Source organism: Calypte anna, chromosome 3, assembly GCF_003957555.1.
Source record: "Calypte anna isolate BGI_N300 chromosome 3, bCalAnn1_v1.p, whole genome shotgun sequence".
NCBI classification, from domain to species: domain Eukaryota; kingdom Metazoa; phylum Chordata; class Aves; order Apodiformes; family Trochilidae; genus Calypte; species Calypte anna.
The window spans coordinates 80,897,561-80,961,759 of NC_044246.1; the positions used below are offsets into that span (position 1 = coordinate 80,897,561).

General features: G+C 39.8%; 2 protein-coding genes across 4 annotated transcripts; both read left to right on the top strand.

Annotated features, from left to right (window-relative positions):
* Nucleotides 1-460: 460 nt before the first annotated feature.
* On the top strand, nucleotides 461-3,543 carry RIPPLY2 (ripply transcriptional repressor 2). Its single transcript, XM_030447563.1, has 5 exons — nucleotides 461-467; nucleotides 627-938; nucleotides 1,078-1,421; nucleotides 1,579-1,643; nucleotides 3,378-3,543. The coding sequence occupies exons 1-5, from the start codon at nucleotides 461-463 to the stop codon at nucleotides 3,541-3,543; spliced, it is 894 nt and encodes a 297-aa protein (XP_030303423.1).
* Nucleotides 3,544-4,936: 1,393 nt separating this feature from the next.
* On the top strand, nucleotides 4,937-44,346 carry LOC103529871 (cytochrome b5 reductase 4). 3 transcript variants are annotated; one of them, XM_030447268.1, is made up of 16 exons: nucleotides 4,937-5,065; nucleotides 6,306-6,459; nucleotides 9,775-9,875; nucleotides 11,857-11,941; nucleotides 14,984-15,022; nucleotides 20,785-20,839; nucleotides 22,373-22,430; nucleotides 22,526-22,619; nucleotides 23,180-23,212; nucleotides 25,329-25,451; nucleotides 34,148-34,288; nucleotides 35,071-35,223; nucleotides 36,338-36,488; nucleotides 41,337-41,423; nucleotides 42,807-42,971; nucleotides 43,761-44,346. In XM_030447268.1, the coding sequence occupies exons 1-16, from the start codon at nucleotides 4,991-4,993 to the stop codon at nucleotides 43,813-43,815; spliced, it is 1,569 nt and encodes a 522-aa protein (XP_030303128.1). In that variant the 5' UTR covers nucleotides 4,937-4,990; the 3' UTR covers nucleotides 43,816-44,346. The 3 variants fall into 3 exon arrangements, with proteins under 3 accessions (XP_030303128.1, XP_030303130.1, XP_030303129.1); XM_030447270.1 differs by lacking the exon at nucleotides 25,329-25,451 and having other exon boundaries at nucleotides 4,979-5,065; XM_030447269.1 differs by lacking the exon at nucleotides 14,984-15,022 and having other exon boundaries at nucleotides 4,979-5,065.
* Nucleotides 44,347-64,199: the final 19,853 nt, after the last annotated feature.

Below are 64,199 nucleotides of genomic sequence, written 5' to 3' on the forward strand. Positions count from 1 at the left end.
TAGGGTACAGTGCCTCAGTTTTGATGGTGCCTCAGTAACATCAGTCTTAAACGGGGCAATAAATTACCGGAGTTTGAAGCCCTCCTTCAGAATCTGGGTAGCTCCATCCCACTAAACCATGCTAGCTTCCCCAGTGCTGACTGTTTACTAGCTCTTATATCAGTGATTGCAAACTCGGAAACAAAAACAAACACACAAAAATAAAACGGAAATAAATATTAACATCCTTGGTGCCGAGGAACATGGAAATGGTACAAATCTGGCATAAAACCTTGCTCATGTTGTAACAACATATGAAGCTGGCAGCTTAATAAAGAATCGGGATCTCATGAAAAAGATTTAAAGGCGTCATGTTTCATTGGTAAAAATGTCCTATTAAAACAAACGAACAAACAAAAAGCCAACAAACCCCCCTACTATTCTAACTAAGAAAGCAATGGTATCTTAGAAGGAACGTGTCATGGAGCGTTAGGGGGGTGACGTATTACGAAATTATGAAACAAGGACCCTTCGAAGAAGGGTAATTTTCTCCAGCATTCCAGGGTGACATCCCTTGGTCTGTGCCTGCGCATCCTGCGCGGTCGCCGTCTTCCGACTCTTCCTTCCCCACCACGCCTCCCCCTCAGCCCCCCGGCAGCTCCGGTCCCGCCTGTTCGGAGGTAAAGGAGCGGCGGGCGCTACGGTCACGGTCCGCACTCCCGCAGCATTCCCTCCCCGCACGCCTTGCCTTGCCTTGCCGCTGGAGGGGGATAAACAAACACGTTTGGAACAACAGAAGGCCGTGCTCAGCCGCCTGACCCCACCGCCGGGCCGGGAGAGCGGCTCGGGCACGTCCCCGGTGCTGCCTCACTCCGCCGCCCACCTCCCCGTTCCCACAGGGGCTTCCCCCCCCCTCTCTTTCCTCCCCCGCCCCCGGCAGCAGCCATGTGTCTGCTCAAGTGCGATTAACACCGACTTGCTAATTCCTCCTCCCCCCCCTACCCCAGGGCCATTTGGGGCATGCACGCGTCCGCGCCCCGTGTTTACACAGCGGCGCCTTAGCGCGGAGCCTTTTTGTTGATGGCGCTGGCAAATAAGCCGGGGGAGGTGGGCTCCGCGGCGCCCAGCACTCGCCGCCGGCTATAAAAACCTCCGGGCCCGGGACGGGCAAGGCTAGGCGAGCGGCCAGGGACCGGCAGAGGATGGAGAGCGCCGGGATGGGGTGCGGTTGCGCCCACCGGCCCTCAGCGGCCCTGAGCCCGCAGGGGTACTTGCCCTTCTCCTCCTCTTCCTCTTCTTCCTCGTCCTCCCCCCGGTGTGGGGCGAGGCCCGGCCTGGCTCCCACCGTTCTGCCATTGCCCCGAAGGCCCTCGCCCTTCTGGAGGCCCTGGGTGCCCGCGCCTGATGAAGCGGACGGGCGGAGCGGCACCGGTCCCGCCGCGGTGAGTGGAGCGAAGCGGGGCGGCAGAGCGGCACGGCCGCAGCAGCGCCTCGGGAGTCGCGATGGGGCGGGGGATGCTCGGGGTGGATCTCCCCTCCAAGCCTCCCCGAGGGTTGGGTGCTGTGCCAGTGGGCTGACCTCTGCTCTCTCCTCTCCAGCCTCACAGCCCCCGTGGGCTAGCAGAAGCCTCCCGAAAGCTGGCGCAGTACACGCATCCCGTCAGGTAAGTGGCTGCCCCGGGCCACCGCCGGTCCCCGTGGAAGTGCTCCGGGAACCCGGTCCCTCGCTTCCGGGGACGGGAGAGAAGCCTTTGCTCGGCGGGGTGGTGCTAGGCTGTCCAGACATTGGGTCCCCCACCCCTTTTGATCCCACTCGTATCTTTATGTAGATGCTGGAGTGCCTTCGGCGCGACCTAGAGTGCGCCTGAACTGACAGGTCCTAGGGCAAACGATTGCCAAGGCTTGTGGGTTCATCAGATCTTTAGGATGAGATGCTGACAAGCTTTTGTGGGGTGGAACTCAAGTTATGTAGGGCTTCTTTTTATAGTGGCAGGGTTGGCTGAAACACCTCGCTACTCATTGCTGTGCCTAAGATTAAAAAAGGGAAACGGGACTGTGTTCCAGTGTTCTCATGGTGCAAGGGAAGCAAGTACAGGCATGGGAGAAAGTGGCAGGAGGAGAGGGTAATGGACTGACTAAGGCAGCACTGCTGAGACAAATACTCGTGTTGCTTACTGCTTTAAGGATAAAGGTAGTGATAGTATCTGTACTGTCAGTTCTGAAAGGGAACTAAAATAACTATAGTTGAATCTGCACTAAGGACTTGGATTCAGAAACACTAGTAGGCTTAGCAAGGTTCTTAAGGTGGCTGCACTGGTAGTTACTCCAGAGAAGATGGAAATTTCTTCTGAATCTAGGCTCAGATCTTAAAAATACTGATGCACAGACTATCTAAGCAATTGCACAGTGTGACTTTGTCGTGGCTGTTTCCGTGCTTAGGTACGAATGAATGCTTCAGGGATTTCAGGGAACACTGGGAATGGAGGCATGTTGGAAAGCAAATGCCAGTTGCTTTGTGCTGCAACGTTCTGTTAAACGGTAGCCTAGAAAGCACTTGTGTAATTGCTAGAAAGCCATCTAGCTCTGTTTCTTAATGCATTCCTATAAACAGTCTGTAATCAGCATTTAATTACGTGGGAATCTGCTTGTCTCTTAGGCCTTGGGATGTCTATTGTCTGTTTCTCTCAGCTTCTTCCAAACTGTAAGCAAAAGAGGATGGTAGTTGAAAAGAACAGGAACTGTAGGGTATCTCATACTTACATAGCTGTTAGCCCTTACTCTACACCATGATATTCTCAGTGGTTTTTTATTTCTTGATACAACACAGACTATAAAATTTACACCCATGGGGCATCATCTGTAATGAATCTGTAGTGTGATTCCTCTGGAAAAGGCAGGAGTTTCGGGTGAAGTATCAAGGTCTGATCCCTTTAGGCCTTTCACTTTGAGATTTGTCTCACTGTAAACAATGACCTGGGTAGGAGACCTTCATTAACAAAACTACCAATCCAAAAATATCTGTGATCCTGTTCCACACCCTTTATATTCCCTAGGAATAGTTCCAGTGAGGGTAGTACTACTTGGATCAGATCCCCAGGTCATACTGTCAATCAAATATTGTAGTCTTAAGTTTCAGATGGAGTGGATCTTGGGCTTTAGAGTAGTTTTGCTGCAAAACAGGCACTTTTAAGTCCATCTTTCTCTCACCAGATGAAAATACAGAATCCAGAGAACATTTTTTTCTATCTAAACGTAGAAAGAAGTTTAGGAACAGAGCACATAGGTAAAAAACTTTGTAGGATGCTTTGTCTTAATAGCATTTCACTGTTGTTTCTTCTGTCAGCTTTCCAGTAGAACATGCAGTAACAATAAGCAAACATACTGTATACTTGTTTCAGATTATTTTGGCCCAAATCAAGGTGCTATGATTATCTATATCAGGAAGCCGAAGCACTTCTGAAAAACTTTCCAGTTCAAGCTACAATTTCATTTTATGAAGACTCAGACAGCGAAGATGATGAAGATGAACTGGAACAAGATTCAAGAGCAGAATCAGATTGCTGATTGCAGGAGAGGCCAATATGACTTCTGAGACTTATGTTAACTTATTATAAAAATGTATTATAGTATTTTTTAAAATAATTTATTTGTATGTAAGTTATTCTTAATAAAACAATTTTTTTGTAATTTTATCTCAGCCTTTTCCTTTGTTCTATTCATGTCCTGGGAGAGTATTGTATAGTTTTGTTGTTTGTTTTTTTTTATTATTCTGAGGTCCTGTATTTTGTAGATCACAATTTGGACATCAATTTTAGGAGCAGAGAATGGATGCCTTTCTTTTAAGAGCTCTATGGGTCTAAGTTACATGACTTCAAAGTCAGAGGACACCAGGAGAGCTTTTTCACTGTGATTTAACAGGCTCCATGTGGAAGCATATCAGTGAATCATACTGGAATAAGTATTCTAATATTGAGCCTATTGTTACAATGGAGTTTCAAACGTGGAAAAGAGAAGCAGTATAGCTGTTTTCCAGATGGAGAGGAAGGTCCAAATCCTATTCAGATTACAGTGGTTCAGTTTTAGTTTTAACTATTAAGGCAAGGATTTGCTATCTCATGTACATTACCTGTATTGACATCAATGCAATATGAGACTTGTTTGAAAAGTGTACAACACCAAGAACTGAGAAAAAGACCAGAGTTTGGTTTTGAGAACTGAAGTCGAGTACATCATTCCCCAGACCAAAGCCCTTGAAGGGACAAATAAATCCAAGGCTTCAGTCGCAGGTTCCGGTACCTCTGTCAGGTACAGCGTGTAGGAACCTGGATCTGCCCTTGCCTGAGCGCTCCCGTGTATGTGTGTGTGTTACAGAATCACTGGATATGTGAGTGTGTGTGTGTTTTCCAGAATCACAGGGTGTGTGTGTGTGTGTGTGTGTGTGTGTGTGTGTGTGTGTTACAGAATCACAGGATGTGTTGCTGCTGGCTCAGCGCGCCAGGGGCACCCCCGGATCTCTCCCCCTGATCCATCTGCTCGCCGGCAGGGAGGCACCGACCCTCGCACACAGCTCTTCTCGCCACTTCGCCCTCACAGCCGGGGCCGCACCGACACCGACACAGCCCCTTACAGCAACCCGCGGCCTTCAGCACCGAACCTACCGCTGGGAGCCCCGGCCGTGCAACCACCTTCTCTGCAAAGGGGACGCAACCCCCGGGGTGAGTGAGGAAGGCGAAGGCGGCACACGGCGCTCGGCACCCACTCGCGCTGCCCTGGGCTGTGTGTGTGTGGAGCCGCCTCCGCCAGCCCCGCGATCCCGCGGTGCCAGCAGGGATATCTGCTCCCAGGCGCTTTTCCCAGACCACCCCACCCCAACAAAGCCAACGCCGCCGCTCCGGTACCGGTAGGCCTGAACCCCGCCCGTGTCCGGGCCCCGCCCGCCTCCGCGCTTGCGCCCTGTGCCGGAGCTCTCCGCCCGGCCGGCGGGGCGCAGGCCGGGTCCCGGGCCGGCAGGATGCTGAACGTGCCGCCGCAGGCCTTCCCCGGGCCCAGCTCCCAGCAGCGGGCGGCGGCGGGCGGGCGCGGAAAGGTAGGGACGGCTCGGTGGCTGCTGCGGGCCTAGGGTTGGGTCGCAGCCGGAGTTGGGGCCTCCCGAGTCCGGCGGGGCTGCCGGGGATCCTCGGCTAGGGGGGTGGAGGCCGCGGGTGCGGGCCGAGGTCCCGGCCCGACAGGGTCAGCGCTTTCCCCTCTTCGTTTCTGCCGGCTGCGCGGCCCGGCCCGTGTCCGCGGAGCTGCTGCGGTGTGCCGGTCGGCTCCCGGCTGCGGCTGGGGTAGCGCTGCCTCCGGCCGCTTCCCTACAGAGGTCTCCTCGTCCGGCCGCCGGCCCCCGGAACGCGGTTGCTGTGGCCGGGCCTCTGGGCGAGGAGGGGCTGGCTCCACTTCGTTTGGATGAAAAATCGTTCATATTTTAATGTTTTGAAAACCGGGTGATTACGCTTCCTGCGCTGCCTTCTCAGGCCTTCTCCCTTCACAGGGATTTCTCCTGTGCGAAGAAAGGGGCTTTAAATTACTGTGCTCAGTTTAAGTTTCACCTGTTGGGACTACTCTCTGGAGTAGTTTCGAGGGGTTTTGGGGTCTGCAGAGCTCACTTGGAAAGCAAATTCGTAGTTAGAGTAGCATGAAGTGATGTTGGTCCATGTGCTCTTTAGATTTCTTGATTCTGGTTTTGTAAGAGCACAATTACTTTTGCCTAGTTCCCTGCTAGATTTTGGATCAAAGGGGTTCTTAGCCTGTGGTGCTGCTGAAAAGGAAGGTGTTAGATACCCTAAAGATTTTGCTCTGACTTTCAGGTGGTCAATGGGTAATACATCCCTGATAAGCTCTGTCTTTAGCCTCAGCTTTCTCTGGATCAGATTTCCAGTTGTTCTAGAGCTTGGAGTAAGTCTTCATTGCTGTCCTACCTGGCTGTGATTTTCAGATCTCTTTCTTGCTTAAATTTCCAGGACATAATGTAAATGATGTGGATAAAAAACTTTCTACTATGACACCAGAACGTGGTGTGTATCTTGGAGTTAACTTGAGTTATTGAGGGAAAAGATCTTGGAGTTAACTTGAATTATGAAGGTAATTATTGAGTTCATGTTCAGTAATTCCCTTGCCTGGGTTACCATGTAGAAAGCTCCTTATGGCCTTTAGTGCTGTGCAGAGCCCCCAAGTGTCAGTGAAGAATATTAATTATTTCTTATTTTGCCCAAATCCTTGAGAGCCCAAGGAAATGTGTTGAATGGTTCTTTTCTCCTCTACAGTTAGTAATGTTTGTTATTTTTCAGGTACCTTTAAAACCAGGAAGGAGTCTTATGGATTGGATCAGACTAACTAAAAGTGGGAAAGACTTGACTGGATTAAAAGGAAGGCTAATGGAAGTGACTGAAGATGAGCTTGCTAAACACAACAAAAAGGAGGACTGCTGGATATGTATAAGAGGTTGGTTGCTGGGATGTTGCTGCTGCATTTTTTTTTACCTAGCTTCTCTCTTCTGTACTTAAAAAGGAAGCAACATAAACCAAACAACAACAAAAGTCAGGCCCCAGAACAAACTGTGTCCCTGTTACATTTAGGCCAGGTGTAATCTCAGAATAATTGGGCACAACTTTGTTCAAGTTAGAGATTTTGTGTCACAAAGGTTTTATTTGCTTCCAAGGCTTTTTAGAGAAGTCTTCAAAGGGTGCGTATTTTGCACCTATTTTATATCTGTATATGAAATTAATATAATAAAAGTTTTTTAGGTGATGCCTCAAATAAACAAGGGGTTAGCAAGAACAGGATGTTGAAAATGCTGATACCTACTTGCACTCCTCATTCTTGGAGAGCTGATTATTCTTATCAGTTGACTGGTTTTAATGATTGCTTCATAGCGTCCTGAAACACATAAATAATAAAAGTGTTACTTAAACCTGTAGGATGATCTTTGGAAAATAAAAGTGCAAGTCCACCTATTACTTCATAAAAGTTAGTAAGGCAAAGGACAGTTGCCACACAGAGCAATTGTAATGTGTATCTAGCATACTAAATATCAGTGGTAACTCAGCCATTTTATTTATGTTCTTTGCTGAAAATTTAGCTCAAAAGCTGAAAGTATTATGTCAGTTAACAATGTGTGAAAAGTAGTATGGAGTAATAGCTGTGGCTAGAAGAGTATTTTCAGTTTTGAAAATTAAATTCCTAGTGCTGTTACAGAAAGAGGTAAACTGTTTGCTCTCAAGTTTAATAATTTAGAGGCTAAAATACATTAATATCACCTTATATTTGGTATGAGATAAGAGCACTTCTGTGAATCTAGATTAAGAAGATCAGAGTAACTAATGTGACATTTCTCTAGAGAGAGTGGTTCACTTAGTGGTAATTTTGATCTGATAAACGATTGTTGCTTGACATAATGTCTCTGAACTGCAGAGAAAGAAAGTTCAGAATTTCTCCATGAGTGTGGCTGTGGTTGTTTTGCCTTTTAAAGGGGATGAGCATGAAAGTAATTGTAAAATGTCATTCAGTACTGGCTTTTGAGCAAAACAGGATTGTTAATGCCCTGCCCTGTGTGCTGCTCTTGCACATGCCAGCAAAACTATAGTGGGAGGAGAGCTAAAGAAAACTTATTTATTGTGGAAATCTGTTGGGTTTTTTCTCTCTCAAAAAGACACATCTACAACAGCAGATGGAACCACTGCTTAAAAATGCTTCTGTTTTGTTTTTTTAATTTCATTTTTAATATTCTATTTCTTAGACTACATCTCTGAGGTTGTTTTTTACAAGAACTCCATCATGCTGCATCTGTATCTGTCTTTAAATTTTTCTGTCTGATGCAAAAATACAACATAACTGAGAATTCTGGTAGATTGTCTGTAGACCTGACATGTTAAGACCATTGTGGAAAACCTAAATGGGGATTCTGCCTTGGTAGTTGTAGTCTGCCTCCATAGAGAGAACAGAAATTGATGAGAGGAGTGTGAAGTAGATGAGGAGATAAATTAGTTCAAAAATCCAGTGTGATCATCATCAAAGAATGCTGTTATATAGGCCACGTATTTCTATAAAAAGTAGGATGTCAGCAGGGTTAAAAAAAGCTGCAAAGGGTATAAAAGTGAGAGTTCTTTTGCTTCTGGAAGTGGGATGGTATATTGGACGTTTGGCTACTATTTGGGAGGTCCTGTTTATTTTCTCACATTTTACCACGTGCAGTAATCAGTGCTGCACACAAGATGGCATAGTTAATGCACTCATCAGAAGATTAGGCCAGTAAAATATGCAAAGGTCTCTAATTTATTGTCTGGGGTGGTTGTTCTTGCCAACCAGGATTGTCCCTGCTCCATGCTGAATGAATGAACTTCAGCTTCTGAAGTGTTAGAAGTTATTTGTTAAAAGTTTCTAATGAAAGCACTAGCACAGTTCCACTTCTGGCAGCATCCTCTTTTGGTAATGTGTATTTTCAAATACTCTGGTAGGTAGGCCTGCAATAGTCCCATTAGCAGCAATATGTCTTTAGTTAAATGTGTTTATGGCTGCATTCTTCAGGCTTTTATTAAACTGGTTGCATAGGAACAATAACTAGAGTTTCTAATTTCAGATTTGTCAGGAGGTGTTGTTTTATCTCCCTAGAAATTGGAAGAATAGTAATCATGTAGAAGCCCTTCTACCAGGATAAATTTAATACCAGAGTTGTAAGCCTTTAATGAGCATTTGCTATGTTTAGGTTTTTTGTATAGCTGAAGCTGAAAAATGGAAGTTTTGTTGCTGATGGTAGCAGTTTTACTTTATGGGAGACATGACATTCTAGTAGGCATTTTATTCCAAAGGTGATGGCTCATAAGGAAACAACTATGATGGTGCTTTAAGAGTCACTTAGTTGGAAAGGAGAGTGAAAATAATTCATTTGTCCAGTTCTGGGCCCCTCAGCTCAGGAAGGATATCGAGGTCCTGGAGCAGGTCCAAAGGAGGGCAACCAGGCTGGTGAAGGGACTCAAGCACAGACCCTATGAGGAGAGGCTGAGGGAGCTGGGGCTGTTCAGCCTGGAGAAGAGGAGGCTCAGAGGAGACCTCATCGCTCTCTACAACTCCCTGAAAGGAGGGTGTAGCCAGGGGGGGGTTGGTCTCTTTTGCCAAACGACTTTCAAGAAGACAAGAGGGCACGGTCTTAAGTTGTGCCAGGGGAAGTTCAGGTTGGGTATTAGAAAGAATTTCTTCACGGAGAGAGTGATCAGACATTGGAATGGGCTGCCCAGGGAAGTAGTGGATTCTCCGTCTCTGGAGATATTTAAAAAGAGACTGGATGTGGCACTCAGTGCCATGGTCTGGTAACTGCAGCGGTAGTGGAGCAAGGGTTGGACTTGATGATCTCTGAGGTCCCTTCCAACCCAGCCAATTCTATGATTCTATGATTTTGTTAACTGGGTCAGTTTTATGCCTCTGTTCAAGCCAGACTCTGGTTCTTTTACTCCCTTGCTAGGATACAGTATGTTCAAGGGTTAATTTTGTTAAAGTCTTAACCTTGCAGGTTTCTTCAGGAACAAATGGTATGGTATTGTAGAACTGGTCTTTCTATGTAGTAAGATATGTCTTGTGCTCTATGCAGTTGTGTAACTTAGATTTCTATTTTTGGAAGGTCACACTGTTTGTTCTAATCATGTCTACTGTTTGCCATTAGACTGTTTAGTATGCAGTAACCTTTTGGCTGGTTTTGGAGATAGGAGTGGTTTTAATGGTTATAGAAATGCTGCTCATGTTTCTTTATTCTTTTTTTTTCTGCAGGATTTGTATATAATGTCACACCATACATGGAATATCATCCTGGTGGTGAGGATGAACTAATGAAAGCAGCAGGAACTGATGGTACAGATCTCTTTGATCAGGTGAGGACAATAGGTAGTGAATGACACTTGGTTACTGAAAAGTATTTTGAAAACAGCATGTTTTCTGATTATAAAATGGTTATTTGAACATTTTCAGGTCTAATAAAAAGCAGGAGGTCAGAATGGCACTTATGGATGCTGAAAGAGGCATGTAGTTGAAAATTTGTACTAAAGACAATAATTGTTACTTTATGTTGTTGGAATGATGCTACAATTTCAAGTTTATGAAACTAATTTTTAGTAGAACTAGCAATAAAGCTCTCAACAACTTGAGGTACCACCTTCTTAATAAGTTATTGCAATAACTAATTGCGTTAGTTGGAGATGAATTTTCTTCTCAGAGCTTTAACTTTTAGAAAAATGCTTGTAATATTCTTTTGTGGCCTCTGCATTATCAGTGAACAAAGTACTGAAAAAAAAAGCTGGGGCCACTATTAACTGATTGTGAATAAATAACAAGATTTGTTCTTTTCCTTGTTTAATGTTTCTGGAAATACTCAAAAAACAAAGGGCTTGCAGAATTGGTGTACTTTCTGTGAGGAATCACTTGCAAATGTGTTGCTATAAAACATAATTCACTGAGCTGGTATTTTTTGGAAACAGACATTCTTTGAGTTTCTCTGGCTTACAAAAATTGTTTAAGAAACTGGGAAAGAGCAGAAAGGAAGTTCTTGTTTCTGAAACGGAACCTGAATCTCTTTGGGGTTTGTACATTAGAATGTTATGCCTTTATTTGCAAAATATGTTTAAAAATTGTTATGTTTTGGCTTTGTTAAGTTTATCTGTGGGTAATCGTTTCACAAATGAAGTACTGCATTCTGGCATAATTCTCTGGTTTCAAGAAATTTGGAGCTTCTTTTCTAAAAAGTGAATCCAGTATTAGGTTGTGTCCTGGAATTCTATAGCTGCCTCACTATCAACTATTGTGTGATGTACTCTGAAATGGGAGACAGGAAATCGGGAATATTTTGGGCATCCTTCAAGATGTTACAAAGTTTAGATAGATAGTTGCTACTTTTTAAAGTTTGCTTTGTCATGGGAGTGGAAAGCAATGCTCAGATCCTTAAAATACGCCATTCACATTTTTGTTTCTGGCTGATCTTTTCCTGGTTTGGAGGCCTTTCTCTTACTGTCCTCTATGGTTTAACATTCTGTGCCTGTCAAATACTGATTTTTTAGAGTTTGGTAGAGTTTCTCAAATTTCTGGAAAAAATGACTCATTCAAAATCCTTCATTTCTGTCTGTTAACTGTAAGGAAACTACAACTTGTGGATGGGATTCTTCATCTTGTCTCCTTAGCTTGTCCAGTTTAAAGGTCTAGTTTTAAAATCTCTGATTAACATTCAAATTTGTCAGATAGCACTTAATTTCCTTTTTCTCTACTTGTGACATTTTTCTGGATGCTCTATCAGAACTGACTTTTCTGCCATCCATTTCCTCTGCAACTTCTCCAGTTCTGGTCTGCAGAGCCACTGCTTTATCTTCACCTTGACTTTATAAAATAGGTAATTTCCAACTACACTGGTGATAGTAAGACAAACAAAGAGAAATACACCAACTTAGGAGGAGTGTTTGTGTTTCTAAACTACTATTCTTTGTTTCCTTCATCACTTTACCCTTCTCTTGTATCTAACCAAGGCTAATTACCACTGGGGTAAAGATAAGGACTTTATGCTATTAATCACTAAGTTTACATTATAAAAATGTTCAAGGTTCTGAATATCTGATACCACAGAGCATAAAACAACTGAATTAAACTATTGTCACTTTTATATGGTACTGTTTTTTCATTTAATTCAGTGCTACCCATAATAGAAGTAAAAATAAGTACTTAATGAATGAGTGACTGTGTTTGAAAAAAAAAAACCTGCTAAATGAATTGCAGTAGCCTTTGTACATAAATGTACTTTCCTATTTTAGTGCACAGAGCAACATAGTAAGAATTGCAAATTTTGTGATAACCAATTTTTTAAATATATAGGTTCATCGTTGGGTCAATTATGAATCAATGCTGAAGGAATGTCTTGTTGGGAGAATGTCTGTCAAGCCTGTTGCTGCTCCAAAAGGTGAGGATTTTAAGAATGAAACAATTTCTATTATGTTTTATTTCAAAGTCGTGTGGAAATTAAGAGAACTCCTGAATCATCATATTTATGAGGAGAGTCTCTGTTCTTGCACAGAAATGAATGCTATTATTTATATTCTGTCTTTTCACATTAGATACCTGAAGATAATATTTCATGTTGAACTTTTAGAGTTAATACACTCCTACATTTCTTTTGGTTTTAGTCACCAGAAAATGGACGTGTGTGCATGTTATGTGCATATGTATATAGAATTTTGGGTTTGTTTTTTTTCCCCCCAAGACCTTTCCTTCCTCTTATCTCAGGGGACAGACTATCATAGGCAGGTCTCATCTTGAAATTATTTTAATAATAATAAGTCATTATTTTCAATCTGGTGATTTCAGCAACAGTCATAGGTCTGGCAAGTTGCAAATGTATTGAGATATTTGAGTCCATTTTATGGGCAGTTATCCTTTATGGAACACTTTAGTGGGTCCTTTAGTTTGCATTTACTTGGAGAAAATTTTTCTGAAACAACAGACTTCTCTGAGCTGAGACAGCAAGAGATACAGTAGAATCATTAAGGTTGGAAAAGACCTTCAAGATCATCAAGCACAGTCCAATGTACTGTAAGGATTTCTTCTTTCTTTTTTGCCCCTAGCAGCTATGGTAGTCCACTTCTGCTGTTCACTTTCTCTACTTTTCTTCATATTAAGACTATTCTATCCATTTTTCTGTAGTAAGATTTGCAGGATAAAAGTATAAAACCTGTTGCCAGTGTCTCTTTCATCTGCTTCAGGCTTTAAAAAAGAAGTAATTTTTAATTAATTAAGAATCAAAATGATCAGACTGAATTTGCTGAAATTCTTCACTGTAAAATTATCAGCTTACTTTGCTTGAAGGTTACGTGTGCTCCTCATCTGACTTAACAAAATCATGATTGACTAACTTCACTGTCAGCCAGCAGTAATTCCAGTTTTGCATTCTTCCAGAAGACCATATTCAGCAGAGTTTCCACTTGAAAATAGAAGAACAAAATACTAAGTTGAGTGGCATGTGTTTGAATATGATTAAATGGGTCCTTAAGCATACAGGAAAGACAGGACTTCAAATTATAGGATACTTTGCTTTCTTTCTGTGGCAGAGGGTGAGTGTTTGGCAGCAGGGCAAGCATAGATACTTGCTGTTTGATACAGTCTCAGTACACTGTGAGTAAGGCAGATGTAGCTTTGTTGGGACATTGCTGGAAAATTTGTTTTGTTTTTTGTGTCTTGTTTTCTGGTGTTTTCTTGGCAGCTGGTACAGTTATTTTCTTATTGAACTATCTAAGGAAGCTTAAGCTTGTCCTTGAATATTCTAGGATGTTTTGGGTTTTTTTAGGGGACTTTTTTGAAGACACTGGTGATAGTTAATATTTTACCAACTTGTCTTTTGGGAATGCTGCTTTATGGTGTGGTAGTTACTAATAGGAAATTGTGATGCGTGTGTTCTGTGGTGTTACAGTGAAGTTGTGCACATGTAGTGTTTGTACTTGCTGAGAAGGCCAGTGCAATAACTATAGGAATACCCAAGCCTGTAAGATATAATTTCAGGATCTCCCTCAACAAACCCATGCAGCATTAAGCTGCTCACCTTCCCTTCAGGTTCTCAGCTGTAAATGTCAGTGTGAATGTTAGTTTCTTGTCTGGTATCTTTTAATACTGTTAATACTGCTTGTAGACACACGTTAGTATATGTCCCTGTGTTTCTTCAGTGATAACATAACTTGGGAGTCTTGGGAGTGGAATGCACGTTGTATTATTGTTAGTTCAGTGAGGTTAGAGTGAGAGCCATGGTGTCATCCAAAGAGGAGAGATAGAGCTGTGACTTGGAAATGCTTCAGACTGCCCTTAAAATTGTAATGCTGTTTTTGGTGTAGTGTGTTAAAATGACAGTAGACTTCTGAACACAAAAATTACCTAAATACCTTAATCACAAAATGAGTTTTTGTGAATGACTTCCTTATCCTGCAGAAAGCTTTAAGTGGTGCAAAGAAGAATATGCAAACAAATGCAGCATCATTTTGGGTGAATGGTGGCATTAATCCTATGGAGTATTTTGTATTTATTTTACAGTAGCACAACATGAATACCTCTGATGAAGGCAATTGTTGGTCAGCTCTGAAGTCATGCTGGAGTACTGTATGCACTTTGTTCCAGGAGCTTTCCCTTCACTTATCTTATTGTGGCATTTTTCCTCTTAACATTGGCTGCAGTGATGCTGGAGCACTGGGGAGGATTCCCAAGAACAGGGGAGAAATTCTCCTTTTCATTGTCAGAAAAGGGAGCAGTAGGAACACATGGGTTTTTCCCACTTCCCTGAGCCTGAGTCCTGTAAAAGAAACTCTCAGTTGGACCTTCATATTGAAACATTCTGAGATGGGCAACAAGGAGAAGGCAGAGTTCTGGGTGCATCCACAGAACTGACACTGTGTAATTCACCTGATTGGTCCTGATTGGTCTTTTAACTTTTTTTTCCTGCTAGTAGTTGTTTGGAGTAGTTGCAGCATACTCTATAGTTAATGAAAAAATAAGTTAATAATTTCTCAAATAATTTGACAGAAGGACCTTATGTGAAGATTATTTTTTCCCTGGCTTTCTACCAAGGACTGGGTTTAGATTTCCAAGGATTGGGTTGGTCAGATTCAGTGGCTGCTCTGTGTTGTTGTGAGGCAAGTGTCATCAGAAGTCTGTCATGTTTAATGAGCTTCTTAATAATTAAGCTGGTAATTGCACAATATAATCTGCATTTGTTTTGAGCTGCCAGAGTTCTAGTGTTTCCTACCATTCAGTGCTGTGCAACTTTTGGCATTTTTTAACACAGTATTTTTCAAGTGCTGCATTTATTTGTGTCTGTTTGATTTAGGAAGCATCCTGGTCAATCTAGTAATGTTTTGGAAGGTTTATTTGGAGATCCTTAATAGGACTTTTTTTTAGTATGATGTGTATGAGTACTGTGCTGTAACTTCTTACTGTCGTGCTCGTTTTTTCTTAATGCTTATAGAGATTTCTACTCTGTCTGAAGAGAAGAAACAGCTTAATGGTAAGTATTCATCTGGAGTGAGGTGGGGAGTGAATCTTAAATTTATTTGAATGTTATCGAAGAAGCAGTGTTTATCCAGACTTCTGCTTATCTCTATATTGGAATTGAATGTTGAGGCTCTAGTGAACTGTGGAATGTTGCAGGAGGCAAAATCCTAATCAGCTACTGTGAATTCAGTGTTTAAAAGTATTTAAAAAATGCAGTATAGTAGTATAGGTAAGCAATTATATAAGATGAACAAGCTTTCTGCTGGAGTTGGGCAGGACAGATCACAGATGACTGTGTGCAGTGAAGTCTGCCAGTACAAAATTGCCAGGCTTTTTGGTCCTTTTCTGTACCAGAAAATCTGCAGTGGCCATGGAGCTGGCATAGCAGAGACAAGACAAAATCTTGAGGAACACTTAGAATTAAGTTTCTTCTAAAAGCTGGAAGGTCATCACTGAGAAATGAGTTGAAAGGGAATTGAATTAGCTGATCAGGGCATGACTGAATTACTTGAGAAGTAACTGTGAGAATGAATGACTGGGCTGACAAGTGGTGTAACTCTAAGAGAAACAAGTATAGTCCTGCAAATGTAACAAGAGGTTGTCAGTAGTCCTTGTAGAGAAAGGGAAGCATTCAAGCCTTCCCTGAGCTCAGCGCTGGTGAGGCCACACCTTGAGTCCTGTGTCCAGTTCTGGGCCCCTCAGTTTAGGAAGGAGATTGAGGTCCTGGAGCAGGTCCAAAGGAGGGCAACCAGGCTGGTGAAGGGACTCAAGCACAGACCCTATGAGGAGAGGCTGAGGGAGCTGGGGCTGTTCAGCCTGGAGAAGAGGATGCTCAGGGGAGACCTCATCACTCTCTACAACTCCCTGAAAGGAGGGTGCAGCCAGGGGGGGGTTGGTCTCTTTTCCCAGGCAACTCTCAGCAAGACAAGAGGGCAGGGTCTTAAGTTGTGCCAGGGGAAGTTTAGGTTGGATATTAGAAAGAATTTCTTTACAGAGAGGGTGATCAGGCATTAGAATGGGCTGCCCCAGGAAGTAGTGGATTCTCCGTCCCTGGAGATATTTAAAAAGAGACTGGATGTGGCACTCAGTGCCATGGTCTGGTAACCGCAGCGGTAGTGGATCAAGGGTTGGACTTGATGATCTCTGGGGTCCCTTCCAACCCAGCCAATTCTATGATTCGATGATCATAATATTATAAGAGGTTTCCTAAAAGAATATGGATTATGAAGTCCCATCAAATGAGGTGTTAGGAGAGGGTGTTTGTTGGTAGAGCAAATAAACTGAACACCTGTGAAGGGAAATAATAGCGTTTTTAACTCAAGGCTGACCTATTGGCATGGAAGGGAACAGGTACAAATCAGTCATGGAAAAGTCCAGGCCGAATCTTTGAAAAGGAGTCTAGAGCAATCAAATTTTGGAGTGTCAGGAGGAGCAGCATCTTAAGATGAAGCTAGAGAAGTGCTCAGAGTGGTGTCCCTGCACCACCAGCAAGTCCAGGTACAGTGAAGGGAAGATAGCTTGTTCATGATTTCTCTGGTAAACTTGAGTTCTCATTTGTTTTCTTTTTTTCTCATACTGTCTTCCTTGCCCTCCCTTTGTGTTCTTTGAATGGTGTGTTTGATTTATAAAAGGCAGTTTATGTTTTAGTACACACAAGCACTGACCTACACAAAATATTAAACATCATACAAAAGTAAGCAAGGTGATTTTACTTGTTCCTGTTTTACTCTGTAGCCTTATAAGACCTAAACTTTGACAGGGTCTGCTGCCTGACTTTCCTTTTTTTTTCCTTCAGCAATGAACAAGTTAATCTTGCCTTGAAGGATTAGAGGAATTAGTAAGCAAACTCTGCTTTATCAAAATTCTATCACTAGCAGCTAGGAGTCATTAATCAAACAATTAACATTTTGAATGCAAGAAGATGACTAATTTTACCATTTATTTCATTGGATGGTAAGAAGGACTCTTGATTATTTTGATTCATAAATTCATTAAGTTTTGTGCTTATCTGACTGTCCAGAGTATTCCTATGCATCTTTCATTTACACAATGGATCTATGTAAAGAGAAGTCATATTCCCTTTCTTTTCCATCTTGCTTCCCCTCCTGGCAGTAATGTTTCTTGTCCAGATTACCTGACTTGTCAGGAGACATAGGAAATTACTCAGATGGCACTTTCCAAAGAAATTGCCAAAACACTAATGTTTTCTTGTAGTCAGTTTACGTGTTTGGCAAGACTTTCTTGACACGAGGAGAGGTCAGTTTGTGAAGTTAATTTCCTTAAGGTTTTACATATTCAGTGGTTGTGTCTCAGTGCTTAGCTCTTGTAAATTTTAGTCAAAATGAGTCTAGAAAGAAGCCTGTGGCATGAGCTCTGATTTTTTTGGAAGTTGCTGGCACTAGTGAAGATTTGTTTTTCCTATCAATCTAAAATGTATAAATAATAATTGTATTGGAGTGTGCTCAGATCAGTCAACTTAAATACATTCTTGACTTCTGTGAACATCAATTGTGTGTAATGTTAGAGGCAATTAAAGCTGAAATTTTCAGAATATGTTGCCAGTGATAACTGTCAACATTAGTTTACACCCATGGCCTTTTCAGCATTTGAGTTTCATACAAAAGACATCAAAATTTCAAAATGCTTCCATTACTAAATCAAGCCTGAAAACTTCCTGTTTGTTTGAAAACAAATGTGTATCAAAGATGTATTTTTTTAATTATTTTTTCAGCCTTCTACTTTTGAGGTATACTGAATTTTTCTTTCACCCAAATTATGATGATGATGATTTTTGTAATGTTAATAGTAAAGAAAAAAAAAAGATTTGGCACCTATCATCTGAAAACAAGCTAGTGTTTCAGTATATATGCACATCAGAGCTTGAAAAAACTTAGTTTAGAAAAGGGTGATGGCATAAGAGTTAGAGCTGGAGTTTCAAATACAGAAAACTAATATTTAGCATAAATGTTCCTATCCTGTTTTTCTTAGTAGTATTTGGAGTTTACAAGTATGTGTCAAGCTTGTTCTGAACCTTCTAAAACCAAAGAAAATGATAATTACAGAAAGCTTTCTGAGCATCCTGAAATAGTTCTGATTAAATGGAACATCTGGAGCTTGTTCAGTCCATTCACCTGCCCAGCACAGGGTAAACTTTGATACTGGATCAGGCTGCTCATGAGCAACCCCACCGTTACGGGAAGCAAAGATGTGTGGTATTTTGGTTTCTCTTGTTTTCCTCCTCTTCCACCCCCCATACAGATTAGCAGAATCTTCTCTGCTACTTGTATATTTCCTCTCACCCTTGTCCAAGAGGAGTCTGTACTTCCTTCTCTTCAGGTAGTTGAAGACTGCTGCTGGATTTCCCCTGTAGCCTTTTCTATAGGCTGAACACTCACAATTCCCTCAGCCTCCTTTTATATATCCTGTACTCTAGCTGGGGACTATTTAGTGGCCTTGCTGTAGACTTAATCTGTTATATCCATGTCTGTCCTTCACTTGGCAGCTAAAACTGAACACAGTACTCTAGATGTGGTCTCACAAATGCTGAACAGAGAGGAAGAATCTCTTGCCTTGAACTGATTGCTATGTTCCTGCCCCAAGAGATGTGGTCTTCATCACCATAAGGATGCAGTATCTGCTCAAGTTCAGCTTGTCTACCAAGTCCTTGGAAGGTTTTCTGCAAAGCTGCTTTCTAGTCAGGCCTCCCACTTGTCTTGTTATGTCAGATTTTAATATTTTTTCTCAGGTGCAAAATTTTGCATTTGCTTTTGTGCTTCACAGAGCTTTTATCAGCTCATTTCTTCAGTCTTTCAGGGTCCCATTGAATGATAGCCATAATCTTTCTTATTTTGAGTGCTTCCCATAATTTGTTATTGCTCACATACATCCTGACAGCAGGACAATGTGTGCCTTTCTGGTTGCTAATGATGGCATCGAACAGTATTGGCATTCCCTGTTCCCTAAGAAATACCAGCTGTAACTAGCCACCAGCTGGATTTTGTACTGCTAATCACACCTTTTGTGACTGGCAGTACCACTAATTTTCCATTGAGATTGTAATCCACTTCCCAACCTCAGCTTTCTCCAATGTGACTGTGCGGATAATGTGAGAAACTCTTACCCACTCACTTTGCTCTTCCATGGATTCTGCAAAGCAGCTCCTGGAACAAGCTGAAGTTTGCTTTTGTGAGATGCAGAGCTGAAATTGTGCTCTTCATCCTGGTCACCTTTAACTCCTTCATTTCATGCCTGCCATCAGCCTTTGGCTGTACCACCAGCTTTTCTTTACTTATGGCCACCATGACCAGCACAGAGCCCTGTCCTTAATTGGTTTGTTGATCATCTGGATCGTTGTCTTTTTATTGCAGTGTGAATTCTTGTTTTTGCATAACATCTTACAGTATGTCAGGGTAATTCATAAATAACTTGGTTTGCCAGAATGTTTTATTTTGTTAGGGCTGTTCATATATTTCTGCTGACCTGCAAAAGCAAACAGGAGTTTGTATGACCATGAATTCCCATTATTCGTGGAGACCAACCTAAGCATATGTGCTCATGAAAGGCTTAGCCTTTGAGAAGGCTTTTCTCATTAGCTGATTGGTTTTCTTTTGCAATGATCTGACTGCTCTGCTATTTAGCTTCCTTGGCTGTTGCAGATGGTGTGTACTTAAGGGTAATTAAGGATCAAAGAATAAGTAATTCCAGTGAATTTTAATTGCTTTGGGTTAATTCCCCATCTGGAAAATTAAATAGCTTTGACAGATTGGCTTAGACCAGAGTGGCTGTTTTCATCCCCACATGGTGGAGCTACACAATTACTGTGTTTAAGCTTGTAGTCAGACTGCAAAACTTACTGGTGTTTAGAAGATAATAATCGATATAATGGAGAATTTATTATTTTATGCATAGCTGCTTCAGGTTTGTTACTTTAGTCCTCTGCCTAACCACTGTCACAGAAAATTCCTTCCTCTCCTGTTTTACAAACCACACTATATTTCAGTCAATTCAGCTTCCTCCATCATGATTCTGTATGATTTCATTGTGTTAAAATTGATGAAATATTGCAGTTAAAGCTTTTATTTGTCATGTCTGCTTAGGTTTTTGGCAAATGTGTTCCATTTTTATTAGACCAGAGTTGATGTTTTCAAAGACTGATCAAGTATTGTTTTCCAGAAAAGGCTTTTTCAGGACTGTTTGATGTTATTTAATAATTAAAGTGAATAGCTGAATACTTTAAAAATTCCTAGCAAAGTGTAAAGTAGAGGGATTATGGCTGATATTTTTGCTTGACTGACAGACATGAAATTTTACTTGTGAATTAGGTTAGCCTAGATGTCCTAAATTGAATTTGTTAATAAATAAATAGTTTATATGTAAATAAATAGTTCTGTTAGAGAAGATTCATTTAGATAACTTTCTCCCATGCTTCAATATTACAAAGTGTAAAAGCACAAGCTAGTATCAGGTAAAGCTGAAAGCTAACTACATGTAGCAGAATGGCTACATCCACAGGTTCTGTGGTTTATGGAACTCTTAATTTCTCAAGTAGAACTTGTATTCTGGAAGTCTGCTTCGAAAGAGAAAGTTCTGAATAAAAACAAAATTAAATAAGTACATAGGTACTTCTGGCTGCCTGTGCAAATAAAGCCACTAAATGTTGTGGAGGGGTATTAAGATCATTCAATTTCAAAACAAACCAAACAAATAATCTCTGGTTATGCTATCTATTCAGTGAGCATCACGGCAAATATTTTAATAACATTCTGCTCTTTGTAGGTATGCTTCCTGAGAAGAAAGCACAAGCTGCTTCTTCTAAAGATTTAATTCCAAGGTAAGTCTTTCTCTTTAATTGTCTGTTGAACATTTTTTTTAATAATTCTGTGCAGTTCTTAATAAAGGCAGCAACTTTTCCTGTGGTTAGTTTTTGATTTTTCAGCTCAATGAGTCACCATCCCTGGAGGTATTTAAGAGACATACAGATACAGTAGTTAGGGATATGGTTTAATTAAGGACTTGTCAGTGTTAGGTTAATGGTTGGACTCCATGATCTTGGAGGTCTTTTCCAGCCAAGGTAATTCTGTGATTCTTGAGAAAATTGAAAAGTGATTCCTACTGGGCTGATTACTTTTTTGGCTTTAGTTAATTTGTCCATAAACATATGAGTTGGCATGCCTTGGAAAAGTAATTCAAGCTGGAATATATTAAGATATGATTAGGTATATTCAAATTTCTGCAATGTACAAAGTGAAACAGGCCCTTAAACCCCAATGTGATATGCTTGCTGTTGTCACTGAGTTATTATTTTACTCCATGATGCCTTCAGTTGCCAAGGTTCAGTTTCTCACTTTGCATCAAAATCTCCTATAACTGTGCAATGTCTGGGCTAGTTACATGCAGTCATATAAAACATTGTGGCTTGTGAGCAGCTGACACATGGCTTATCCTCTGGAGTGCTCTCCAAACCTTGCTGTCTTTCTTCCCATGTTTGTTTGACATGTTCTTGATGTGTGACTGGAAGGTGTGCAGCCTGGAACGTGTTGGCTACCAGGAGTGTTTGCTGGATGTCCATCCTTCCTCTCTGTCTTCTTTTCTGGTCCAGGAGTCCAAGCAGCAGACAAAAGTGTTTAGGACACTGGGGAAGGGAGGAGGCAGTAGTAATGCAGATGTGAGCAGTTAACTTTTGTTGTGGGGACAGAGTTGACTTTTACTGGCTGGGATTGCAACCCAGATGGAAGTCAAATGAAAGCTACAGATGTCTGTGGTAGAGAGCCAGGCATGAGATTGTCAGATGTATGGCCCTATGAAAACAGGTAGAGAAAGGAATAGCTTTTCTGAGGTTGGGTGGGTAAGATACTTTTTGGCAACTATAAGGCCGTACAAACAACTAGCATATGAAGGCTTTTTGGTTTTTGCCTTACCTTGGATTTATTACAAGGTTTGTGCAGCTTGGGAGCATAGGAAAGTAAAATCTTGATTTGGGGAGATGAAGGGAACTGTGGTTTTGTGTGTAATCTATATCTCTTGGAAGCCACCCTGGCTATTAATTCTGTTGTTTGAGGTCAAGATTTTAATCATCTTGTCAGGAAGGTTAATATATTGCACAAAAGATATATGTGGTTTTGAAGTAAATGAACACCAGATAATTTTAGCTACAATGTGCTAACAGGCTGTATAATTATACTGCTGTTATTTTAGTAGTCTTTTAAAAATTATTGCCTCCTGACTTATCTCTTAAAAATAGTAAATAATGTATTTGGCTTGTAAATTCATGAAGGAAGCTCTACTTGAAAACTGCTGGTTATATGCATACTTTGGTATGCTCAAAGAAAGTACGTATTTTTATCATAACTGTATTTTTTTACAGTTATGACTGGTTCCAAACAGATAGCTTGATCACCATTGTGATATACACTAAGCAGAAGGTAAGCGTATTTTATGAAAAGGAGAATTAAAAGACCCAGTTGTGATCCAGCTTGAGTTCTGGGAGAACTTAATTTTTTTTCCTTGCCTATGAAAGGGTATGAATGCAGAATTGGTGATAGCTGACTGTCAAGACAAACGATTAAGGGGAGAGATCATCATGGATGACCATTCCTATCTTGTAGAAGTTGGTAGGTACTGTTATTTTACATTGGAAGTACTGAACTTTAGTTCTATTTTGTTAAAACCCTCTCACCAGACCATATGCATTTTATGTATACCAAGTCCTATTTTATTCCTCTTTCATTAGAGATGATTAAAGTACCTTGATGTAAGGTAATTCTGTTGTTTATCAACTTAAATCTTCATTTGTTTAGCATGTACTTAATTTTTTACAGATGCAATAGTGTAGTAAGGAATTGATGTAGGTATTGGATAAAATTTTTCTTCAAGTGTGTTTTCAATGACTATAAAATGCCCTTATTCAAAAAGGGCAAGTGGAATGTTTTTTGTAAGTGCAGTTGGTAGCTTTACATGAGTTGTTAAAAGTAACAGAAAAAGTTATTCCTTTCTGTGTTATGTATTAGTCCTGTGCAAGTCACAAGTGACATTTTAGGGCCAGATAAAGATGTATAGGGTTCTAGGCTCATTAGTTCACTCAGTATTCCTAGCCTTAAACTGTATGCATTTACAGTGACTAGAATGTAATTTTGGTTTTAATTAACATGGAGTTTGTTTCTCATAATTTCAGACTTGGATCATCCAGTTCAGGAAGACGTGGCTGGTAAGTTCTGTCTCTTACAGCACTTCTGTATCTTTTCTAATATCAGAATGTGAACTTCAATTAAATTTTCTGACTTGTCAGATACTTTACAGTTTTGCTTACTGCTGGGTCTGACACAATCAATAAAGTCAAACTATAAATTTGAGTAATGTATTTCTTTTAATTTTAGCATTGGGGCTTGTAAAAGTATTAAGTTGATGGTGCTCTGATGCCTCTGAGTATGACTAAATGCTAAAACAATTGGAAGTTAGTTACATTGTGTATTTGTAAGCTGATTTTTGCTTAGGCTGGGATTTTCTTGGGTTTCATTATTCACTCAAATGGCCTTGAATCATAGAATTGCTCAGGCTCGAAAAGACCTTCAAGATCATAAAGTCCAGCCTCATCCTAAACCTATTACACTATTCCTGATGACCCACCACTAAACCATGTCCCCAGGCACCACATCCACATGATTTTTAAACACATTTAGGGATGAAGACTCAACATCTCCCTGAGGAGCCTGTTCTGATGCTTAACAACCCTTTCTGTAAAGAAGTTTCTCCTGATATCCAACCTAAATCTCCCCTGATGCAACCTGAAGCCATTTCCCCCTGTCATGTAATCTGTCACCAGTGAGAAGAGACCAGTCCCACAGTCACTACAACCTCCTTTCAGATATTGGTGAAGAGTGATAAGGTCTCCCCTCAACCTCTGTTTCCCCAGATTATACAGCCCCAACACCCTCAGTTTCTCCAAACCCTTTGCTAGCTTTGTTATCTTTCTTTGGACTTGCTCCAACACCTCAGTGTCCTTTTTGTATTGAGGTGCCCAAAACTGAACTCAGTACTCAAGATGGGGCCTCACCAGTGCTAAATACAGGGGCAGTATCACTTCCCTGGTCCTGCTGGTCACACAATTTCTGATACAAGTCAGAATGCCTTTAGCCTTCTTGGCCACCTGGGCACATTGCTGGCTCATATTCAGCTGACTCTCAATCAATACACCAAGGTCCTTTCATGCCAGGCAGCTTTCCAGCCACTCTTCTCCAAGCCTGTAGCATTGCCTGGGGTGGTTGTGACCAAAATGCAGGACCTGACACGTGGCCTTACTGAGTTTCATACAGTTGGTCTCAGCCCAATGGTCCAGTCTGTCCAGGTCCTTTCTGCAAAGCCTTTCTACCATCCAGCAGATGGACACCAGCTTGGTGTCATCTGTGAACTTACAGAGGGGGCATTCAGTCCCCTCATCAAGATCATTAATAAAAATGTTAAACAGGAGCGGCCCCAGCACTGAGCCCTGGAGGACACCACTCATGGCTGGCTGCCAACTGGATTTAACTCCACTGACCCCACCTCTTTGGGCCTGGCCATCCAGACAGTGTTTAACACAGCAGAGTATATGCCCATCCAAGCTGTGGGCAGGCAGCTTTTCCATGAGGATATTATGGGGGATGGTGTCAAAGGCTTCACTGAAGTCCAGGTAGACTCCATCCACAGCCTTTCCCTCATCCACTAAGCAGGTTCCCTTGTCATAGAAGGAGATCAGGTTTCTCAAGCAGGATCTGCCTTCCGTGAACCCATGCTGACTGGGCCTGATTGTCTGGCTGACCTCTATAATGGTTCTTGAGGTTATCTGTTCCATGACCTTCCCTGGCACCGAGGTGAGACTGACAGGTCTGTAGTTATTAGGATCCTCTTTCTGGCCTTTCTTGAGGATGGGTGTCATGTTTGCCAGTCTCCAGTCCGATGGGACATCCCTGGTTAAAGAAGAGAGAAGGTAGTAAATAGTGATAGTTACCAGTTTCCAGTAAATGAGGAGTCTGAATTGATAACCATTCTTTTTGACTGGATGAATTGTGAAGCTTTTCACAATGTATTTCATAAATAAGATACATTAGTTCCATAAATTAAGATACATTAATTATGCACATTATTTTAGTGTTGTTGTTTTAAAACAACTAAAACATTATAGAGAGATCGCTGGAAGTACATTTTTAATTAAACAGATTAGTTCTGTGTGTCTTGAGAAATGACTAATTCTAAAATTTCATTTTAATGGAGGAGTAAAATTATAGGGTTTCTTAGTTTTTCAAAATGTAAACAAAAGTAACAGTGTTAAACTTTTTCTCTTTTAGTAAATATTGCTGAAAAGGTTGGGAAGGTAGAGATTACCTTAAAGAAAAAAGATAACATTCATTGGAAGATGCTAGGACAGCCCTTGGAGAGTCACAACACCTTTAAAAAATGCACAGACAGGGGTAAGCATTTTCACAGCCGTATTACCAGCTATTTTAAGACTTTTTTGAGCTTGTTAGTTTTTTTGTTGGTTTTTTTTTCCCTCCGAGAATTTTCTTTTTCTGTAGTCAAGCCTTCGTTTCTTTCAGGTATGTTATCTACTCTGGTTGAAAGCTGCTCAGGAGTTCTCCTTCAAAGGGTTCAGTTTAGAGGGTTTTTTTGTTTGTTGGTTTTTTTTGTTTGGTTGGTTTTTTGTTTTGTTTTTTTGTTTTTTTGTTTTTTTCTTAGCTTTGGTGTGCTGGTTTGCTTTGTCCAGTTTGTTTTGTTCTGCAATTGAATTGGAGGTCTTCCCGGTTTGCAGAACCTAATAGAGGTTTTGAGCATTGTTCCATCTCAAGGCTACCTATGTGCTTAATATCCTTTCTTGTCTGTGCGCAGACCTCAGTAGACCCCGAGGACCCTACGTGCACGTAGTCACTATACAAGTAACCATAGTGATGGAACAAGAACCTCCTCTTCCAGCTGTTACTATAGATGTAGTGCCATCTTTCAGTGCTGTAATGTTTTTCCAGCACAGTGCATCCTTGCAGCTTGAGCTGTGATTGAATAAGGGCATTGAAGCCATGTGGAGGTGTCAAAGCCAGCTCTGAATAAGCTGATGTGTCTGCAAGAAGCAGTAGATGTTATATATATGTTTTGTGGTAACAGAATAGCATAAACATCATGCAGCACTGAAGTGCATTTATTAGTGTGGGGTTTTTTTACAGCTAAATTAAAAATTTCTGCACAGTTACATTATATTACAAGCATGCTCCTGATGTTATTGCAGCTGTCCAGTTTCTCAAAAACCCTCCTGGCTCTCTGTCTCATAATGCTCAAATGCTGACTGTTGGATGTTAGTCTGCCTTGTTGCATGTGAAAGCAAAGCTGTAAAATTTTAAGACCTAGTTAAATGTTGATTGCCATGTTGTGCACCCCTTAACTAGCTCGCAGTTGTGCTATTTAGGCCTTTAAAGTTGAGAGATTACTGTGGTACAAAAAGGAAGACTTAGTGTATAAAAGCACATCTCTTTAGCTACGTTTAGCTGATGTAGAATGTAGTTTTCCTTCTGAGAGCTGCAGAAACTCTTGACTAATCCAGTTTAATATAATTCTCTGTGTTTAAGGAGGCACAGCCTGAGCTCATATGTTGTCCACTTTCCATTTTCCCCTTATTGCTTTTCATGACTATGAAAGCAAAGTGAGAAAATAACTTGAAAGGATCACAGAATTATTGAGGCTGGAAAAGACCTCAGAGATCATCAAGCCCAGCCTATGACCTAACACCACCACATCAGCTATACCATGGCACCAAGTGCCACATCCAGCCTTTCCTTAAACACCTCCAGGAGCAGTGACTCCACCACTTCCCTGGGCAGTCCACTCCAATGCCTGATCACCCTCTCCATGAGGAAGTGCTTTCTGATATCCAACCTAAACCACCCCTGGCACAGCTCCAGGCCATGCCCTCTCATCCTGTCACCAGTTTCCAGGGAGAAGAGCCTGATCCCCACCTGATTACAACCTTCCTTCAGGCAGTTGTAGAGAGTGAAAAGGTCCCCCCTAAGTCTCTTCCAGGTTAAACAACCCCAGCTCCCTCAGCCTTCCCTTGTAAGACTTCCTCCATAGTCCCTTCACCAGCCACATTGCTTTCCTCCAGACTTGCTCCAGCACCTCAATGTCCTTCTTGAAGTGAGGGGCCTAGAACTGGACGCAGTACTCAAGGTGAGGCCTCAACAGTGCCAGGTACAGGAAGAGAATTACATCCTTGGTCCTGCTGGCCACACTATTCTTGATACAAGCCAGGGTGCCATTGGCCTTCTGGGCCACTTGGGAACACTGCTGGCTCATGTTCATACTGGTTGTCAACCAGTACTCCCAGGTCCCTCTCTGCGAGGCCACTCTTCCCCAGTCTGTAGCTCTGCATGGGGTTATTGTGGCCAAAGTGTAGGACACTGCAATTGATCTTTTTGAGCCTCATACCACTGGCCTCAGCCCATCATCCCAGCCTGTCCAGGTCCTGCTGCAGCGTCTTCCTAACCTCCAGAATATCAACACTCCCCCCCAACTTGGTGTTGTCCATGAATTTACTCTGGGTAGAACAAGAAATGCAGAATGCAGTTGCTTTGTGGATAGATGCTTTGTAAATGAAAAGTGAGGATGATTTGATGCAATTGGCAGAAATGGGGCATTAGTAACCTATGCTTCCTAGATGACTTTTCTGCATTTTTTCCCTAAAAACTTAATCTCCAACATAGTATTTGTCCTGCTATGCTGAGAAGTGTTACAGATATTGGATAACTTTATTATATATCAATGGCTGACTGAGTTCACATTGGTTTAAATTGAATCTCCAGAATTGGCTTGCTGAGCCTGAGTTTCTTTAGTTCCCTCGTTAAAAAGGTGAAGAATCTAGCAAATGTATTGATACCTATGGCTCTTTAGTCCTTACTGCAGAAACTTTTATTCTATAGTTTTTTAATCTAAAAATCCCCATATGTAAAATTGACATGGCAGAAGATTTACAGAGGAAGAATGTTCTGGAATAGATTTCTTTCTGCATTCCAAATCTGTCCTCTAAGCCTGCCTGTAAAACTGATGTGTTCGAGGCTTCTGTTCACACACTTCAGTCTTAAGTAGCCACTCCCCCCTTCTGCTCAGAATTGTACTCTCTTACTCTAAATTGAAGAGTTTGCAATTTGGTTTACACTGTGTGAGCAAAATAATGTTGTGGGTGTAGAAACTCTTACTTTGCACAGTGTGGGGACAGAAGTAGTTGTTAACAACTGACGATAATTTCCTTGCGTTTATTGGGTGTGCAGCTGGCTTTGTATGCAAAAGTGCTTCTTAAACTAAATTACTTTACTCTCAAAATGAAATAATAAAGACTTCCAGCCTAGTTAAGTAATTCTGACCTCATGAATTAATTGATGCGTTTTGTATATGAAGCTATATATCTCTCTTTGAAGAGAAGATTAGATTATTCCTTTTATAAACTGCAGAAATGCTTAGTATGCAGTGTTTTCCAGATATAGAAGTTCTCCTTAATGCTACTTACGCATTATTTTGTGTGGTGGGATAGTAGTTATCCTCACGGTTGTAGGCATCTGGTTTGCTTATTTACCTGGGCCCACAGTAGGAGTGCTTTTAATACAGGTTAGGACATAGTGTTAAGTACTAATAAAGTCCAAGTAAACCCTGCACTAACAGAGCCTAAATGTGCAGGCTGCTGACCTGTCTGATTCACAGTGGATACTCAGCTACTTGCACTGTGCCAGTGTGTAGCTGTGATGAGTGAGAAAACACCAAGGACTGTAAACAGGGCAGAGGGATGACATACTGGCTTTGTGATTAGCTGTACCAATGTGATATATCCATTGCTGTTAAACAAAACAAAACAAACCAGCAAAGTGTGTACTATAAATGAAGTAACTTACCTCTATGTCACAGTTTAACACTGGCCCAGCAATTAAACCAAATAACAGATGCTCTCTATTAATCTCTCTCTCCTCCCTGATAAAGAAAGGAGAGAGAATAAGGGAGAGAGACTTACGGGTTGGAAACTAAACTACACAACTTTAATGAAACAGTAATGATAAATAGGGAAAATTACTAAATATATACAAATATACAGGAAAATTGATACCACGTTCCTCCCCCCTATCTCATTGAGAAGTAGGGTTCCTCAGATTTTCTCATGGCTGAAAGAAGCAGGTGGAACAGCTGCATACAGTATATTGGGATTTGAGTGTGAGCAGCAGAGCAGTACCAGTGTTGAAGCAGCTTTGCTTCCAAGACTTAAGCTGGCTAGGTTACAGCTATTTTAGAGCTTTATATATGGTATTTCTATGTAGCATTATGTAGAGGTTAGCATGGATACATTTCCTTAAACAGTCTGATTTTTTTTCACTTAGATTTATATATCTTTCACTGCTTACTCTCAGCATTAACTTTTTTTTCAATGAATGAGAAACTTGTTTGAAGGACTGCGTAATGATAATTTCCAGTTCTTGAAAGCACCTGAAAATCTTGGAAAGTAGTTATGTTATCTTGTTATACCTGTTTTCTATTTATTTAATTCAGTTTTTATGTGTGTTCAGTTTTTCTGGTAAGTTACACTTTCTAATAAAAGTAGTAATTTTACTCAAGTGGATACTTCTAGTGTAGTGGAAAGATTCTTCTGAGGCCACAAACAGTAATTGCTTATGGAAACACTGATTGCTCAAGTTTTTCTTGTCTTTGAGTTTGTATGTAGTATTTCCTTGTATGTTGATATTCAAAAAGCATTATATTCCAAGCTCAGGAAGAAGGGTTTAAAACCAGTCATGATTGACACTTAAAATCTTGCTTGATTTTATGTTGTTACTCCTTGTTCGTACAACAGCCTTCATGAACGAGTTTCTAAAGGAACTGTGTGCAAATACCACGCTTCTCTAACCCCCCATACTTTAAAGTTATTTAATCTTTATTTTTACAACAGCCAATTTTAAATTCTACAAAAAGTTATGAAGTTCTTCTTCACAGTAATCATGTAATCCAGAGATGATACTGGGAGTCTGATAACCCTATGCAATGAATAAACAATTAGCATAAATTCCTAATTTTTTCCCCTTAAACTGGGAAATTCATACTCCCAGATAAATTTCCAGTGAGTATAAACTAACATTCTGGCCAGAGTATCTGTTAGTTAATTGGGAGGAAAGAACAAACTTGTGGAATTGCTCCAAAGTTAAAGGGCATTTAAAAAAAAAATAAACTTATTCAGGGAACTACGCTATATCTTAGGATGTATTAGTAGTTTCAGAACAATATTCAATACTACATCTCATTAAGAAGGATTAAGTATTTAGTTTTCTGGAGGAGTAATTATTTATATCCAACTGTACTGCACAAAAAGCACAATTAAATATAGTTTGATTGTTAGTGTAGAGAAATTGGTGACATTCTTAGCTGGCTGTTACGAATCTTGTCATTAGGAAGCATAAACAAAAGCTAATGGTGTGCTATCATCCTGTGAAAGTTAATAATGCAGTATTAAAAAAACTGAGGTTGAACTTTCTCAGTGACGAAAAGCAACACAAAGAGCAGTGACAGAAGACAGTTTTTTCCTGTAGATATTGAGACATGATTTTCTTGTAGGTGCCTTTTCTGGAAAATAAGATATGGAGTCTCACTCCCAAGTGGATAGGTTGTGATCACCACTGCGTATCATGCTTCTGTATCAAGGTGGAATTGCAGCCAAGTCTTGGAGGTGACAGGCAAGCACTGTAATCCTGTTACATAGACCTGCATTTTATCAAATATTGTTTAGAGACACCAGCTGGAAAAATGTTAAAACTTAGTTTTTGCTGTGGAATTACTAACATTCATCTTAGCTGGTAAAACAATCTTGACTTTGATTTTCTGAATTGGTGTGCTAGTTGGTTTTGTGCATCAAAAAAATTCCTCCAATTTAAAAAAATGCCATGACCTTCACCACTCACCACTTAAAGAAAGTTTAGTTTTTTAGTTCAAATCTGCTCATGATATCCCTTCAAAAGACTTCTTTCTTTGAATGCGATAAGAAAACACTGCATGTGCATAAGAAGTGTTGGTATATCACTAAGAGTTTTGACTTGTGGATAGTTGTACAACTCTAGCTATGGTTAGGAAGTGAAACTTTGAATTATTTGAATTAATCACAATTTTTTACTTATTTTCTGTTTTCTTAGCAGCTTTAGCCAGTAAAATAAGCAACTGCTGTTGGGGCTGTATGTGGTAATACCAAATATTTTTTTCCTGAAATTTCTATGTTTTACACTTTACACATTAAAAATGAAATTTGAGGGGAAAGCTAAGTACTTAGCGTGCCATTTTTTGAAAATATTTTAGATTTACCATGTATATGAAAGCAGTAGCTATATACAAATGAAAAATGACATGTTAGTAGGGATGACTTAATGTGTGTGTGTGTGTGTATTCTCACAGGGAATAACTTCTCTTGATGAAAAAGATTCTGAACTTGTAGTCAGATCCCTGTTTTGGAAAATAACCTAATTAACACCTTCTGCTCTCCTGTAGAGTGTGCAGCTATTGACAGTTTTGTGCAACTATTGGCAGATGCTTAGATGGTTCAGTAAAGAGCCAGGGTGATGTTGCCATAGCATCATGCTGTTGTTTTACTCCACATTAAGTGGACTGAGTTTGTTGTTGTTGTAAGTAATAGAAAGGAGCAGAATGTTGATGAAGCCCTCTAAAATATATAAACCAAACTTACACTGTGACAGTGCCCTATTTGCAGTACTTGAGTCTCCATTCATAGTCCAAAAACCTGAATAAAATAAGGACTAACTTGCAGCTGGCTGAGACATGGTGTTGAGTGGCACATACTTGCTGGGGGTAGAACTCCTCTAAGGGAGATGGAGGGGCAGTGAAGGGATGTGGCTTTTAAACTTCAAAATTCTGTATGTGAAGCAGACAGGCAAACATTGCTGCCATGGCTTTGCTTGGGTTATGGGTAACAAGTAAGAATAAGTGGGAATCGTCAGTAAAGTCTTGTGATTGAAGAAAAGCAAGAAACTTAATTGAAGGAAAAATTCCTATGTTAAAATCCCTTACGATGAGGAAGAACAACACTACAGGCAAAAGGATGATACTCTGCAAATGATACCATTATCTGTACAGCAGATTTGTTAGTAAAACTTGGTTCATATGCATATGAATTAAGGCTCCCTAATTCTAGATTCCAGCAGAGAAGGGAGTTGAGCTTAGAGAGGGATGTCTCCAACCTGTAGTTGTATTGGGTTTATGTGGCAAGCTTTTGGTTGTGGGGGTGGCTTCTCTGAGAAGAGATACAGAGCTGTGACACTGCCACTCTGTCTGCAGAAAGTTTGATCAAACTTAAACTCCTCACTGATTAACTTCTCTACTTCGAAAATTGGGATTTGCTGCTGGGCACTTGCATTGTGGCAAATTGTACATCTTTGCATCTGACTCCACTCCTTCAGCTTGCTGGTAGAGGCTGGTGTTCTCTTTTGGAAAGGCTTTCCTGCATTGCCAGTTTTTTCACTTGTGGCTCCAGATTTTATTTGGATCACTGACACTGAACCGATTTTATTTAATATAGCAAAAAGAATAACCTAAACCAGGAGATGTCTTAAACTTAGGAAGGTCTTTAATTTCAAAAATCTAATGATTGAGTGAATCAAAAGTTCTGCATGTCAAATTAAAAATAAAAGAGGTAGGTAAAGGTTAGTCCATTACATGTGGAAAAGGCTGAAATTTGTCAGGTTGAAAGGATGACAAAATTTTCAGGAAACAGTGAATCAGCTAATGAATCAATTTTTTAAACGTGCCTCTCTCTCCATTCCCAAACATTTGGTAGAATATTAGCTGATCGATATTGTGGGCTATGTCACAACCTCCCGTATCCTTTCAAGTAATTTGTAAGTCTGCAGAAGAGACAACACTCTTAGCATATTTATTTGCATACTGTACTTTGCAATTTTAGTATGGTTTTGTTGTTGTTTGGTTTGGGTTTTTTTCAAAAGAATGGTATAAAAAAATTACAGCAAAGTTTAAAAAAGAGTTTCTTTTACATAACCAGAGAGAAGGTGATGTTTTGCTTTACTTAAAGATTGCTCTGAAATGGAATTGTTGCCTTTTATTTTTCAGGGCTCTAGGCATTCTTTTGGTACCTCTGAAATGCTTGCTCATTCAAAGTAAACAGTTTGTAGGATGTTACATAAAATATGTGTGAAAATATTATTAAATATTTTTTCCATGTCAGAGGCTTTACAACTTGTTTCTGCATCTTTTTACAATGGATAACTCCCTAGTAGGTATTTGAATAATTTAAGAAAAGAAGTGTATGCAGAAAAATGCCATGGACATTGACTGTGTCAATAGTGGTAACTAATTTAATGCTAATTTAGCCCATGTGCAAATTGCATGTGCAGCTGAGATTTAGTAATCTTAATGTTTATTGTTAACAAAAATTTGTGTTGTACATATGACCATCTAGTGGATTTCAGTAAGGATATGTGTCGACATACAACTGGTGTTCACAGTTTGATTTGCCAAAAAGCACCAATTAATATAATGGAATAATATAATGAAATAATTATTGCTAAAGTGTGCTTTGCCTATGGAGGCATGTTAGTTTCATTTTGCCATTTAAACTTTGGAGAATTGTGTACTTGAAAAACAGTGCTAGTAGCAGTGAAACTGTCAGCCCAATAAATAAGCAGGATACTGGGGGGGGGGTTAGGTTGAAGACTCTGGTGCTGTGTCTAGCTTTTGGTTCAGTTGCATTAACTAAGCTGATTTTAGTCTGCATATATGTGTACATGCTGTAGTTATATAGTGAATTTAGTGCAGGTGCAATGTGGTTCTGCTAGTATTGGTGGTTTTCTACTTCCCAGTCAGAGCTGATGACTTAAAGATTCAGTCTGTTATAAGCCTCATACAAAGCCATAAATGAGTTCTCAGTCCAAAATCAGAAAAGTAGAAATCTACTAAATCTACTAAAAGTAGAAAACTTAATTATTAAAGGAGTGTCTTTCTGTAGTCTTTTAAAACTGTATATAATGGAATACTTAAGTTTATCTCTTACTAAAAGACATATAAGAATAGAAAGATTGAGATTTAAGTAACAAGTAAAACTGTTAAAAAAAAACAAACTGTAAAATTGTGTTTTTAGGACTGTTCTACAGAAAATGCAAGTTGGTTTCTAAAACAGAAGTCACCCATGACACCAAGCTATTCTGCTTAATGTTACCTAAGAGCACACATCTCCATGTTCCCAAAGGACGACATGTTTACCTCAAACAAATCATTGCAGGTAAGAAAAATAGAGAATGTAGCCATTTATTAACATAAATCCCTTTTTGTAGTATTGGGTGAACTCCAAGTCCATGGCCACAAATTCCCTGGTTGTAGTTAGAAAATCTCTGCTTCCAGGGTCACAGTTTGTGCTTAATAATGAATTGGCTGGATTACCAGCTGATTAGTTGATTCCTTTCAGTTTGCATATCAAGAAATACTCCATTTGCATATTAATGGAGTTATGCTGGACACTGTACTTGCACTGTGGCAGAGATTTTGCAGAAGATTTTTTTAAATAACCTTTAATTGTGAACTCTTTTGCCCTCCTTCTCCCTTCCCTCATTTGTTGCTGGTGTCCAGCTCTTACAATCTTTCTTTATAACTTGCAGTAGCTTTTTGAAATCATAGTGGAAGAAAACATAATCACACACTACTAAAAATCTGCTGTTTCAATTTAGACAAAAATCAAGCTGTGGTATTTGAAATTAGATACAAATGTTCAGATTTTCATGTTCTTTGAGAATGACTCTGCATCTTTTGTGTTTTGAATTGCTAAGGGGTGTAGAAATAACATGCCATACAGAGTCCTGAAGATCTGAATTGGAAATTGAAAGCTACTCTAATAAGAAATAGTGCAGTGCAGCATAATCTATTTGTGTAAAAGCATGTGATACTGTTAACTTAAATAGGATATACAGATCATTTGTTTACTGTTTGGAATTTTTTTTGTTTGTAGTAAGTTTGCTGGGTGTAGAGTTTTCTCATATTAATTCAGCTACCTTTTTATTTTCTGTTTAGGGACTGAGATAGTAAAACCATACACACCTGTGCTGCCTTTTTTGCCACTGAATTTTAAAGAACCATCTCACCATGAAGGGGCACGTATATATTTAATGATCAAAATTTATTCCTGTGGACTGTTCACCCAGGCACTTGACCACTTACAAATTGGTAAGTATATGTTGAGGTTTTCTGTGTTTGGCTTTGCAGTCTTTGCTTTATCTTTTCAGATTCACGGCATGAGTATTGTCATGTTCTTATTGTTTACCTAGGTATACATCAGGATATACTTATAACTTTTTAAGACTTATTCTCCATGCCCAAAATGTACAGGGTTTTCCTCAGTGTAAATAGGAGTTGTCAGTTACATAAAGCTCTTCTGACTGATCTTCCAAATGTATTCATGTGTAACTGTTCAGGTATTACAAGTGCATCACACATAATTAATCACTGGTAAAAAACTGGTACTTTTGAATAAAGAAAGCTAGGTCTATTTTATTAGACTTAAGATGCACTTCTTTTTCTGTTTCAGATACAGAGGTAGAGTTTTAACACTGATTTTGCAAATGTTTGTGTGCTCACACATGAAATTCATCAAGACAAGATATTTCAATCAAAGATCTGCTCTTTTAACAAGACCCTTGTGTGAAATGTATAGTACTTTTCTGAAAGAAACCCTGTTCTGGAGAGAGTAAATTTTCTTATTATTAGGGACTTTCCCAGGGCTGCCCTGCAGCCTCGGTGGTGACATGAGAGTTATTGGGGAAAAAGGGGGAAGGAATGTGGTATCCATTTTCCTGTATATTTGTATATATTTAGTAATTTTCCCTATTTATCATTACTGTTTCATTAAAGTTGTGTAGTTTAGTTTCCAACCCATAAGTCTCTCTCCCTTATTCTCTCTCCTTTCTTTATCAGGGAGGAGAGAGAGATTAATAGAGAGCATCTGTTACTCGGGTTAATTGCCGAGCCAGTGTTAAACCGTGACACTAGAATAGCATTAAGTTTTGGATTTAGTATGGGATTTGGTTTTAGAAAAATGTTCATAATATACTGATGGTTTTAGTCATTCCTAAGAAATCAAAGAGCTTTCAATTGCCCTTGCTTTGCTAGTGGGCAGCAGCACAAGAGGCTGGGAGGAAGCATAGCCAGGACAGCTGAAACTCTAGTACTACCAAGTCGATGGCAATCTGAAAAGGCCTTTAAAAAAATGGAGAATACTCAGTAGTTTGTTATTTAACATTTACCATTTTTTGTTTGTTTTGTTTTTGTATTGTTAATAAAGGAGACTATATTTCTGTCAGCAATCCTGAAGGTAACTTCAAGAAGACACAGATTCAAACTTCAGAAGATGTCTTTCTTTTGGCAGCAGGCACAGGCTTCACACCAATGGTTAAACTGCTGGATTTTGCTCTGGCTGAAGTTAGCAGCCTCCGGTATGTGTGTGTCTTATGACTTAACCTCAAGCCAGAGTAATGCATAGGAAGGATGAAATGTAATGGGCAAACCTTCTTTAAATAAATAATTAAGAAAATAAAATGGTACAAAAGCACTTTTCTTCAACTTGTGCCAAAAGCTGGCATGCTTTAGGGAGGAAGAGTCTTTGAGCCTTAGGGAATTTACATGAATTGGGTTATTGGTTACTACCAGCAAAATGGACTGATTTACATTTTTTTATTTTAGTTGTGATATATGTGAGCCCTCCAAGGAGAAAATCTGAGGAAGTTTCCATTTTGAGTGCCTTTTTCTAATATTGAAATATTTTGATGTAGGTCTTGTTTTTTGGAGCGAGAAGGTTTACAGCTGTTTAGTTGTGGCTTCTCTTCCATTTATTTTAATAGCTACCATATTTTTATATTGTTTTCACCTGCTAAGCAACAATAATTCGGATGAGTTCCAGTTTTCACAAAAGTGAGGCTGTAGTGACATGCATTAAAAGGTGTGTATTGCATATGCATTCTATACTTGTAATATTCTTATTCTTGGTCAAATGAATCATACATCCTTCAGAACCTCAGAACTAGTACTTCTGCTTGATGTGATTGCCCATTTACAACTGAGAGTATACAGTAGCTCAACTTAAAAAGGAAATGTAAAGAGTTACTGTAGACTTGTACTGTAGAGGTACTGAGAGTAGTACCTCACCATTGGTAGAGGTGAGGTGTGCTTGGGTTGCTTTTAGCAAAAGATCTTGCAGAATTTCTTATCAGATTACTTTTTTTCATGAGCTATTTTAATTTGAGAGAGTATAAAAAACTAAAAGTATGCCTGAACTGTATTTTTTTTAAAGCTGCTACAGAGGACAGTTCAACAGACTTCTTTCTGTTTTCCTGTACCTTTTGAATTTGGACTCTTGCAATGGAGCTTAGTTTCTAATACTTAATGTTATTCAGTATTAGCCCAGGATGTGTTGGTTCATTTTGTCTTCGTGAAGCACATTTTGAAACAACATAGAAAGATTAATTGGACACTACTCTTCCTAGTAAAGCTAAAAAGGATGATGTGCTGCAAAAATCTGTTTCTAAAAGGAAATAAATTCTAAACAGAGACATTATTCTTGTGTGGCTTATTGTGCAGCTATTATATATATATATTATATAATCTTATTTTGTGAGCAGGGAGACTGTGTGCTGTATGGCTGTGTTGTCAGTAGTGAATATCACATGGCTGGCTGGCTTTGTGAATCCAAACAATAAATCTTGTTATCTGACAAAATGCTTGGGAAACACTACTAAGTTATTTTAAATTAAATATTTCTTTTTGAGGGGAAAAGTAATATGTTAGGTGAAGGTAGTTGTGATCATATGAAAGGAAAAATAAGGGAGAGAGCATAGTGGAAGATGGAAATCTTGACATTTTGTCTTTAATGAGAACAGGTAACATGTTTAAAAGATAATTACTGCAAGGATGCTATTTGTATCTACTCTGTAGTTGAAAGATGAGCAGAGTGGCTTATTTTAACTCCCACCTGCACGATTTCTTATGGGAACTCGATGTTCACGTTTACCTTAGGATGCAGCCATATCTATTTTTGTACTAGTCAAAATAAATTAATTTTTTCTTCTTCCTGTGGAGGATTATTAAGCTTTGGAAAGACTCGATCTGGCACAGGTTCTGTTTATATCTGGACACTTGAAGCGTGGTCTTTCCAGCTGCTCCAGACAACTTAGTTTCTTGGCCTTCATTTGCTGTTTAACCCTCACTCTCTTTAGGGAAAATATTGCAATAAAAATGGGTGCATATAAACATATACTGTTTCTATACATTGAGATTATATATTGAGATTATATGAACAATATAAATATAACTTGCATAAAATTATCATACTGTGAGAAGTAACAATTGCTCTAAACTTGGATTGTATATTCTAGAACAGAACTAGCAGAAAATTTAGGATCTTGATAATGACCAGCTTGTCATCAGGCTCCAAAAGCTGTCTCTGTCTATAGTGCTGGGCAAGTCCTGCTGAACCTGGGGCTGCACTGTGAATGCTGCAGGATTTGCTGCTTCCCTAGGCAGCATTTGCTGTGATTTAACAGGCTCAGTTCATTGGATTTCCATTCTTACTGTCTAGCCAAAGTCTCACTATTATTTTTCAAGTCTATAATTTCTTGCCTACAGTCAATGTGCAAAACAATCTTCCAGTCTGCAGCATCCTTTGATGCACAAAGTCATAATGCCCTTCCTTCAGTCTTATTTCTTCTCTCACAGGCCAAATTGTATTTGGCCAAAAGATTAATTTTAAAAGAATACCAGCCCTCGGTATGGTTTTCTTTGGGTTTTTTTTTTCAATTTTTAAGATGAGATTTTTGCTACTTTTATTGGTGTTGTATAACTGCAATTGGATATGTTTCTTAAAGAAAACTGGTTAAAAGGCTCTAACAATTAGGTAGATGGCTAACACTCTTTTCAGGTAAGAAGTATAGGATACTTGCAATCTATTCTTAATTCTCCTAGGTGGTTATATCTTCTTTGGGGGTTTTGTTTGTTTGTTTTGGTTTGGGTTTTTTTGTCTCCAGCTTTTTTTACCACTCTGTTCTCATGTTGACTTCTAATAGTGTTCCACTTTCATTATGACTTTCACTTTTTAAAGTGGTTTTGTAACCTTTACCACCTTCCCCTTCTTCCTCTGTGTTAAAATTACTTAATGATCTTTTTGCCTCCTCTCTCTTTACAGCTTTTCATAAGGACTTGCCTACCAGTTTTTGAGTCTGTTAAAACCTGCATCTCTTGTAGTAGTTACTAGCATGAGATTTTCCTTACTGCTTTCCAAAGAGCTGATTATGTTTCTCATTCTTTATCTGGATTCCTCTCACCATTCAACCAGCTTTTCTGTACTGATGGGAAGGTGACATTTCAATCTCCACCTCTTCTTTTATGTGTTTGCTTCCTCATTTCTAGTGAAACTGTTTCCAGTTAATCCCAAGTTCTGGAGTTTTCTGTTTTCATAGAATCATAGAATTGGCTGGGTTGGAAGGGACCTCAGAGATCATCGAGTCCAACCCTTGAACTTCTTCTAGTGATGAGCACTGAGCAGTAATGTAGCAGTATGTCTTGAAATTAGTGTTATTTTTCATGTTTTCAGACACGTAGGTGCTGTAAAGCCTGTAAGGAACCTGGATTTTTATACATGCTAGCTTTTGAATAAGCTGATTTTAGTATTTGAAGATGCTGCATTGCTGATTTGGAGCTGGTTTGTTCTACGTAAGGCATATTTTCCAAAGCTTGTATGTTGTAACTTATTTGTTCTGTATGTGAAACTTTTTTTCTCAATAACAGTATTGATGATGTGTATTATTTACAGTGGTCATACCTCAGTTTTATATTCTGGAAGCAGAATATGCTGGTCATAAGTAGAAGATAATCTTTTATATTTGGCATCTGATGGTATCTGGAAGTGCTACTGAACTTCAAAAGGGGAAGTGTTTAGAACTCAGAAAAATATGGTTCTTTTGGACAGGGAAAATACAGGCTTTTAAACTGCACTTGAAGAGCAGCTGGAGATCACAGACTCTGCAGAAGCTTATGGGATGTGCATTTGTGAGCGATGGCTCTCAGCAAGGCTCAGAGGATGAGGTGATGAGAATAGTTTCAGCACAGCATCTTATCAGCTTGCTGTGTCTGGTGCTAATGTCTTAGAGCAAGGTTGGGCACATATGAAAGGGAGATGGGTATTGGAGTGCCTTGTTATAGAACTGAAACTGCAGGACTGTGTGGTGAGCAGGATCAGCAGGCTTAGATCAGCCTCTCTGGTGGTCCTGACAGGTACCCTTGTAGTTATTCATGCATTTCTGTGCCAGATATCCCATTGCTCTGGCTTCCTGTGAGCACAGCACTGAACTTAACTGCTCCTGGCACCAAAGCAAAATGCTCTCTCTGCTCAGAGCTGTCTTGAGTGGAAGAAACAGCAGTAACTTAAAGCCCTGTGGGGTGCAGTTCAGGAACTGCTTGCATTTAATTACAAATCATGTGTCTTACATCAGTTGTCACCAGGGTATTAGTCTGTCGTTAGCAATAAAGAATAATTTAGGTTTATGTGGCTTCATCAAATTGTAAATTCTGTTTTGTAAAGCTGTTCTTTGTGTTTTTCCTCTGTTATAGCTTAAAAACCCAAAGAGATAGTAGTACTGATCTTAATGACAGAGCATTTATTTTTACATGAACTGTCTGGCAAACTTAACACTTGCAAACAGTAGCTTGCCATGTAATTAAGTTTTATAAATCAACAAATAAAGTATGAATAAGAACCTGGAACAGAGCTATAGTTTGGTCTTCAGCTTAGAAGTTACTTTACTCTTACTCCTATGTGTATAGATTCCATCTTTATGAAATTAATGTTGACATAACATTCTTAACTCCAATTTTGCTTCTACAAGCTGGTGTACATAGTATTAAAAAAGTGTAGAGTTCAAATACCAACTATTAATTGAAATAGTGGTGTTCAAACAATGCTGAGAAAGCACTAGGTGTAACATGACAAGCTATTCCATATTCTCAATCAGGTTTTAGTAACTTCAAGAGACTTTATTTCTCTTTGGACAGCAGTTCCTGAACTAGCTTTATTACAATTAGCAGGGAGGTCACAAGTTCAACAGATTTTCAGGTACAGCATGGAAGATCCTATATTGTGGTAGTGGCAAAAAGATTTGAGAATTGCAGAGCTGTAAAACAAACAAAATGTTAGTAAAAGGCTTCTGTATAATGCAGTAAGTTCTGAATCTTTAACATGTGTTTCAAGTATAGAAACAATCTGTAGTTTAAAGTATTATTTATTTTTTTTTAAGGACATTGAAGTTGATCTTCTTCAACAAAACAGAAGATGACATACTTTGGAGAAACCAGCTGGAGGAATTAGCTCTTAAAGATGAAAGGTATTTAAAAGTCTTGTGGAGAACAACTTGTGCAGTCCCAGTGAAAAGAAGAAACAAGCCTTGGGGCTTAGATTGTCTGTACAGCTGTAACACAAAGACAGATCCCAATTCTGGGAAATCTTAACTAAGAATTTAATGTGACCTAGGGACTGAAAGATGTCATCATTCTACAGGTCACAGATGCATAGCAGGAGGCTATATCTTTGTTATGTAGGTTGCATAGGAGGGCAGTGATTTGATATGACATTGATTAATAGATGCTTATTGATTAATAGATGCTTATTGGAGGCAATGTTAGATAAGGTGATCATTAAAACTGAGAAGCCTTTTTAACGTGAAGAAAAATAACTCTAACAATAGAAATACAGATATGCAAAGAAAAGCACAGAAGAGGTAGACAAGAATAATATATCCTTGGAGCAACATTCTGAATGTACAGAGGTGTCTTGAAAAGTATCTTTGGTGTCACTTAGTTGAGATAATGGCTATCTAGAAATTCAGTGTTTATGGAGAAATTTGAAATTTAACTTCAGATTTTTTGTTCATTTTTACATTCTGTCTAGTTGTTGCATTTTTTCCACAATTACAGTATAATTATGGATTAAAATGCACTAGTGCATATGTAACATTAACTTTGTTTAGCACACAGCATTTCTGTCAGGAGGCATAGGAGTATCAGTTTGCCTTTTAATTTCAGTGTCCTTGTTTTTATCACTAGATAAATTGTCACTGCCTAGATTTTACATAATAGAAGTATATTTTGCTTATGCATAACTGCATTTTTATGTAAGTTTGAACAAATTCATTTCACTTGTCAATATTATGCAATAACCTGGTGATGTCTGGTGCATACAAAGCTTCATAGTCTAGACATTGTGCAAATTTACACTAAAAACCTTCTCTCCCTTATACTTGGAGCCTGAGATAAACAAGTGCTTGTTTTTAACTCGATAACTACAATTTTACTAGGCTTTTAAAACCAGTTTTGGTGTTTTCTCATTAATGAAATGGTGGGGATATTTTCAGAAGTTTGGCTGAGCACTCTTCACTGCTTGTGTATTGAGCTACACCACCATTTTTGTAATTGAATAATTAAACAGTAAACTCTGTGCTTTAGTATCTGAATTGGTACCAGCTGTTGTTCTTTGGAAGGTGAAATACACAGCTAATTTTTTTTTTTTAGATTGGAAGATTGGGTTAAATAATTAAATGGGCAATACGGGTTGACTTGATTGGTAGGAACAACCAAATGCCTGTGAGATTTGATACTGTCCTAGTGGAAGCTGGGCAGAACAAGGAAGTAATCATAGGAAAGAAATTGCATTTTGTGTGGCAGGCTTAGGATCAGAGGCAACATTTCTGAAATATTCTTCTGCTTACCAGGTTTGAAGTTCAGTTTGTTCTTTCACAACCAACAAAGAACTGGTTGGGTAAGCAGGGGAAGATTTCTTCATCTCTTCTCTCTGAGTTCGTGAAAAGAAGCAAAAAAGACTCAAAAGTGCTTATCTGCATCTGTGGCCCAACACCTTTCACAGAACAAGGAGTACAGTGAGTATTTTCAGTGATGAAACAGTTTGCAATTTTTTTAAAAAAGAAATGAAAAAAAACCCCACACCTGGCATTATACGTCAGATGTTTAGTATGTAGATAAGTATCAGTAATTTCAGTGTGAATTTCATGACCTCTAGTAAGTTGTACAAAATTTTTTAAGAACATCTCTCTAACAATGATCTCTTTTCCCCTAAAGTTTTAAATGCTGCTTTTAATTTGATGTTCATACAGGAATTGTTATAATAAGAGCTAAGATTTCCATGATGGTGCTGGCTTGACAAATCAAACTTTTAGCAGTAAAATTCAAAGCTGCTATTCAATCATGACCACTTCATGAATTTTTTTTTTAGTAATGCTCATGTTTTACCTCTATACCCAATACTTTCCTTATTTTATATGCCAAGTATTTAAAGATAAAAGGCCCCCTAACTTTCTCTTGCCCAGATTTGAAATACTAAACCAATATGGACGTTGCTTGCATTTCTACAGCCTTCCTGAAGTCAGCTGCATGAAGGGTGGAACTGGCTAGTAATAATAATACTGCCTTTTGAGAAATCTGAGATACTTAAATAGATAGCTGTATTTATTCTTAAAAGTTCTTTCAGTACTATAAGATAATGTTGTACACATGAGCTCCTGGGTATTATTTGCTAAATGTATTTGCAGTGGTAAACTTCATTGTGCATATCTGAATAAAACCAAAATAGTCATGCTGAATGATTCATGTGGAGCTGTGGTTTTGGGTTCCAAATATTAATGTTAAAAATTTGATTTTTTTACTTTCAGGTATCTGAGGGATCTTGGATACTCCCAGGAAGAGATACATGCTTTTACTGCATAAACCCTTACGATGATATCAGTATTTGTTTGTATTATTGAATCTTATTTATTTACCTTCGTGAATTTAATTGAGAACCAATTTTTTAAGACTTGAAATTCCACTCTTGGTACCAAACTGCTTCTTGGAAGAAATATATCTTTGAAAAAATTTTATACTGTGTTTTATCTTGGTTTTGTAAATATTTTTGGTAATCCAGGGTATTAATTTATTGTAGAGGCAAGCAAAAATGTATAGTGTACCTTATGTAAAATATTTCATGTTGTTGGTTAATGAGAATTCTTAAATTTATGACAAGCACTGATTAAGTTTTGACTTGAAAAGCTTATTATTTCTTACTGTAGAAATTCTTAAGAATGATACTGTCTGAAATTAAATATTGCACTGTAACTCAGGTCATTGAAAAATGTTCTTTTTCATCTGAAATACCTATTTGACTTGCAAGTGATCCTGATACATTTTTGGATTTGTAAACAAAGAATAGAAGTACCTTTGGTAAATTTACATCAGATAATAAAAAATAATTTTTCATTATTTTATGCATTCCAGTAATTTTTTTTTTTTTGTATTTTCAGCTAATAGTCTTATACAGAAAGGTTTACACAAGCTTAGGACACCAGCTGAAAACTCAGAGGCACAGAGTATTCATCTCCACAAAACCTGTGTGACCTCCCTAGTATCAGGCATCCCTTTCCATGAGCTATTCTGGGTAAGAATGTGACAGTTTATGTCCTGCACATACCAGGGTAAGGACCATGGGAATATATGACAGGTTGCAGTACTAATAAATGAGGTTATTTAGTATTGCAGTAGCATTAAATGAGATTTTTTACTACATTAGTAGAAGAATGTTATCATGAGGGAGTAATCTGCTGTCTAATCATAGTTAGATAAAAAAAGCAGCTACCTACCTTCTAGATATTGTTATTAATATCTGTAGGCATTGTCTCATGGTACTGTTGCATTTTCCTGTTACCTTAAATGGGTATTTCTTCCTCCTAAGAAATGAGACTTGCAGTTGTGGCATTAATACTTCAGAAAGAGGAGAAATGTTTTAAAAATACACTTTAAAAAGGTTAAATTGCTGTCTGACAGTGACTGGCTATGCTAAACTGAGCATCCTTCATCTCTTCAGTGCCCTCTCATTTATTAGCCTTGAAGTTAGAAAATGGTCTGGTTGTCAGTCACTGCCCATAGGTCACAAGTTATTTTAGAAGAGGCAGTGGTAGTGTCATAATTTTGTCATCTAGAAGGATCTAAATATTTTCAGTTATAATTTTGCAGTGTGGAGATTTGCACAACAAAGCTCTGAACAAGTTTTTCTTCTGCTCAGTAGAAACATCAGTGCTACAGTGGAAAAACAGAGCGTTCACTTAATTTTATTATTTTTTTCTCTCCCAAATGCAAGATTACTGTGGGGACTTTAAAAATTGCATTTTTAGGTTAACTGACTAAAGCTTTCCTCCTCCGTAAGATACTGAGGAATTTTGCATGGTCCTGTCACCCAGGATCTGATGGGATGGTCTTCTCTGTAAAAGAATTCCATTAATTCCCTCTCTTTCAGGCTTTTTGGCTTTAGCAGGTTACTTTGCTGACATCCTGCCCTTTGGGCTTTGATTGTCCATATTGCCTTCATCCGGAGGACAGAAGAATGAAGTTCTTGACAGAAGGACAGAAGAATGAAGGACAGAAGTAACTGCATGAAGTTTGACAAGGACAAGTGCAAAGTTCTGCACCTGGGTAGAGGCAATCCCATGCACAAACAGAGGCTGGGAGGAGAAAGGATTGAAGGTAGCCCTGAGGAAAAGTACTTGGGGGTGGTGGTGTACCAGAAGCCTAACATGAGAATTCAACGTGCAATTGCAGCCCAGAAAGCCAACAGGATCCTGGGCTACATAAAAAAAAGCAGAGATGGTTGGGCGAGGCGATTCTTCCCCTCTACTCTGCTCTTGTGAGACCCCACCTGGAGTACTGTGTCCATGTCTGGAGTCCCCATACAAGGGACAAGGAGCTCCTTGAACATGTCCAGAGGAGAGCCACTAAAATGATCAGAGGGCTGGAGCACCTCCCCTGTGAAGCCAGGCTGAGGAAGTTGGGGTTGTTCAGCCTGGAGAAGAGGAGGCTTTGAGGTGACCTTATATTGACTTTCCAATATCTAAAGGGAGCCTACAAGAAAGCTGGAGTAGGCCTTTTGCATAGCTGTGTAGCAAGAGAATAAGGGGAAATGGCTTAAAACTTGATAAGGAGAGGTTTAGGGTAGATATTAGGAAGAAATTATTTAATTTGAGGGTGGCGAGATGATGGAAGAGGTTGCCCAAGGAAGTTGTGTCCGCCCCCTTCCTGGAAGTGTTCAAGGCCAGGCTGGATGAGGCTCTTAGCAACCTGATCTAGTGGGAGGTATCCCTGCCCATGCAGAGGGGGATTGGAGCTGGATGATCTTTAAGGTCCCTTCCAACCCAGAGCATTCTATGATTCTCTGAAGAAAGTGTTTTGTATAAGAAGCTGTGACACAGTGCATCACTAACTTTATCCTTTGCCTTAGGACACGGGCCAGATTTGTCAATAGAGGGAAGCTTCTCTAAGGCTTCATGTAGTTCAGGTGGCGGTCGTGAATGTGGAACTACTTCAGAGTAGGGCTAGAAGCTTGTACAGTTATTGTGCATCTCCTTTGGTATCTGTGGGCTTGTTCCCAGTCTGGTTATTAGTGATAACTGCTATTTACAGTTGCAGCTTGAAGTAAGTTGTGCTCTCTGAGACTTTAGACTGGCATCTTGGAGTAAGGAAGACCATGACGTGATTAGTTCTGTTCAGAATCACAAGACATTTTGATCCTAATGCATGAAACAAGTCAAGCAACCAAACTGGTAGCTGCACTTGCAAGTCCAATAGGATTTTGAATGCAGAGGTGTTCTGCTGTGATGATTCTTCCAGGTCAGATCTTCATGGGGCTGGAGTAAGCTTCCTGGATCTTGAGCTGCATCTGTCCATTTCCAGGTCTTGTTGAAACTGGAAATATTAATACACAGTGAAAAAGTGAGTAATGCTGAGATGCCAGTGTTGCTGCCGAGGAGCAAAAGAGGACTGTGACATGCAAAGAAAACATCCTGGGAGGTCTCAATCTACAAATGTTCTACCTCTGAAAACTTTTGAGTGGTTGGTGTGGGCAGTTATTTTCTGAGCCACTCATTGTCAGTTAATATCAAGCACAGAGTTCAGAACTGTTTCTGTTCATAATAAAAAATGTAATATCTAAATCTGCCCTAGTAAAGGGGAGAGGCTGGACATTCCTCATGAGATCATCTGCAAGTCAACGTGAAGTGATAATTTTCACCAACACGTTGCAGGGATCCCATGGCTCTGGGGGAAAGAAAAAGTCATGACATGTTGAGAGCTAAATAGTCAGCGAGAGGCCAGAAGGAGAACCCGGAAAACTACAGGCCTGTCAGCCTGACCCCAGTGCCTGGAAGGGTTATGGAGCAGATCATCCTCAGTGTAATCACACAGCACCTGCAGGATGGGCAAGGGATTAGACCCAGCCAGCACGGGTTTAGGAAGGGCAGGTCCTGTCTGACCAACCTGATCTCCTTTTATGATCAGGTGACACGACTGGTGGATGAGGGGAAGGCTGTGGATGGGGTCTATCTGGACTTCAGCAAGGCCTTTGACACCGTCTCCCACAGCATCCTCCTGAAAAAGCTGTCAGCCCACAGCTTGGACAGGAGCACCCTGTGCTGGGTTAGGAACTGGCTGGAGGGCCGGGCCCAGAGAGTGGTGCTGAACGGGGCTGCATCCAGTTGGTGGACGGTCACTAGTGGTGTCCCCCAGGGATCAGTGTTGGGCCCAGTTCTGTTCAATATCTTTACTGATGATTTAGATGAGGGGATCGAGTCCATCATCAGCAAGTTTGCAGATGACACTAAGCTGGGGGGAAGTGTCGATCAACTGGAAGGCAGGAGGGCTCTGCAGAGGGACCTGGACAGACTGGAGAGTTGGGCTGATACCAACGGGATGAGGTTCAACACGGCCAAGTGCCGGGTCCTGCACTTTGGCCACAACAACCCCATGGGGAGCTCCAGGCTGGGCACAGAGTGGCTGAGAGCAGCCATACAGAGAGGGACCTGGGAGTCTGGATTGACAGGAAGCTGAACATGAGCCAGCAGTGTGCCCAGGTGGCCAAGAAGGCCAATGGCATCCTGGCCTGTATCAGGAACAGTGTGGCCAGCACGTCCAGGGAAGGGATTCTGCCCCTGTACTCAGCCCTGGTGAGGCCACACCTGGAGTCCTGTGTCCAGTTCTGGGCCCCTCAGTTCAGGAAGGATATCGAGGTCCTGGAGCAGGTCCAAAGGAGGGCAACCAGGCTGGTGAAGGGACTCGAGCACAGACCCTATGAGGAGAGGCTGAGGGAGCTGGGGCTGTTCAACCTGGAGAAGAGGAGGCTCAGGGGAGACCTCATCACTCTCTACAACTCCCTGAAAGGAGGCTGTAGCCAGGGGGGGGTTGGTCTCTTTTCCCAGGCAACTCTCAGCAAGACAAGAGGGCACGGTCTCAAGTTGTGCCGGGGGAGGTTTAGGTTGGATATTAGAAAGAATTTCTTTACCAAGAAGGTGATCAGGTATTGGAATGGGCTGCCCAGGGAAGTAGTGGATTCTCCATCCCTGGAGATATTTCAAAAGAGACTGGATGTGGCACTCAGTGCCATGGTCTGGTAACTGCAGCAGTAGTGGATCAAGGGTTGGACTTGATGATCTCTGAGGTCCCTTCCAACCCAGCCAATTCTATGATTCCAATGTTCAAGTGTTACAGCTTTGTTCTGGGATGATCAAACAGACTTGTCAAATTGTCTGTTTTAAGTAACACAGAACTGTTATTCTGTAGAGCTTCATACTTTGATATTTTGACTGTCAAAAATTATAACCAATTACTGTGAATAATTTATTCTCTTTTTTGTTGTTGAAGTGAGGTTATTTTGATGGATCTGCACTGCAATTGTGGTGGCACCTAGTTCTTAACAGGTAGCTAAGGTTATCTTGCAACTTCTGGTAGTTATATTCTATGACTGTTTTTTGTCATTTTGGGTTTTTTTGTTACAGAAGAAAAGTGGTACTTTCTGGAAGTTAGACAAAATATATACATATATCTAATATTTGTAACAGATTTTTCCTTACCTGGATTGTCCCTATGCAGTGCAAGTTTTTAAGAATTTGCACATCTCTGGGGATGCAATATGTCAATTTCCTGAAAAATTAGGCTTTTTAGCCCTCTGCTGGAACAGCTTTCAGTTCTTTAGCATTAGTTCAGTGACTTGCAATGTTAAAATTGAGTGAATCTTCCCATAAGGTTTTAGTTGGTTAAAATGACTTTTACACAAAGTTTGTGCTCGGCAGAATGATACAGTGACCCAGCTTCTGTTGCAGCTGGCCGGCAGATTCAGAGTTACTGGATGAGAAGAGGGAATGTGCTGTGCAGAAATCGACCAGAAAAGAGCTACTTTTTCCCAGGAAATAAGACTAACAGTGGGAGATTACATCAGAAAAATACTCTCCTATAACATGGTTCCTGTCAGATGAACACACTTTAACTGATGCTCTGTGCCACTTCTGGGTGGTATTTCCCCCAGAAAAACAAAAAAAACCAAAACCAACCCTTTTAAAAAGTTTTCCAAAAGGAAATCTGAAACATTTATCAAAAGGCACTGACTTAATCTCTGTGTTGTCCAGATCAAACAGGGAATTTGTACAGAAAATCATCTCTGGGGAAAAAAGGGAAATCTGCAATCTCACAGATTTTTTAAACATATTCTTGGATAAACACTTCATGTAATTTGTGTTATGTGTACTTAAAACAGTAGCTGAAAGGAGTAAACACTCAAATACCTTAGTAATAAGTCTGCCAAGGCACTATTTAAAAAATACTTATTTTCCACATGAGAAACATGAAAAATGCAACAGATACAGTGTTTATATTGCTTTTTGTTGTGAAGACATGGAGGTTTAACTTCTGATTATACAAAATAATCCATTACTAAGACTTTTTTAATAGTAGCTGCTGCATCCTGCTGATAATGGAAAGGAATGATAAATTGTAATGGTTTCTTGCTGCTCCTATTTTTGAAAACTGAGCCTCTTGAATTTTGCTGCCTTTAGCAAATGTGAGGAAGACCATTGATTATAGGAAAATCCAATCTGCAGATATATCAGTTCTAGTTCTGTAACACTTGCATATCCAAAGACTGATTAAAGTAAGGTCAGAGGAACTTATGTGATGCAGTTGATCGATTCTCTGCTGATGCTTAAGATGATATTTGCATGTTAGTCAGAGAGAATTGTGAAGAAATACATCCTTATTAAAACCACCAACTAAATGCAAAGAATTTGAAGAATGCAGTTGTCCAGTAGGGCTTCATTAACAACAACCAAGGCAGTCTAGTGTTTTGTTTACACAATTTTTATTATTTCACTGCATCGGTTCTTCCAACCCCTGGAGATTCATTGCATACTAAGGTAGAAAAATTTGCTCTTTTGTCCCCGCCCTCACATTATTTTTTTTTCTTTAAGTGAAATTGTTTTAGGGAAAAGCCACAGAAGCTTCTGTGTCAGTGCATTTTTTATCATACTAGCCCTTTGCTTCTGTTCTAGAAAAATTCATGCATTGCAAGAGTTTGGGATATCCACCTTGTTTTAAAAGATAGTAACACATTTTAGGCATCAGTGACTTCTTAACTTCAGTGGCTTGTGCTACATACAGTTGAAATAAACAGCTTCTCTTCCTTCACAAGAAGGTATTTTATCAATGTCTTAGGAATACATTACCTGCCTTTTACATCAGACTGCAGCATCCTGATTTTTTAGTTTAAAAGGCCAGCCAACACCAAACTAAAACATCAACCTCCCACAGTTATACCTACAAAATCAGTGTGGGGTTTTTTGTAATGAATGCATAGAATGTGGTTGTAGAAGACTGACACATTTCCCTTCTCTATTCTCTTGCCTATAGGTCTGTGGCTCTTAGAGCTGCATAGTTTGGAAAAAGAATATTCCCCAATGTTTTGATTCCAACTACAGCCTTCATTGCTCTAATCTTGTCAAGGATGATATGGGGTTCCCTTCTAGAGCACTTCAGGAGGACATCTTCAAGCATGGCATTCTACATTTCTGATTGAGAAAATAGCAATTAAAGCATCTTTTTGCAACAATTGAAATCCATATCACATCCAAGTGTGTAGTTTGAGAGCAGTCAGAACTTGACATCTGCAGTAGAGAGACACTGGCTTCCAGGTTCCAAAGTGGCCTTCCTGCTGAGATGAGCAGAGTTGCTGGTTTCCTCCAAGGTAGGTTCTCACAGCCTCAGGCACTTTGAGGGTTTTTAAGGTGTAATTTTGGATGAATCACCATACTTCTAAAAGGTTCTGATTTCCTTTGAAGTGTTGAGTGGATCTGTTGCTACTCATAACTTGCTTTGCACAAGTAGCTTAGCAACAAATGGCCATTTTATATGTTGTCAACTTTCTAATCTAAATAGGATAGTATTTGTTAAAAGTGGCTGAAGTACAACTTCAAGTTGTCCTCTATTGTTATAATACTTGAAAGACTTGTTGCAGATTATAAATTTTATAATAAATTCCTGACACTATGGATAACAGGATGAGCATCTAAAATCAAGACTAGTCTACATTAACAAATGAAAACATTTTTTTTTTAAAAAAGTGATGTTTGCATTAGGTATCATCACAACCTTATGTAGATGTTAAAATGGAGCTCCTAACAGTCTGGTTTTGTCTTGTAATAAACCTTTTTTGCTAGTGATGGGATCAAACTGTCACATTCCTGCAACTGGTCAGTGTCCCTATGTGAACTGGTGTTTATAACCAGCTTTAAACCAGGTTATAACCAGCTATAAACTGCAAAGTGGCTTCTGGTACTTTTCAAAACTTCAGATGAATACTTCCAGCACTCTTCTTGAAAAGGACTCAGTGGAAACCTTGGCTGGAAGGTCCCATCTCTTGGAGGTCCCTTGGAGGCTTTCAGGTCCTGACTGCATAGTTTGGACTAGAGGCTTCCTGGGGTTTTTTCACACACAAATTATTCTTGGATTCTATGAATCTGTGCACAGTCTTTTTCATGGCAACCATTCCTTTTAATTGATGGAATCTGTTTTTAACCCATTCATTACGTTCTCAAGACCACAAACCAGTTTATCATCATTTTTCGCATCTGTATTCTCTCAACCTGTTGGTATTTAGCAAGGACAACAGCAGCAGTAGCTGGTTTTTTCCTTGAAACACAGCCATTGCAGTGTCATATGTGTTTTAGTAAATAAATAACAAGCAACTTTGCCTGTGGAACTTGCTTGGTGGACAAAATTTATAAATTTGGATACTTGAGAGTCCGGTGCAGTGTGCAAGCTATATATGTCCATAATGTCCCTTTATTTATGGTATGGTAGATGGTCTACTTGGGAAAATTCAGTGGTTGTGGCTGGCTTTTTCAATGTGTCACTTTTATAATACCTGCAAATCTGGTTACAGCTGAATTATATTTGAAGGTAAGTAGAAATAGTTAATAGCAGATAGAGAAATATTCTTTAGGGAAATTTAAAAAAAAAAATAGTCCACAATTTAAATACCTTTCTCTTTGCTGAAATTAATAGAACGTAGGTACTGTTTATGCATGGTTTGGGTTTTTTTAAAATGTAAACACCTCACAATTCAGAGTTTAGGCTACTTTAAGAATCTCCCCAGAGCAAGATTTAGCTTGAAACTGAGATGCCTAAAATCAGATGCTTGCAGCTGAGCAGTCTCTGAGCTCCTTTTGTAATCACCAGAGCTCAAATCAGCTCAGCTTTTCTGCATGGGGAATGCAGTTTTCAGAGGCTGTGTACTAATATAGCAGTAAAGAATTTGTGAGTAACTGTGATTACTAATTAAGCTTCTCACATTTCAGAAACAACCAGCCCTTAATGCCACAGATTTTAGGCTGACATAAGCAGTCGTGGGGGATTTTAAAAATTTTTTGTTATTTTTTCTTTTTAATAGGGCTGAGCATCAGTAAGGAAGGGATGTGGCAGCCCTCTTCATATGTGAGGTGGGGTGAGCTACAAGCTTTGCCACTATGTTTTGCTATATTTTACGGAAGAATTATTAAAAAAAAATACATAACCCACTGCTGAATGTATAAGCAAGTGGACATGTAAGCATTGTCCATGTGTGGAGATGCTTTTCCAGCATATATAACTAAATCTCTTATCTCATAGTGTAGGTCTTTGATCACCAGTGATGTAAAGAAATAATATCTGATTAGAACTAAAGCAGAGTTGTTTCCAAGAGTAGCTTTAGTCTAGATGTATATTTTCAAAATCTTTCTCTGAAACTTTGTAAAAAGTGATGTGAAATAAGGTTTAGAGTTGGTTTTGGGGTGGTTTTTTTTGTAACTGCATTTGAGGTGGGTTTTTCATGGTTTTTGTTTTTTTAAAGCTACTAGAATACTAGCAGCTTTATATTTTTCCTGATCATACTTTAAATGGTCTTATTAACACCCCTGTTTCTACAAAACCATTAGCAAGAATAACTTTATTTTTAACAGATATATAAACCTACTCAGGGCACCTACTGTGGTTTTCCTTGCATAAATGGAAAGAAATTTGGATTAAAAAAAAAAAAACAGCAAACCAACAAAATTCTCCATGCCCTAGTCTCATATTTCAACTTCTTTAGCAGACACTGTAAATACTAAATTTATCACTAATGGGAGGAAAAAAGCTCAGTTTATGCTTTTACAGAGCTGCCTTAGTTTGTGTGTTCAGTTTGTGTGCTAACATTCTAGACAGAGTTTATATTTGCTTAATACTGGGCCAGAGTAAATATTCCCTGCTTGGGGAATATTGTCTCCATAGAGTCCTGCGTGTAGGCAATTGATTCTCCTCTTAGTTAATTACCCACCTTTCATTCTTTGATTTTTTCCCTTTATTGGCCAAATTTCATGTTTTCCCAAGCTGAAGTTTCCGTGCAGGCCTGGATGCTTTGTTCCTATGGAAACGGGTGGCTATCATCACACATGGACATGCTGAGTTGCTCTGGCAACCCAGGTAAATTCTACGAGGTGCAGAAAAGTGTCCAGGCTGTGCTGGCTGCTAAGTCCAAGTCTCTGGCATCAGCCAGGAGCTGGTGCTGGATGCCTCAAAAGGGAATGAAGAGTTCCTTAGAAAGCAGATGATGGTACTAAACCTGAAAAGGGCAGAATATTCCTGCTTAGCTTGGTCATCCTGCTGCATTTAACCCTGAGGAGTGTGCTCACATGGTGTGTTTTGTAATTGATCCTGTTATTGATGTTTGGGCTTGTGGAGGTTAAAGAGGAATGTCTGTTTCTTGTCATAAGTTTGCAGATGTTTCTAGTTGAAATGTAAATGCTAGCAATCCTGTCTCTTTTTATCTGCAGGTAGAAAACAAAGTCTCGTTGGAAGTATTTTCTCCTATTTGAACTAAATAACTATCACAGATTAACCCTGGGCCAGCAATTAACTGAATGATCAATGTGTTCTATTAATCCCCCTCCCTGATAAAACAAGGAGAGAGAATAAGGGAGAGGCTTACAGATTGGAAACTGAACTACACAGCTTTAATGAAACAGTAATGATAGAAAAGGAAAAATTATTATATGTATATGAATATACAGAAAACTGATACAGAACTGATACAGAAAACTGATTCCTCCCTCCTTCCCCCCCCCCAATAACTCTCACGTCACCACCGAGGCTGCAGGGCAGCCCTGGGAAAGTCCAGGCTGGACTCCTGGAGTCAGCAGCACTCAGGAGCTGGAAGCAGGAACACACAGATTCAGGCTGGCACGGATCAGAACCACAGGCAGACAAACAGACAGAATCCTGCCAGGATGCCAAAGAAAACAGGTCCGGGTGAAGATGAACAATGTTCTTTTTCCATGCAGAAAATCTTGTGAAATTATTTTCCTGTAAAGAATACTGAAATCTTAAATAATTTATTTGCTGGGTAACAGGACTTCTATGCAGAGCGTCATCTGCATAGTTTGAAACAAGTGAAACAAGTTTAATAATTTAATACCTTCTCTGTTGTTCTTTTTGCAAGCTGTAGAAAACTTGCCAGCAAAGCTTGGAAGTTTACATGCTGAATTACTGCTGTACTCTCCTCTTTAGAAACAGGCACTTGGCCATCCCTCCCAGGCTTGTATTCTGGAATTTTCACAGGTCTATGGGGGCTCTTCTGAGTCTGTTCTGCCTCTTAATGTGAGGGATACTGGTACTATGGGACTGGTGCTCCACTACCTTGGACCTAGAAGTGGGTCCATAGAATAAGTTCTATGAGGAGCAGCTGAGGAAACTGGGTTTGTTTAGCCTTTAGAAAAGGAGGCTGAGGGGTGACCTTATCACTCTCTACAACTATGTGAAAGGAGGTTGCAGCCAGGTGGGGATCTCACTTCTCACAAGTAACAAGTGATAGAACAAGAGGAAGTTGTCTCAAATTGCGCTGGGGAAAGTTTAGATTGGATATTAGGAACAATCTCTTTTCCAAAAGGGTTGTCAGGCACTGGAACAGGCTAACCAGGAAAGTGGTGGAGTCACCATTCCTGGACTTAATTAAAAGATACATAGATGTGGTTCTGAGGGACATGGTTTAGTGGTAGACTTGGCAATGTGAGGTTAATGGTTGGACTTGATGATCTTAAGGGTCTTTTCCAAACAAAATAATTCTATGATTTTATGACTTTGTGAATACAGTAAAGATGGACCCTGCCAAAATGCTTTTGAAAGTCTTGCACCCTCTCTTGCATCTCCTGAAGAGTGTTCAGGTGTGTAAGAAGTGCAGGGCTTGTCCTGAAGTCCTCAGGAGCTGGAGCAGATCCATACTGGAGAACACAGGCAGTGTGTCAGCTTCTGAAGAGAGCCAGTTTGCAGAGCAGGTGTTTGGCTCATCATATGGGCTGGTTTAAGTAAACCACTCATCCTTCTAAAATTCTAGTGGGTTTTTAGTCATTTAACTTTGCTCTTCCCTTAATTGGAAGCTGACGTTTCTCTTGCTTGTTGATGCAAGCGGCTTTATCAGATTTCTATTCACAATAAAAAATAAATAAATTGTTTGTTTGTAAATGGAAACCGATGAGGTTTTGGTTGCCTTTAAAACTCATAGACAACTTGAGAGAAGTTTTGCAAATTATGCTGTTTTGTCTCTTAATAGTAAGTGACAAAATCTGGGGAATTTCATTAGCAGACTTTCTTGTCTGCTTGCCTGTATAGGACTGAGTCATCTTAAATGGCTAAACACAACTGGGGTAGGCAAAAGTTGCTGAAATGGCTTTAAATTCTGCCTGGGGGAGGAGGCTGGGCAGTCCACCATGGGTTTAGAGTTGTATCAATCCCCATTCAGGAGGAAATAATTTACCTTGCTTCTTCACTTTGTACAGGATAGCAGCACTACATTGAAAGCATTTAGAATTTTCTTTGAGCTTTAGCTTGGATTGAAAGAGTTTACTTCTATTTGAGACACTGCCTCTCAAAAAACTCCACTCAACAGGACTTTTGATCAGGCTTTTGCAATGGTGTCCTGCAGAACCACAAATGGTTAGCAAAGATGGACAAGGGAGAAAAGGAATTCTGCATTGAATATCATACTGGTTCCTGCTTATACAGGCTGTTTTGGTGAATTATTTTGAAGACTTGTTTATTCATAACTTTGCCTGGTGAGACTAATCTCTGTCTTACCATTCAGGACATGCTGAGACTATAAGAAAACAGTGGCTTCCATGTGTTGGGGAGAGACTTGCCAATCTCTCCCTTGATAAGGCCTTGTAATGAAGATGTAACTTATTATAGTCAACACTTAAATCCATGTGAAGTGCCTTTGCATTCTCAGTGAATAAGAGTAATTCTCTAATAAAATATACCATTGAATCTATGGCTACTAAAGAGCTTTTCCCAGCCCAGAAAATAATTGCTTTGGAGACAACTTCTTAAATATTCACAACTAATAAAGATACAGCAACAACACATGGAAGTACAGCTGTAGTCTCTATGTGATTATTACTATGACTACTTCAAAGTTATGCCAAAGAAAAATTGAGTGCTTTTCCTTTCCTTCCTTTGTCAGAAGTGAAGAAAGCCCAAGAATTCGGTGCATAGTTGTTTATTTTTCAGTTAGGAATTCTAATTTTTCTCATTCTTCAAGATAGCAAAATTAATGAAACTTGTGTACAGCAAGCTAAGGATGATTAAAATAAAGTGAACTGCTTGAAATAAATTCTCATCAGTGACTACTGGTACTACAAAGATGCCTGTTTCAGCTTCACCAGCTTGCCAGTTGCTACTGAACTCGGAGTGAACTCTTCTTTGATGTCCTGCAGCTAAATTGGGCATCAGATTTAATGTTCCTGCTTTTGTCTGTGCTGCGTCAGTGGTTGGGTTTGTGGTGTTGCTGAACTTGAGCTGTTAAACTGGAAGCCATAAACTGAGACTGGGGGACAGCTTGGGTTATGTTGAAAGAGTTTAATCTATTTAGAAAGCCAAATGAGGTGAGGTGTCCTGATCTGACAGGCAGCCTGAAGGCACCTGAGCTTTTTATAAGGTGTCTAGCTCAGATTTTTAGCATTGGTTGCTCTAGTCCAAGTCTAAAACCAAGTTTATGCCATGAGCCTGGAAAATCCATGCAGCCTTTCCTCTGCATAAGCAGAGATCTTTTCAGCAGGATGGGGTGTGGATCTCTTGCTAGTTGCAGGGTTTTGGTTTTTTTTTTCCTTTTGCAAGCACAGCTTTACAGAGATTCAGTAATGAGCAAATATCTCTGCTCCTCAGAACATCTGTAGGCATAGCAGTACAGGCAAGAGTTCCCTTAGATTTGAGGAAATTAAGAAATAGTTACCAAAACTGATTTGTTACCCCAATCCTGTAACAACTGAATAGTTACCATAGTAATGACAGTGTTGTTCAGCAAAAGACAGAAAATAGCTGGAACATGTCATGGGTGGTCTGGAACAATGCTTAGTTCAGACTGTCCTCACTGGGTATAAAGCCAACTGAAAAATGTAATTTTTAGTAAAACAGGACACTGACAAGACCTGAATATGTCTCAGGTGGGCAAAATCCTACAGAAAAAGGCACAGACTTACTTTTTGTCTGCCTTACATACACAGTTGTTTCACTAATGGCACACAGTGGTTTTGGCATTCCAGCTGGCTTCTGAAATAAAAGTGTGCTCTCTTTAATTCCTCTTGCAAATTGACTGGGATTGTGGCAATATTTGCAAATAAATTTTATGCACTCAAGACAGAATTGAGTGTGAGGCAGGTTCAGAATTTGTATCCTTTTAGCCTGTACACAGTGAAACCCAAAGACAGTGAAATTTTGCTCAATAAATAGCTATTTAGATAATAAATTTATATTTATATTTATTATAGTATATATATAATAGATTTTTAGATATATATTTGATGCAGTCGTCTCTCCTTCAGGTAAAGCTATTAATAATAAAGCTATTAAGGATTAATCTAATTCTAAGGATGCTAATAGTGCTTCTGAATTACGTATTGGGATGCTCATACAACCTTACCACTGGAAAAAGGACTTGACAGACCAAGACCCAGAGAATGGGGTTATCTGGGAGTATCTCTGTCCTGGTTTAACACTGGGCTGTCAGTTATCACAATGACAGATGCTCACTATGGATCTCCCTCCCAGATAAGGAAAGGAGAGAGAAAAGGGGAAAGAGACTTACAGATTGGAAACTAAACTACACAGCTTTAATGAAACAGTAATGATAGAAAAGGAAAAAATATTATATGTATATGAATATACAGAAAACTGATACCATGTTCCTCCCTCCTTCCCCCCAGTAACTCTCACATCACCACCGAGGCTGCAGGGCAGCCCTGGGAAAGTCCAGGCTGGACTCCTGGAGTCAGCAGCAGTCGGGAACTGGAAGCAGAAACACACGGATTCAGACTGGCATGGATCGGAACCACAGGCAGACAAACAGAATCCTGCCAGGATGCCGAAGGAAGCAGGAGGAGGTGAAAAAGGGCCAAAGGGAAGGGTGAAGGTGAAGCCCAAAAAGCCAAGCAAAACTGTTTAGAGACGGAGTTTTGAGCCTTTAAGCAGCAAAGGTATTTATTTTCGGATCTGGGGAACTCCCAGCTCGCGCTGGAGAAAGAGTTCCCCCGGTTAAGCGAAAGGGTTAGGGTATTTTTACAGTAAAAGGGGAGGTTACAACATCGTTACATTCTCAATTCTTGCTGACTTCATTATATTGTTATAAGGCGATATTAGACCCTAGCCATAACTTTCTTCTTATCTGTTGGTGGTGACATCTTTATGTTCTTCTTGTGCAGATGTTCACATTCTTTGGTGCCCAGCTGGTGCCTAAATGGCCTTGGCAGTGTCTTGTTTTAAGAACAAGACTTGTTTTAAGAACAAGACTTACACTTTTAATTATCTCTGAGATAGAAGTTAATCCCGTTAGGACCTTGTATTGGTTATATTGTTCTAGTGGAAAATGACATGTCTCAGCTGCTTTGTTCACTTCTTTCTCAGTTTAACCCTGAATTTTACTGGTTATGAATACAAATTCATTAACATATATTACAAGTTTTAGGTAAATTCACACAAACAGCTTGGCCTGATCTCCTCTCCTTACAGGAGTTAATTCTGTCAGGATCTTTCTCTTTTTCAAAGGTCCCAAACCAGGACACTATCAAATGTGTGCTGCTTGACAGGTGAGCATGTACCTTGTGCAGGGCAAATCCATTATGCAGGTACAGAGGAGTTTTTTGTTTTGTTTTGTTTTTTGGTTTTGTTTTTTAATACACTGGAGGTGACTGGTCTTGCAGCTGCAGAAAGCTCCCTCCTTTCCCTCCTGAGGCTCTGTGCACACTCAGCTCACTGCACACACGACTCCAAGGTTATTTCTGTCCTGCTGGTGTTTTCTGACCTTGCTTGTCTTTTGTGAGGCTACAAATAGCAACATCACCAAGGCATTCCTCTTACATCTCCTGTCCTGACCTTCTGCTTGTATCTCAGATACAAAGCTATATTGAGAACTTCATTTAACAAATATGCTTCAATCTTCTTTTACTTGCCTCATGAAAGACTACTCATTCCTCAGAAATTGGGAAATTGCTGGCTGTCCCTTGCTCAGCAGGTACTAGGGAGTTTTGCCAGGATTCAAGAAAGTAAGAGCCCTCTGGCAGCATGCAGGGTGGGACCTGCTATCTTGCAGTGACCTTAGACAAACATGGGAGCCAGGCCCAAGGCAAAGATTTTAATAGACAGTCAGACTCTTGGGCTGAAGGTCCTCAAAACAGCTCTGTTGTAGAGAGAGCCTTTCCCCTGGCCTTGCTGAAGATTGATTCTCTTAGTCTATTGTGTTTCACAGCAAAGTTGCCTGTCCTGTTTGTGCTGGAAATAAATGTAACTCAAGGCTTTTTATAGGACAGCTGTGGTATTTGTTGCTGTGTATGATGGAAGGTAAGGTTGGCTCATGCTTCTTTGGCAGTATTTTCAGAAAGGGATGATCCAGACCTAATATGGAGCCTTTGTGGCAGCATCTGTGGCAGCAGATGCTTTGGCTTCAGACTCCTGGAAAAGCAAGCTGAGGTACAATTGGCTTAGTCTGTTTCTATGTCCACTTTGTTCCCTACTCATTGATCCCTTTGGAACTAAAACTGGTGCTCCTGATTGTAAGGTTTAGGGAGTGAGCACTTCTTTGTGTGTTGCAAGGCACTGAAAATAGTTTTAGCAATGGTTGCACCAGCAAATGGAATGTCAACTCCTAGGCACTGGGAAAAAATACTTTTTACTGATGCTGTGAAGGCATCTGTCTTAGTGCTTGTGAAACTGCTTAGTTTAAAAATACTGCTTCTTTTGGGTAAGAGTGCCACCAGTGAGGAGGGCTGCATCCTTAAATGCAAGAGACTTTCAGTCCCTTCTGCTTGTGGAGGAACAAGACCAGCATGTCCTGCAACTCAAAGCAATTGTGACCATTGAGCTGTAGGACAGCAGTGACTGATCTGTGACCTGGAAACAGTTAAAGCATGGCTTCTGTCTCTGCTGGAATGGATGTGGAGAATGCTGTTCAAGTGAGGCTGTGATTCCTTAGGGCATGTGGTGTTCCCTCATTGAACACCTTTTTGAGAGGGACTGGCTTCATGTGCATCTATGGGATCATCAGCCAGCTCCTGTCCTGCTGAGCACACTGATTTTGGTGGATCCTTTTTGGAGAATTGCAGTTCATTGTATAGATGTCTGTGTTGGGACTTAATGTGCCATCCAGCATGGCTGTTGGTTAAAACTGGAATGAAATGAGGATGAGAGTTGCAGTGTGCTTACCTGAAGTTCACTTGGGCTCTTCAGTATCTGTCACTCATGAAAATAGACTTGAAAATAGTGCCCCAAACTGAAAATAATACCTTGGAATTATTTAATGTGTCAGTGGAGATGAAGGGGCAGCACTTCATTTCTTCTCTCTCCCTCATTTACCTCAACCTTCAATGAGGAGAAGAAATGGCAGCGTAACAGGGAAATGCAGGTGTTGAGGAAAACATGAACTTGACAGAGTGCCTTAGAGTGCCTTCTGCTCCAGAAAATGCCAAGCTAAATGTAAATGTTTTGACTGGTGGATGTTATTTTGCTGACATGTTCACAAGGGTGCTTAGAGATGGAAATGAGATGCTCCGAGAAATGTTTGAAAAGTACAATGAAACCAGCATGAAAATCTCAAACACGCCTGCAGAAAATACAGTGGTGATGCCAATGTGCAAAATGTACCTTCTTTTTTCTTTCAGTTTAATGAGCCCGAGGTCAGGCCCTGAATTCATATTCCTCCACTGTCGTCTGGGTCTGCTGGGAACTGCTTTGATGAATATAAGCAGTAAATTTATGTCTTCTCCCTTCCCTCTTCCCACTGGGAAAAAGTATATTTGGCATGACAGAATTTAATAAAATTGTTAATTTTGTTTCAGATCCCCCCTGCTTCTTTTGTAAGAGTGGTGGTTTTTTTCAAGTCTGGGCTGCTGTTGAAAGCAAACCTCAAAACTCTTTTCTAATAAAAACTATCTTGTCTGTGAAAATAATTTCTTCTGTATTGCTGAGGCATAATTAGTGCAGACACTGTTAAAATGGCATAATTCAAGTACAATGGCATAATTCAAGACAATTCCATTGTCTCATGGAAGTAAAGGGAACTAATGTTTATGAGCATTGCCATTATTTAGGAAGTGTAGACCTCTTAAAACTATTCAGTTCTTTGGTGGCAAATGACTTGTGTCATCTCAAGGGGCACTGCCAAGAGTTGATGTATTCCTTTGTGTGAACTCCTGGGAGATGTGGATGCAGGGCCTTTGTTTCAGTTTTGCAGGTAACTGCAAGGATCTGAATGCATTTATGGTATTTGCAGAAAACAGGGTCTGTGTACATCATCTTCTAAAGATGAGTCTCTTACTAGTGCTCTGAGATCACTTTGAACCCTGTTCTCCTGGTACAGTGGCAGTAGGCAGTCTAGGGCCATAGCCACTGGTTTGGCCTGAGAGATGGAAGATTTGTTTCTGTAATATGTTCCATCTTCCCTCTAAATCTGTCCTGGATGTTTTATTTTATTTCTGCTGTCAAGAAGCTCTGATCTGTTCAGAGGGCCTGGAAGTCTGAGGTGAGCACCTTGTGTGTTCTGCATGCCTACCACTAGTTGTTGGCTTTTGTGTCTCTGGAGAGGGCTAGATCCAAAATGTCTTTATTCTTCCTTGTGGCTACATCTTCTGTCTTATATCCATTACTCTATGTGTCTTTCCTAGGCTCCTCACACTCAGTAAAGTACTCAACATAACAGAGCAAATGTGTAGACCCTGTGTTTACATTGCTCTTCTCTTCTAGAACCTACCATTAAAGAGATATCACTGACACTGCACCAGTCCCCACTGTCTGTGCAAGTCACTTTCTGAAACATAAAATTTGGTAAGCAATAAGGTAAATAAAATTACTTGGCTGGTATTGCCATTAGTTCTGTTCACGAAACACCAGCTAGATACTTTTATTTAAATTGCTTTTTTATCCTGGTAGCTTGCTGCTGAAGACTGACTTCTGCAAAAAATTTCCTTTTAACTTTTTTTCATGTCCTCTTTCGAGATATTTTTTCTGAAGTGATCTTTGCCCTGTAGCATGGACTATTGAAAACATCTTTATTGAGTCTTGCCAACCTGGAGCTAACTGTTCTGGAAGTCTTGTTCCCAGTGAGCCTTCAGTGATGAGGTAAACCTTAGTTTGAGGTAGGTATTTAACTGTCACAGATTTCCTAGAGTTTATTGCTATCCCTCCTGATTCCCATGTTCCTTTCCCAGCAGTAATTTTAACAACCTCCTCCAGAGTGAAAAGGTAAGTACAAAAGAGACCAGTGTGGACAAGATGGGATGTGGGAAAGAAAACGCAGAAGTAGTGAAAATATGTTGAGTGCCATGACACACCCAACCTTTTCTCATCAGCTGGTTTTGCTGTCTCTAAGACTTTTCTTGTTTATCATCAGTTGTGTCCTGTAGTTATTTCTAACAGTTGAGAGTTCAGTTGCTGAATATGATCATTTATCAGCCAAGTTAATGTACAGTGTTAATTTGTAAATCTGTCATTGCTGTGTTAGGCAGTATCCAGAAGCTGTTCATTAACTTGACTGGTAAATGATCACATTCAGCAATCAGTGGACAGTTGCTCTTTGCTGCCAAATTGGTTATAAAATCTTTATGTCTGAATGTAACAGCTGAAAAGCTCAAACTGGGTTTTAAACATCTGTGAGTTAAACATGGCACAGATGGAAAGGCAAAAAAAGATGTGTTTGCTGTAAGAAAGCAAAGGTTTAACAGAACTTCAGCTTCTTAGTCTTACATGACAACATCAGAAAATTTTTCCTTCCCTTTGGTACAGGAAAATTGTAAGCTGTACCATACACCCTGCTCCTTTTTAAGTGTCATGACATCCCTATCAGCAGGGATTAAAAAAAAAAAGGGCTCATCAGGAATTAAATGTAATATTGCTATTCCTCTTCTAGAGGGGTAAGATTGAACTTAAGCATTTCTTCATCGTTTGCAGAACAAGGTAATCTGCTTGCTATCATGTGGTGTATGAGCCTGAGATTTTCATTCAGCTTCTGAATGCCACAAAACTATGGCAATCCTTATTGTTAAGCATGTTTTAGGAAATGCATTTTCTCCTGCCCCACACATCTGGTTTTTTCTCAGTTATTGCTATTGTTGCTCTGCCTCCAAATGCATCAATCAACCAATGGAGAGGTATTCTATCTTTATATGTAGCTAGGGGTGGCAGAAAGGTGAGAGGTATGATTCATCTTCCTTAACTATCCAGAAGCCAAATCTAGCATGCTTAGCATAAGATTTGGA

Coding starts and splice junctions, on each gene's coding strand:
- RIPPLY2 (XM_030447563.1), top strand. Junction 939..1,077: donor GCAGCCATGTGTCTGCTCAA/GTGCGATTAACA, acceptor CTGGCAAATAAG/CCGGGGGAGGTGGGCTCCGC. Junction 1,644..3,377: donor CAGTACACGCATCCCGTCAG/GTAAGTGGCTGC, acceptor TACTTGTTTCAG/ATTATTTTGGCCCAAATCAA.
- LOC103529871 (XM_030447268.1), top strand. CDS start 4,991: ATGCTGAACGTGCCGCCGCAGGCCTTCCCCGGGCCCAGCTCCCAGCAG. Junction 6,460..9,774: donor CTGCTGGATATGTATAAGAG/GTTGGTTGCTGG, acceptor TTTTTTCTGCAG/GATTTGTATATAATGTCACA. Junction 22,620..23,179: donor TTCCTATCTTGTAGAAGTTG/GTAGGTACTGTT, acceptor TCATAATTTCAG/ACTTGGATCATCCAGTTCAG.